A 52,320-nucleotide genomic window follows, 5' to 3' on the forward strand; every position below is an offset into this window, starting at 1 on the left:
ACCACGTTAGAGATAAGATTAGTTGTTAGGTATCAGATTAGATTTGTTAGAGGTAAGATATATTAGTTAGTCTTAGAGATAAGATTGGTTAGTTTAAATTGTTAGGGTCGGCTCCTATATAAAGGAGGACACAATATCCATTGTAATCAAGCAAAGAAATCAATCTAGTTCCCAGTCCCCTTCTTCTAAGTCTCCCTCAATATTCTGTCTCCCCAATCTATGGTCTAATCCCTCCCCTAGCAACCGATGCCACCCGGCTATCCTCCCGGTGGTGTTTATCCTAACATTAAGCAACATGTCAACATTAATTCTTGTAATTTACAAGTTTTAACTGCTAAATTCACATTTGGTAATTTAAAGAGTGAGTATGTGAGTGCACCATTTTTTATGACTTCTAGCCATTGATGCACTTGTTGGTTTGTTCTTTTGTTATACTGGAGCCATCTGCTGTCCACATTTTTTTTGGTAAACATTATTTGCGAAACTAGTTTTGCCAGTTATTATGTGTTATTGGTCAGACTGAACTAGTCTCGCATGGTTTAAACCTTCAGTTCAGCTAAAATTTTGTCCCCTCCTTTTTTTTCCTGGTCATGTTTGTTATTATTGCCACATAAAGTCAAACCCTGTTAATAATATTCTGCATGCTACAATAAGCTTGTACTTCTTCAATAGAGCGTGCACTAACAAGGTACCTTTTGTCTGTACCATCTAAAAGGAGAGTGATGAGGTATCTCAGAAGGACATAGAAAGCCTTGGTAGGAGCTCTTTTTCTAACAGTAAGCTCTTGGAGTCTTGGTTCATCATGACATTGTTCTTTTTTAATGTTCTATATTCAGGAGGTTCACATCTTTAATGTCTGTACCATTTACAGCTGCAGCAACTTCTAGTCTTAGCATTGCAGGAGGACTGAAGGGCAAATATAGTTGGAAGCTAAAGTGAGTTCTTGCAATCTTTGTACTATATCTGTTACTTTCTGAAAATCAATCGCTTTACTGGCAATTTGTTCTGCAGGTCCATTGTTACACTTGCATTGACATTACTAACAAGTTCCCAGGCAATATTGATTGTGTGGTCGAAAAGAGCTGGAAAGTATGAATATAGTGTCACAACAGCAAATTTTTCGGTGAGAAAAATGCATAAATTCTCTCTTGGTGACATTGTTGTCAGGAGTTCTCCATCTGTTTTCTTGATAGCACGATGTGGTTATGCATTTCTTTCTATATGTCTAGGTGGAAGCTTTAAAATGTCTGCTATCACTTGTAGCCTTGTACAGGACATGGAATGTTCAAGGCATTACAGAAGACAATAGGTGATGGCTTTATCATAATCTTCTATATGATTACATACTAAGTGTCTGTTGTCTTCTTCCTACTCTCTAGACATTTGGCTTTATTATTTTCAGGTTAACTACATCTTTCGATGAAGTTAGTGTTTACCCCATTCCTGCCATGCTTTACATGGTTAAGAACTTACTACAGGTATGTCCATTTGCCCAGTCTTCTGTGATAAGATAGTGTTTATTTTTACAAGGAAAAAAATAGCAAAAGTTGACCATGCTCTTCCCTCTATCTGTGGCTGTCAGTATTATATTTTTGCATATGTGGATGCACCAGCTTATCAGATCCTGAAGAACCTGAATATCATTAGCACCGGTGTCCTGTACCGTATCATTCTCAAGAAAAAGTAAGTCTATTTTTTCTTGCTAATGGTATTTACTTTATCTGTTAACCAGCTGGAATTGTTGTCATTAGTATAGTGTGTTACTATAGTTTCGGCAACTGGGAATAGAGGATGTAAATGTTCTTTAATGCTTGCTGATATTACTAATTAATTTTTCCCCATTTGAAGCCTTTAAATATGATATCGGATGCTAAAGCTGGCAAAAATGCATTATAATTCTGTGACAAAAAGAGTTGTGCTAAAGTTCAATTGCACAACAGAATATTCATTCTTAGGCACAAACATGTCATTTAATGAAGTGTTTAATTTGAGGAACCGGCTGGTGAATGGACCATCTAAACCTAACTTTAAAGTCTGAACCTTACCCACTTGTTGATTTGAAGAATAGAATGTATTGGTCCAACACCACCTCATCCCGCATAAGCAAAATATTAATACAAAAATGAGGATTGGGTTCATTGCACCAGAGTAGGATGAGGTGGTCTCTCGAACCAAGTGCCCTATAGAGACCTTGTGAAATGATAAAACCTGGCTGTTTTGCATTTAGCTCGTGTAGTAGCATTGTCACCTTTTACAATGTACAACTTCGAGATGCTAGATGTTCTAGTACCTTGCTACCTTCCTAGCTGGCCATCATAACAAAACTTATCTTTCCATTTCATCTGTTTTCTGGATTTTAAGCCTTTTCTTCGCCAACACCTGTTTTCCATTCTTAATCTGGCATGATGAAACTAATGCAGGTTAAGTGAAATTCAGTGGGCTGCATTTATTCTTTTATGTGCTGGTTGCACTACTGCTCAGCTTAATCCCTCGTAAGTAAAACATGCTTGAATTTTCTTTTTCATTTTTTTCTCATTTGCCCAAACATCATGGTGAACTAATATAAATATAATGTCCTTTTCCAGGTCAGATCATGTTCTTCAGACCCCTATTCAAGGTTGGATGATGGCAATTGTGAGTCATAAAGTGGAGAAAAGAATCAATCTTGTCACTTAGATGTACTACTGGAAGTGTTTAACCCAACTAGCTGAATGCTCTTTATTCTTTTTGGCAGGTAATGGCTCTTCTAAGTGGTTTTGCTGGGGTATATACAGAAGTATGTGATCACATGCTATTGCTCCTGTTTGCATATGTATCTAATTTTGGGACGATACATTTGATATGAACTGTCAATGGATTTCCTCAAGAGTGTAATATATTTCTTCATCTTTTGGCAATGCAGGCTATCATCAAGAAACGTCCTTCAAGAAATATCAATGTGCAGAATTTTTGGCTGTACATTTTCGGGATGCTCTTCAATTTCATTGCAATTTGCGTTCAGGACTTTGATGCTGTCATTAATAAGTTAGTAGTGATGAGTTCTTCATTTTCAGGTCATATGTCTGTTACAGTTCATGATATTGACCATTCAATTTTAATGTGCCACCTGTTGCAGAGGCTTTTTTCATGGCTACTCATTTATTACAGTTTTGATGATTCTTAACCATGCACTCAGGTACAGACAGCTGTATCTTATTTAATTGTTTTTCAACATTGAACTTTTGGGCTTGCCTTCGTGCTTCTTCCTTAGAGTATTTATGTTCGCTTTTCAGTGGAATTGCTGTATCAATGGTGATGAAGTATGCTGATAATATTGTCAAGGTACATGCAATTATTATTTTCAGTTGCATGTGCTGCATACAGTGTAGTTTTGAACTTCAACAGCTGATTACAGGGTTAAATGAATGCGCTATAACCATCTTTTCTGCAAATGACAATAAATTTGGCCGTTCTGTTGCCACAGGCTCTCTCTACTGACAGTCTGAGCCGCCCAGCTACCTTAGATGTCATCAAATATCTGTCTTCTTCTGCTATTTTCCTTTTAGAGAAAAGTGCAGATACTTTGCTCTTTGCATGGTATTATAACTATTCCAGAGTGCTTACTAGTTGAACTTGAAGTTTAGAGTGTCGTCTCGATGAATTACACCAAGAGGAAAAATTTACATCTTCTATGATCAAATTTTTGTGGGCTGCAAGCGGATAACAGTTGGTGTGTGTGTGGAGGGTCCTGGGGGGGGGGGGCAGTGTTTATGGAGTAAAGGAATTAAACATTATGGGTTGTAAAATGCAATTTACAGTTATTTCTGAACATCATGGCTGTTTTGGCTTACATGCATGACGTACATTTAGGTAACACATAAGAGAATCTTCTTACATTTCTGTTTCCAGTAATAGCAGAGCTCATGTTAGAGCCTGCTTGATGGGGAACAAGGCACTGCATTTTTGTATGCTTACAGTTTCTACATTCTGTTGTCGGACAAACTATGTTAATAAACACAATCCAGGCCTCTACACAAAATAGTTCAGTTTTCTGTGCATCCATTGTATAAGCAAGAGGGGGTGAAGGTTCCTCTCGGAGACTGCCAGTCTACAAGAAGCTGGCAGAGATTTAGCCATTGGACCACATCCATCCATCCTCCTACCTAAACTTTATCAGTCCAGTGTATAGATTTTAAACATTCTGATATGCGAGGCACCTTTAAAATTCGCAAAATGTGTTACCTTGGATTTAATGGATTATCTATACAATTATTGGGCAGACTAACATCATTTTAATATCATACTATCACTACACACTAAAGTATTAGTGTGCCTAACAATGTGCACTTGCATACACACAGGTCTATTCAACTTCAGTTGCAATGCTTCTGACAGCAACAGTATCCGTCTTCTTATTTAACTTCCATCTGTCCCTTGCATTCTTCCTCGGGTCTACGTAAGTGCTGATGAGTATGTAATAACAGCTTCTCTTGACCAGATCCTTGTAACTCATGGTAGTCTAACAAACTCGTGCCCAATTTTCAGGGTTGTTTCTGTCTCTGTCTATCTGCACTCTGTTGGGAAGCCACAGCAGCAGAAATAGAGTTTCTTCCAGCAGCAGCAGAAACAACATGTTTCTTCATCTGGAGTTGACTAATCATTGTAGAATGGTTCTTGAGTAGCAATGCAGAATTGTTGCTTAATGGCGGAGATGGAATTCGTTCTTGATCATCATGATGTTCTGGAATCAAGTTTTGCAGGAGTTGAATTGATTACGTAGTCAACAAAATGCACTGGCCTTAAAGTACTGAGTTGAGGACTGGATGCTAGTCGTTGGTACATGCAGATTCACTACTGTTCAACCGCCTCAGTTGTGGCACTCTTGCCTTCCTTTTGCTAACCTATAATGCTGTAACGAAGATGAGGCAGCCCCTTGTTTACCCGTTAGTCTGATACCGATTATTCTTTTTAACCTTTTTAACCGTACTCAGATTAACTTTGTGGAAAAGTACGTGTTAACACTGTTGGGGAGTTTTTTTTGCAACAAAATAACTTTTGGGGGAAGTCAAAATTCAAGTGAGTTTTGGGGGGGTTTGCATTTATACCCGGTCTTCAAAATTAAACTTTGAATATTATTTTCTCACAAAATATACTATTTACAGCTACAAAATTAATATAGTGTGAAAGCATTTTGAAATATAAATATAGTTGTATAATTTTTATACACTAGATATATTTATAATTTAACTAATTGTTGATAAAAATATATAAATTTTATATTTTTAAAATAAAGTGCATCTTGTATTCTTCCACTGAGCGAATACCATACAAAAAAAAAATCAGTTTTATTTGAAGCTTACACACTTTACCTCCGTTGGCAATATTCTCAGTAGAGTTCCTTCTATAATGGCTTCGGCACGCGGTCGCCGTGACAGCTGCAGCGTGCGCGGCTAGGAGCACAGGCACCGGCACGTAATGCTAGTTAGGAGTGGCAGGAGCAGCACGTAATGCTGGCGTTGCTGGAGGCGCGACCTCCGGTGGCTTCTGCACCGTGATCGCGCACCAGCAAGCACTAGAGCTGGGACTTTGGTCTATGCTTTTTGGACCAGCCTAAACACGACACGGTTCGGTTCAGTTTAAGTCCGATCCGGCATAAGTACTGATAGGCTGGGTTGACCGGCACGATTTATGGGCTGAGCCGAGCCTTGATATGGGCCCAATGGGTGATCCGGCCCGGTACAAAAAAATAGGTCGGGCCTGAGCCGGCCTGGCGAAAAAGCCTGAGGCACGGTGACCCAGTTCGTCATATACAATCTGTAAGCTAAGTTGTGATATGGTGATGTCAAATAAAAGAAAGAAAATTGACTTTGCTCGGTCACTTCTCTTGAGCCATTTTCCTGCATGTCAAAAGAAAATGGTCATGGACTCATGATGTACTGAACATTGAGGCAAATGAGAATATGCAAGGTTCAGTACCATGGATTTGAATTAGAGGCTGTAAGTTAAGAAGCTAAACAGTTTATGATTATACACATCCCTGCAGGATCAAGAATTTTGGTGATTTACAACACGAGCACAGAAATCTCTCAACCAAACTTCACAAACAAGCAGTACTACTAAGTTACAGGCAAACATGAGATTATGAATACGAGGCATACAACCAGGTTAGCTAGTGGACATAAAGTGACACAATGAAGTGACTCATCGAGTGACACAATGAAGTGGCTCATCGACTTTAACTTTATGCTGTGAGCCTGTGACTCGTAGAGTGACACAAAGTGCCAAAACAAAGCAACGGGCAAGAGCAGAGTAAACGGCTACTTCTCTGCTTCTATTTAATCTTCCGGTCTGATCTATATTTTTCTATCACACCGAGTCACCAAACATAGAAAACAACCATGCTACCTCGTTCAAAGTCATGTGTTGTTCGGAGCAAGCGCGCTAGAGCCGTCCAACGCTCCATTAGCCCCCCTCCAGCTCTCGACCCTCGCCAGTTGTCCCCGAGCATGGGAGATTATGGCATGGACGGTCTCGAGGGGTATGAGGACGACCATACCGACGCAAATCCGGTGGAGCCTGATGATGTGAATCATACCTCTGTTGGTAACACGTCCACCTCGACCGGACGACGATCAGAAGCGTGGAAGCACATGAAGTTGGTTGAGAAAATACGGGGTGGTGAGAAGGTATATATCGCAATTTGCAATTATTGTAGTCGTGAATTATCTGCGTCTACAACAACAGGTACCGGACATTTGAATCGACATTGGAAACGGTGTCGGGAAAAGATTGCTGCAGCTACGCGGATAGCTCGACAACCTATACAGACACAACTTATCTTCACGCCTAACAGTTCGGTAAGCACATGGATATTTGATCCTTCAGTAGCTCGTCAAGAAATTGCTAAATATATAGTTTCTAAGGATCTACCAATTAGAACGTGGGAAAGCCTTAGTTTTGAGAGAATGATCCAACATGATTTTTGTCCACAATATCAACATGTCTCTAGAAAAACTACTAAGAATGACATTTTAAAATTATTTCATAGTCAATTAGATACTTTGAAACAAAACTTCTATAACATGACCTACTCATTTGCTTTAACATCTGATATTTGGACCTCATCACATCAAAGAACATCATATCTTAGCGTTGTCGCACATTATGTAGACAACAACTATAACCTAAATAAAAGAATAATAGGGTTTAGAATCATTGATGAGTCACATACAGGAGAAGCCATTGCCGCATGTGTGCTAGAGATTGTTAAGGAATTTAAAATAGAAAATAGGATTATTTCTATAACTTTGGACAATGCATCAGCCAACTCAAAAGCAATGGAGGACCTAGAACCTCACATACCGAGTTACATTGGTGGGTATGTTCTCCACCAAAGATGTATATGTCATATCATCAATATCATGGTGCATGCAGGTATGACAATGGTAAGTAGATATTTGAACAATATTCCTGGTGCCATCCGTCTCATCTCTAGTTTGCCTACAATATTTAGTAGTTTCAAGGACTACTGCAAGGCTCAACGTAAGAAGCCAAGAAAATTCGGACTTGGCATGAAAGTGCGCTGGAATTCAACATATACTATGTTGAAGCAAGTGAAAGGTTACGAGGGAATTATTATTATTTTCGTAAATGCTTAGAATGCTGGTTTACTACTTACAGAAACTGATTGGGATATTGCTACACGTTTACGACTTTTTCTAAAACCCTTTTACAAGGCAACAGTGCAGTTGTCCGGTGTTTATTATCCTACATCTTACTTAGTGCTAGAGTGGCTCTGGAGAATTGCATCCATATTTAATGAAAATAAGGATGACAATGTTTTAAATCCCATTGTTGAACAAATGAAAGATAAATATCTAAAATATTTCTCTGCTATCCCACATCTCTATTGTTTTGCTGTTATATTTGACCCGCGCAAAAAGTTGGGTGGTTTGGAGCTTACTTTGCAGGAAATAGGTGACTTGCTCAACCTTGATTTCTCGGATGCCTACAATCATATCAAATAAGAAGTATTTTGGGTTTTTTAGTTATACTAAGGCAAATTTGGATGTAGCCCCCCGGTCCCAAGTCTACACAGCAACACAAAGCAAGCAAGTCGAGTGCGGCCAATTTGTGGAACAAGATCAAAGGCAAGGGATCCGCATCATCATCTCAGCAAACAACTATGTTATCTTGGAATCCCATAGCAGAGCTTAACCACTACCTTGAGCAAGATCTTTACACCCATGATCCAATGCTTGTGGACAACAACACTGTCAACCTTCTTGCATGGTGGAAAGATAAAGAGCGATTCTTCCCCGTGTTGTCACACTTTGCACGGGACGTTCTCCTAGTTCCAGTATCGACCATCTCGTCGGAAGCGACGTTCAGCATGGTGGGGAGAATTATTGAAGAGCGGAGATCATCGCTCACTCCTGAAATGGTAGAGGCAATCACTTGCCTCAAAGACTGAGAGAGGGCGAGCGCTAGCACACAATATCAGCTTGAGGATCTGGAGATCGCGGGGGAATTAGCGGACCTCGAGAACCTTGATCTAGATGATACTGAGTAAATTATGTGTGTAACGATGTATTGTACTCTTTTCCTTACCGGGGAACTCCATACTGGAGTGTAAGGTTTTTAACAAGGCAATCGCATTGTAACACATTATTTTATAAGAAAATTTCTCCTTTTTCCTCCAAAAATATTTGATGCATCTATTTTATGTATTATATTCTTCGCGTCGTATTGCACCATTTCGCGCTGGTGTAAGAAAATTTCGCGCCATTTCGCATCGATAGCGCCGTTGCACCGTTCCTGCGCCAACACGCGGCGCCAACGCCAACGCCTCCCGCTCCATCCCGCACCACACCCGCGCCCGCGTCGACACGCGGCGCCAGCGCCCGCGCCGTCCCGCACCACGCTCGCGTCCGCACCGACACACGGCACCAACGCCTCCTGCTTCGTCCCGCGCCACGCCCGCGCCCTCCCGCGCCGCCCGTGCCATGCCGCGCCGACACGCGACGCCAGCGCCCACGCCCTCCCGCGCCAGCTCCCACCCACGCTGACCGACATGCGGCGCCGCGCCCTCCAGTGCGGTGGAGTGTGACAGTTCTGGGCCCGTGCTAGCCCGACCCGACGAGACCCATTGTGCATCCGTACCGGATCTAAACCTAACTGAAAGTGACTTAGACCAGCCCAAACCAGCATGAACAGTTTCTCAGACCATCCTAACATGACCCGAAAGGCCTAAGGTCCGAAGGAGCCGAGCCAGGCCGGCCCAACCGGCCCAAATCCCACCTCTAGCAATCACACCGCGCCCGCCCAGGGCTCCCGGAAACATGGATGCGTTGACGGACAGACAGGGCACGTGTAGAGCACGTGTTGGCTGGGCACGTGCATGTGTGTAACACGGATAGATTAGCCTGGTGAACAACCGTCCTTCGGCTACCGTATCTCAGACAAAACTCGGCAAGAATTATACCTGCAAATTTGTACGCAGAGTCTCATGTAAGATGTAACAGTATCGGACTCTTCGAATTCTCTGTGTCCGAGAAGATAACCATGTCCGAATCTTGTCCCACCTGGTTGTAGGAACACGGGACTCCACGTACTGAACCCGGCTATAAAAAGGAATCCCCGTTCTTCTCCTCTCCTCACGACGCCAACACGTCAACTAGAGATTAGTTTCGTAGCCAAAGAACGCCATGGAGACCTGGCTCCTCCTCGCCGGCGTCCTCCTGCTCTCCCTCCTTGCCCTGCGTCGCAATGCGAGGAGCCGCCGCCTGCCTCCGGGTCCCCCGGCCGTGCCGCTGTTCGGCAACCTGCTGTGGCTGCGGAACTCCGCGGCCGACGTGGAGCCCCTTCTCCTGCGTCTCTTCCAGAGGTACGGCCCCGTCGTCACGCTCCGGATCGGCTCGCGGCTCGCCATCTTCGTGGCCGACAGGCGCCTCGCGCACGCCGCGCTCGTGGGCTCCGGCTCCATCACCCTCGCCAACAGGCCGCAGGCCGCCACGAGCACGCTCCTCGGCGTAACCGACAACATCATCACCCGCGCCGACTACGGGCCCGTGTGGCGCCTCCTGCGCCGCAACCTCGTCGCCGAGACGCTGCGCTCGTCCCGCGTCAGGCTGTTCGCGCCTGCGCGCGCATGGGTGCGCCGCGTGCTGATGGAGAAGCTGCGGGAGTCGTCAGGGGACGACGCGCCCAACGTCATGGAGGCGTTCCAGTACACAATGTTCTGCCTCCTCGTGCTCATGTGCTTCGGCGAGCGGCTCGACGAACCCGCGGTGCGCGCCATCGAGGACGCCGAGCGCGCATGGCTCCTCTACATCTCCAGGCAGATGAGCGTCTTCTTCTTCCTCCCGTCCGTCACCAGGCACGTCTTCCGCGGGCGCCTCCAGACCGCGCTTTCCCTAAAGCGGCGCCAGAACGAGCTCTTCGTGCCGCTGATTAACGCACGGCGTGAGTACAAGCGGCAGGTCAAAGAAGGCCAGGCGCCCACGAGGGATACCATGTTCCAGCACTCGTATGTGGACACCCTGCTCGACATCACGCTCCTCGAGGATGGCAACCGCCCGCTCACCGACGACGAGATCGTCGCGCTCTGCTCCGAGTTCCTTAACGCCGGCACCGACACCACCTCCACAGGGCTGCAGTGGATCATGGCCGAGCTGGTCAAGAACCCGGCCGTCCAGGAGAAGCTCCACGACGAGATCAAGGCCACGTGCGGGGACGACGAGGTCTCGGAGGAGGCCGTCCACGGGATGCCCTACCTCAAGGCGGTGATCCTCGAAGGCCTGCGCAAGCACCCGCCGGGCCACTTCGTGCTGCCGCACAAGGCCGCGGACGACATGGAGGTCGGCGGGTACCTGATCCCCAAGGGCGCGACGGTGAACTTCATGGTGGCCGAGATGGGCAGGGACGAGAGGGAGTGGGAGAAGCCGATGGAGTTCTCGCCGGAGCGGTTCTTGGAGGGCGGCGACGGCGCGGGCGTGGACATGACAGGCACCAAGGGGATCCGGATGATGCCGTTCGGCGTGGGCCGGAGGATCTGCGCGGGGCTCAGCATCGCCATGCTGCACCTCGAGTACTTCGTGGCCAACATGGTGAGGGAGTTCGAGTGGACGGAGGCGCCCGGCGAGGAGGTGGTCTTCGAGGAGAAGCGCGAGTTCACCACCGTCATGAAGAAGCCGCTGCGCCCGCGCCTTGTGCCCAGAAGGAGCTGAACAGTGTGGATCTCGAGGTTCCCTGTGGTTAACTTTAGAGTTCAATAATTTTTTAGCTTTGGAGTGCACGCGTCATTTGTTTGTTTTCGGTATCGAGTTCATGTCAGCTCGTACTTAAAATTTGATGTGCAGTGACTACTTCTAGTTGCATGATAGGTAATCCTTAATGTCATTCAGTTAGCCTTAGGGTGTCAAATTAAAGTAAGGCATCTTTTTTCATCTGTACTAGTACAGTATGCACTGACATTCTTATCTAGGTTTTGGATTGATTTACTTTATCAAGTTCATGTGAGCTAGTGTTGGATCAGCCCCAGGATTACACACGCAAACTTGTGGACACGGCTGTCACAAAACACACGTGAACAGACCTGGACGTACAAACGAGGTTAGAGAGGAAATAACAGATCTAGAAGAAAACACACAATATTTGCCCGGAGTTTTTCTTTTCTTTTCAACTCAACTCACATCGCACGATCCTATGCTTTGGTTATACAGGCTAAGCACCAGTATACAGACTCGACTAAGACCTGCATGCAAGCCGAACTCATCTTCTGCTCCTACTAAAAACATGCCCATGCATGCCATACATACTCAAGCCAATACTTACTTATACTAACACTAGTGCTTTCCATATCTGACTAAGATTTCCAAATGATAAGATTAATTCCATATTCACCCCCATAACCTTATCGCTTCACATCAAAGTAGCTCAACGTCCTCTTCTACCAGAAACAATGCATTCTCCTATTTCTTCAACTTCTCGTATGCCCACTGGAAGTGATCATAATCATTGTAGTTGTAGCACCTCACTTTAGCCTTATTGAATTTCTGATTCTTGCCATCTTGGGCATCATTGCTGGAGGAGCCGTCACCACCATCCTTATACTCCTTAGCCCTCCATTGTTCTCGGGTGAGCAACATATACTCATCTTCATCATTCTGCATAGCTCTCTATTGGGCTTTGGTGAGCAACACATGCAACATCGTCATCATTGTCGTAGCCGCGTAACCTTTCTTCATACACCCGAAGCCTGCTAAAAACCTCCTCGACTGTCATGATCATGAGGTCACTGAATTGCTCGATTGAAGTGACGTTCTGCAAGAACTTGTTCGGTGTGGCTCTGAGGATCTTCCTTATTACATAAGGGTCCTCCATCTTGTCGCCGAGCCCATGAATCGTACTGATGATGAATTCATCTTCATAGCAAAAGTCAACCAACTCAATGCTCTTCATCCGCAAGCCATCTAGCTCTTCTCTGAGGGTTTGAACGTGAGCATCCTTGACGCGTTTGGCACCTTGGTACATCATCTTGATGCACTCCCATGCCTCCTTAGAAGTTTTCTTTTTGGATACTGCCCATAGCATCTCCTCCGGGATGCCTTGATAGATGGGGGTGAGTGTCATCTAATACTTCTTCATGTCCACCTTTTTCTTCGGGTCATCGTGCTCGACAACGTCCAAAATGCCTTGTGCACACATGAACACATTCATCTTGATCGCCCAGGTTGTGCAGTTGCTCCGCGTGAGCATCAAGTAATGTTGATAAAAGTTCAGTTATATAGTTTAAAACAAAAGGGGAACACCAAATTATGACTTTTGGACCTGGATGATACCTAAATATCTGAATGTTCAAAAGTTGGTGATTCCTGACTTTCCAAAGCTCCGTGGCACAAGCAGCAGAAACAGGTTGGCCAGATTAACTTGTCTGTTGAGTTGTCGGTCTGAATCGATGTGACAAGTGTACATTCTTGAATCTTGATGGGGAACAAGCCGCTGCATTCTTTATGCTTAGTTTTCGGCATTCTATTATTTAAAACTATGTTCATAAACACGTTCTCGAAAACTAAGTTAATAAACAGACTACATCATTCTCTACACAAAGCTTTGTTCGATTTGTTTCCTCTTTGTTTCCATGCGTCCAATGCAGAATCAAGAGAAATATAGTGCCAGTATGCAACAGCATGATATCTGGACTCCAGGCCAGCTGATATTTAAGGCACTGCAGAGAAGTCGTTAAAATATGCGACCATGAATTTTGTAAATCTATGTATAATTGTTGAGGTAGATCAAAGACTCACTGACACCACTCTACTCTTGACACAGATACCATGTGTTCTTGCATACATACAGGTGTATTCAACTTCAGTTGTAATGCTTCTGGCAGCAGTTGTATCTGTCCTTCTGTACATCTGCGCTTGTAATAAAAAGTTGTCTTGATTGGAGGCTTATGACCGTTGATCTAGTCTCTGGTGAACTCTTTCTGAATTTCAGGTGCTGTTTCTAAGCATTCTGATAGGGAGCCGCGACAGCATTTACGCTGAAGTGTAGATGGATATTCTTTTTGAAAGCCAATGTAGATGGATTATTGGGTGCACTACTAACATCATTGAACAATGATGGTGATGGAATCAATCCTATATCATCTGTTTGGGAGCGGTGAATCCCAAGTCCTGAATGATCTGAATCTGTTCCCGTAGCCAACTATGAACCTGCTACTTGCGTTGCAGAACTGAATAGGCAGTTTGCAACCTTAGAACGAGACGAACTTCAGTTGCAGCCAGCATCTGCAAGATGCAATAGCAGTACAAGGCCTGTTTTTGTAGCTTGGGCCTTGGGCTATTTTTGTGTCATTGTGGGGCTTGAGCAACGTGCACACTGTGCGCAGCGGGTTAGCGCGTGCATCGTGCGCGGCCAGGAAGCTAGCGTTTTGGACCGTAAGAGCAGCGGCCCACGTCGTGCTAGTCAGTAGACGCGACGGCACGACACTAGTACAGAACATATAGGTAGCGTTTTATCAATACCGATTCAATAATAATTGGTGTTGAAAATATATAAGTGTCGATTTTTAAAATCTCGTGCGCAAATAACAGCCGAGTAGATAAGAACCGGTGTCGGTTTCAACCATAAATCGGTACTAATAGTGATTATATCAATGCCAGATTATCAGTATCGGTTCTAGCCACGAATCATTATCAGTGCTGGTTCTAGTTACAAACCATCACTGATAATTGCTACTGTCACAACTCATCTTACAAAATTTATAATTTTTCACACGAAGTCAGATGGAAAAAAACTTTATATGAAAATTATAGCTCTCGACGAGATCTACAACTTTGTAGTTGAGTTTTTTTTTAATTTGAGGTCATTTAAATACCCAAATAATTATAATAAAGTTGCAGCAGTGGTCGATGACATCTCAAATTAAAAAATTCATAACTTCTTCACTCGAAGTCGGATAGGGAAAAACTTTATATGAAAATTGTAGCTCTCGACGAGATCTACAACTTTGTAGTTGATCATTTTTTTTATTTGAGATCATTTAGATATCCAAATAGCTATTCAAACGTTCGGTCAGAAGATATCAAAAGGATTTATTTTGCTACTATACTCACGAACCGGCAATAATTGAGATGATTAGAGGGGTTATACGTGTGCATAGGTTGTGAGGTCTTGAGTTTGAGTTTTAGTTGTAGCATGCGAGCGAATATCACGTGACTTTGTAAATATTAGGCGCGGTCGGGTGGGCAGCCTCTGGTAAAAAAAAAAGAAACTTTTTTCAGCCTAAAAAATGTTGAATCAAGACCGAGTATCAGTGCCGGTTGGAGATTTTCAGTGCCGGTTCCATACCCGGCACTGATAGTCAGTGACTATGAGTGCCGAGTAATCAGTGTCGGTTCAAAACCCGTCACTGATAGCGATTTTGAACTGGAACTAATGAGGTATTTTGGTGTAGTGCGAGACCGTGGAGATGCGCGTGGCATGGACTGCTACGTACCACACAGGGGAGTTGAGCGGCGCCTATGGAAGCTTTGTAGTGAATTTTTTATTTTTATATTTCAAATTTTTAAAATTAACAAATGTATTTGTCCATTTGAAAAAATTATAACTATAGGTGTTTGTCTCCCGTTAAAAGGGCGACATGCCATCTTTCCAACGGGCAACAGGTTGATGTGGCACGAGATCTGTTAACTATAGGTGTCAACAAGTAGTCTAATATAGCGTATGATTTATCGTCCGTTGGTAGGACGATAGATCTTATCACCTAATGAAAAGATGATAGCTTATTGTCACCTATTAAATGACCCGTTATTCGATTGATGGGCGATAGGTTTCTGGCTAGGGTTTGCGTGTTCGTTTGAAGGGTGATAGGAGGATGTGTAGCCATCGTGTCGTGGAATTAAATTTTAATCCTATTGGATCATGAGCCGCACCACATGTTATTTATTGGAAGGGCGACAAACATGCCTCTAAAATTGCTATTTTTCAGATAGACGTCTAAAATTATTAAATTTGAAAAATAAAAATATAGAAATTCGCTTTTTAGTCAGGGTGGCATGGGCAAAACGGGCGGACGGGCCGCGCGTGTGGCGTAGCATTCATGCGCGCGCGACGGCTGCGTGCGGCGTGCGTAGCCAGGTGTGTTCGTCGGGCTCAGCTGGTCACGTTTCGTGGCTTCTTGCTGACGAGGGGCGCGGGTGGCAACGTGGGAAGCCGGAGCCGACCCCCGTGCAGCGCGCCAAGCAACGTGCAAGGTGCAACGGCTGCCACCGCGTCGGCGGCTGGGGTTCCGGCCAACTTCCAAGCTCCAACGTACGCTCGTGCGCGCGGCCGGGGTCGAGCTCTGTGCTCCGTTCGCGGATGTTCCACTCGGGCGTTACAGGGTTGCTGTTGCCTCGACACGATCAAGCTCGTCCGTTTCGAGTCGCCAATAATTTCAGCCGCAGATGCTACAAAATATGCTAGCTCGTGCCACACGATGGGCGTTTCGCAGCGGATGGTGTAAACTGCGGTAGCTCGCCCCAACCATTGGAGCCATTTCGTCCCCTTCAGAAAAATCTGGGAAGCCCTGCCTCGCCATGCACGCTAGCAGGTGGCTGCTGTTTATGCAGACTAAAAACATACATGCAGCGTTGAACACGTTGAGACCGTCCATGGATCGTTACTGCATTTCATGAGACGTCTAATCCGCTCCCCTGTGATGAAACCAAGACTGTGGGCTGGGTCAAGGGGAAAAGAAAGGTAACGTTCAATAAGACTGTGCCAAGTAGAAAGACGACGAGCTTTATGCCAAACTGGTAAAGCACAAGGGACCAGCGTATAGCCCTCTTCTGCGACGTGATGTGTCCTGTTCATCTTATTATGGCATTTTCTGGAAAGCTGGCAGCCTACCATTACCATTGGCCACAGGGAGGATCATCATCCTGTTAGGAAATAGCGTACTAGTTCCTGTACCGTATCCACCATGCTTTCTTTCATGTAGCATATTCAGCAGCGTATTGGTACAGGATATTTGGAGATCGTTGATTGATCGGTTGTTGCCTATTGTAACAGATTGTATTCCTAGTTTGTTGTACGTCTCATGTAATCTCTAATGATCTATATAAAGAGCTGAGGTCGCCCCTGGTTCAGGTGCGGCGTAACACTAAGTTTGTTACGTCCTACAGAGTGCAGAGAGCAGAGTATACTATGGAGTCTTTGCGCTTCGAACCTGGTATATATTATGAGTGTATACTATGGAGTCTTTGCCGCTTCAAACCTGGTATATATTCTGAGTAAGGAGTAACTAAGTGTAGGAACTAAAGTTGTAGACTTCACATGATTTGTTGATCATATATAGCGGCAACTAATACCGGTGCAACGAAGTGGTTCAGAAAATCAGAACCTTGCTTCCAGTAACCTGGTTAGGTTACAAAAAGAGCAGCAAAATACAGTTAGCCTCAAAGCACAAAACAAAGAACAGACATACATGTACTGGCAGGAAGAGGCCGGTAGCCGGTAGGTGGGAGATACTACAAGGGAGGGAAAGGCACAATCTCTTTTCGAAGAATCTCAAACAAGGCAAGTACTGATGAAAACCGCAGGGGCCTCTGTCCGCCGGGCAAACCCATGAACCGCGAAAGCTGTCCAGCCCATCATCCTTCATCCATGCATCCTCTCCTAGCCCTAGTTGCCGAGATAGCAGTCAGCAGAGTGAGGCAGTGGCTCAGTGAGGCACAGAGCTCTGCAGCGAGAGCAATGGCAGTATGCAACGCATGCATGCCATGCACGTCCTGGACTTGGTTGGTGTAGTTATTTCCGCGCGAATCCATCCAAAGAGGAGCAGGGGATCCTGTTTCCCATGTGAAGGCGTAGTTGTTTTCTGTATGCCCTTTGGTGAGAGTCTGGCGCCGCGGTGCGTGCCCGTGAGCGGCAGGCATGTACGTTCCAAACTGATGTGACGGATGGATCCGTGGTGAAGGGAAAGAAATCCTCGTGTTGCCAGGATAATTTCAGTAATTTGATTTGATTTACCGTCGTTCCTTCTGTTGCGTTGCTTGAAACGCCTACATTTTGTAGTAGAAATTTAACGAGAACAGGTGTAGTTTCTACAAGAATTAAGGTCTCTTCGGAATGCGGGAATTTTCCTAGATTTACACGGGAAAGGAACTGTTCTTTTTCTCAAGTTTCTGCAAAGGTGTTTGTAAATTGATGTGTTCCAAACGATCCAAAGGGAATTTCCATATGCTGGTGATTTGATTGTAAATTTCTTGGCACAGATGCGTTGCCAATCAACCAATTGACCAAATACCCGTTGGTGCATTGCAGCTGGACTCAATTTTATCCACCCTAAATGCTTCATCAACAAGGATGGTTGACTTTATTTTGGAAAGGAAGGATGGTTGACTAGTGAAGGATGAGTTTTATCTACGGCAACTAGTGAGAGATTGGACTGGATGCCACCACCAAAGCACTAAAACACTTCATTAAAATAGGGGTCAGAATCCAACCCAAGAAACACCACCAAAACGTCAAAAGTTTGGCACCGCACAATACTGCTAGTACCAATCAGCAGCAACCACCATGTCCTCAGCATTTTCGTCGAAGCAATGGTGCTTGCAGTGTTGCTTGTAATGTGAATTCCACCAGCTGACCTAGTGGCACCTTCAAAATGAAAGACTCAAGTCCAGTCTCCAGCACCATACTTACATGTTTAAAATCACCCACATAACACTTTTCCAGGCGACTCAGTGGCCACCTAACTTGGCACACGAAAAGTTGGCATCTTTGCACATCTTCCAACAGCCAAATACTTGATTACCCATTTTTCATCAGAACAGGAAAAAAAAACATGGTCGTACAAGGATAAGCCAGGCTCACAAACACCAAAAACTTAAACAAATTCAACTCAACTTGACAAGCAGCTCCAACAAACAGCTTGAAGGCATTGGGGGGGGGGGGGGGCAAAATTATTTGACAGACACAAGGCATAATACAACTCAAACAGGCTTGTTTCTCTTTAGAAACTTGACCACATCACACTCCTCCCTAGAGCCAGATGACCAACATCTCTCTCGATCTCTGAGGCAGAGAACAAATTCACATGTCAAACACACTCACCTAGAAGTTAATAAACTAGGGGTAGAAGTAAAAAAAGTAAAACGAAACCGAAACCAAGACCAAAACCAAAAAAATAAAAAGAAGAAGAAAATGAGGTAGTATAAACTAATTTACTGGATGATACAGGTGTCAAGGGGTGTTAGGGCCCTGAAAGGTGCTCAATTTTTTTGCTATGGGCAGTTAGAGTTCTTCCCGGGCCCGCCATAGTAGAAGTACGTGCCCCAGTCGCCATTGTTGCCGTTCTGCACGTCATAGCAGTTGGACTGCTCAGTGAACGAGCCAACGCCCCTTGGCGCCTTGAGATTGTTGGACGAGTCCACCACCTGGATGTTCCTGAAGTAGCTGGACTTGCCGAACCCTTCCTCGGGGAAGTGGCCGCTGCCCATTTGTGTGGAGGTGTGGCTGCCGTCAGGCTCCGAGTTCACCACCTCGCCGCCCCACTCGATCATGGAGGCGCTATCTGCCAGGTAGGAGAAGAGGAAGGATGGCCAGTAGCCCAGAACATAGTCGTTACCGAACTGCAACCACCAGTTGCCCTCCTTTGGGTCCTGCGAAACAGCAATTTACGGGCAAATTCAGCAGATAGGATAACGATCTCAGAGAATAAAGTTGTAGGTCCCTTTTAGTGCTACTATCATGCATGCAACAAAAGAAAGTTTATCTGTTCTTCCTTATATGCACTATGGAAAGGTCCTGCCCTTCGATGAAAATGACTTGCAAAATGCAGACTTCTCAGTTTTTCAGCAAACTTTCGGGATACACGGGGAACAAGATCTTGTTGGTTATGCAAGGGGTGGAATAACAAGATTTGCCTAGCAAAAGAGCCAGATTTGCAATATTTCCTTGCCGAAGTTCAAGATGAAGATTCTTGTGGAAATTTGTTCATTAACAGACAAGTCAAGTACGTGCATGAGGACAACAGTGACTCAGTGAGTGACTGAGTGTGTCCACAAACAGGCCAGAGCCACAGTTGTAGCCTTGACTTAAGCCTGAAGGCGCCTTAAGAAAGAACAAGAAACAGGTCGGCACAGATTCTCTGGCCCCATCCATGGATTTGATTTTGTACGCTCAGCATGTGAGAGCTTTTTGTATGTTACCTTCCAGACCAAAATATTAATGTCATATTGGGAGCCACCATAGTTGGATATAGGGAAGATGCTGGCGCCCGTGGCGATCTGATTGTTTATCTGGATGAATCCTGAGCACAGTAGGTTGTAACATCCTGTTGCTTGATACGCATCGCTCTACAATATTCCACAGCAATACAAAATTAGCATTTTTAGGCCATTCCTCCAACTGAATAATCAAAAGATAGGGATGTAGATCGAAACAAAAGACAAAAATAAGCTTTAAAAAACTACAGATGAAGAATAAAAAGGAATGTGAAGTTTATCTTACAGTCCAGTAGGTGAAGAGTCTAGTGTTGTTGTCCCCATACAGGTCTGGGCTAACCTGCAATTTCATAGAGAGCATAGCCATAAGCTACAATGAAAGAGACTGCGCAACTTAGTCCACCATTACAGCATGCTTAGCTCCTAAAAACAGTACTGCTAGCACAGCTCATGGAAGAAAGAGAGAAAGAAAGAAGCTCTGTGCGAATGGAGAATCTAGTCTACCTCCTACTCATGTAATGGCCGCTTTCAGCAGTGCTCATATCATCATTGCAACACAGAGAGATTATTGACGCATGTAGGGAGAAATAATGAGCGCATGGAAGAAGAACAAGAATGGAAGCTGCAAGGCAGCATTTAATAGAACTTTTTATGAAGGCGGGTTTAATTTTCCCCCCTCTGATGCCTCACCTGCCATCCTGCTTCAATGCTGTTGAGATCCTGCCCAAAGGAACCCCCCAAGATCCAGAGCTGAGACAGGCTGAACTCATTGCCCTGCTCAATCTTTGGTTGCCACACATTGATGGTGGCCTTGGCTCCATAGTACTTATCCCCCTCCACATATGCAATGGCATGCTGCTCCATGGGAGAGCACACAAGGTTAAATGAGCAATTTCAGTGACAATAATAATCCAAGAACAAGATTAGTACTAATACGAGGGGCTATGATTCTAGAATGAAGCATTTTACTACCTGGTGGCCACTCTCGTTGAGCATGTCAGGATCAACAGACACGGGGTTTGGGGTGCTCCTGTGCCTCTTCTTGCCATACCTCCTGACAGAGCTGGCCCTCAGGACATCCTCCTTCTTAGTCCTCCTGATTGGAATGGTGTTCTCCGGGCACTTGCCGTTCTGATGCCACATTTGGGTGATTATCTGGGTGTTCTGCTGCGATGCAACCTTGGACTCATCATACAGGCCTTCTGGGTGGTAAGCAGGCCGCATCTGAAAGGTGATGATGGAGGAGCACCATTGAGTGATATCATGATACATGTAGGGGAGAAGCACTGCAGCTAGTCTGCACCCAACAGTCTAGTGAAAAGGGCAATGGGGCTGGAGAGAGGAACCTGGATGGTGTGGTTCTTGAGGAAAGGGTGGTCGAAGGCAGGCTGGTTGGAGATGTGCACACAGTCTATGATGTCTCCATCTGGGCTCTGTGGATTTCTTAAAGTCAGGAGTTGCAACAAAGCAGAACAATGAGAAAAAAAATGTGCTAAATTTAGGACAGGAATAATTTGAGAGGGACATGCAAAAATTTTAATTTCTTGTTAGCAAAAATAAGGCAATCTTTATATCTAAAGCATTGGTTTCAGGACAGAAACTCGAGACAGAGAAAGAAAGGAAAACTTGGAAAATTCCATATCCAATCAATGCAACACTGAGACGATCCACAAAATATTAATGTAGCAAACTACACAGGTAGTATTTCCGCATGTAAGAAACAACAGAATCAAAATGTATTGCTCCAGAAAAAGGACTCCAGTTCTCCTCCAAAGAAAGGAAAGCGAACAAAAGCAAGCATATTTCCCTTCAAGTTCAATGCACCAAAGGAGCACATGCACCCATAAAATTTCTCTCAAAAGCCAGACCTTTCCTCCCACAACGAAAGAAAGCCGAAACCCAGTGCATGGATGGTCCATGAGGAACAGCCATTCAACCCTTCCAAAGCGACGAAGTGGACCAAGCAAAGCAGCTCATCGCGAGCACCCAGAAGAACCCTCCCTCAAAAGGGCAGCTTTCTTCAACTTGACATTGCAAATGCAGCACCTTTTCCCATGGATTCCCTCCCATAAACGAAATCTTTGACAGGGAAATCGAAACACAAGAGCGCAACAAAGCTGAACGCGGGCCGTGTTGAGGGAGGAGATGGGCGATGGGTACCTCAATGCTGGTGAGCGGCGCCTTGTTGAGCCGCTTGAGGTGCTTGTGCACCTGCCGCTGCCGCAGCAGCTGCCGCCGCCGTTGCAGCGACCTCTTGGCATTCCCCGCGCCCACTTCGGCTCCCTCGGCACAGGCCAAGAAGAGGAACGCCGCCGCCACGGCGAGCACGAACAAGAACGCCCGCGCCGCAGCCATGGACACCTAGCAAGCACGCGCTTGTTGGCCTCCGAGCGGCTACCCGAGCTAGCGAGAAGACGGCGCTTTTCCTCCTCCGGTAAAAAAGAAAGGGAAAATAGGAGGGCACGGGGGAACGGAAGGGGACGGGCCGGCGCACTTAAAAATCCGCCCGTTGGTGTCGTTTTTGCCTCGGCTGCCGCGCCCGCTGCTCTGCCCTTTTCTCTCAGTTCTCGCTGTCGCTATCGCTGCGTAGTGAGTACGGGGGCAGGGAGACGGAGAGACGGGCAGGGCGTCGTGGCGTTTATAGGCCGGAGATGAGACGGTCAGACGGCCCACCGCGGCGGCGTCGTCCGCGCGGTCGGGTCGGGCTCGGAGTCGTGCCGCGCGTGCTGGGCACAGGGGACGGACGACCCTACGTGGAACGGAAGTCTCGGTGCGTGCAGGCGTTCATGGTGGGCGCGCGGCCCAGTCTCTGGTCACGGGACGTGCAATGTCAGTGCCGCCGGCACCCGCGCACGTCAGGTCAGCGGCGGTTCGGTAATTTTCGTCGTCTCAAGGAAGGGGAGGGATGCCGATGCTACGTGCATCGTACCGTGTCGGACTGGTCCGCGTGTGCTGGCTGTGCTGCGTCCGTACCGGTCGCTCACCTCCCTCGTGTAACAATTTCTACGTGGAACGGTATGGACTATGGAGTCACGTGGGATATTAGGCGACGCGGCAAATTGTAAAATTTATAGTTATAAGATTTTCATTTCTTGGCAGTTCGTATACTCTCTTAGTATATCGTTTTCAGTGAATTAGGGCTCCAAGAATTGTTGAACCTGAGTGTTATAGAGTATATTTGGTAGTTAGTATTTTTAATCATGTACAGTTATATGTATTGAAGAGATTTTGCATCCTCAAATCTTTGTACTCTATCTATACCGTTCGAGAGACTAATGCAATCCATCCATAATCTCACGTAATCTATTCTTCTTACTCAATGATATCACGAGTTTAGGTTAACTCTAGCCTATCAGCTTTCGCACCACACGCCCCTGGGGAGATTGATCTCCATAATCTTCGTCGGGTAGCGTCGCTCATACCTAGGGTTCGTACCGTCAATCGTGTCGATCAGTCGCCCTAGAGAGTTTTTTACTGACCCGTTAATCAAGTTTTTCTCTCTCGTCGGTCGTTAATCGATGTTTCTCTTTGGTTTTTCTGATCCAAGATCGGTTTGCATCCCCCGCCACCTGTCGTCTTCACGTCTCTACTTCGACCTTGGCTTAGACACCGCACCGATTTATCCACTTGCATGGTGCAGCAGGTCGCGCGGCGTCCTCCATGTGCTCCGGACTGATGCTCCACGCGCGTATATCCCGTCTTCACGCTGCATCGTCACCTGCACATCTCCGACTTTGACACATCATGTCGTCTGTCGCATTGGATCTGTCCAATCCGTGCCACGGCTCACGCCACTTGTCTCCACGCGTCGTCGTGACTCGGCCATGACTGGACTCTGCTCATCTCCATCCATCGATACGCACATTGCCCATCGCGTAGGTTGTTCACACCATCACCGATCTAGTCCTCTCGACTAGGTTGATACGGCCTCTCGACCAGGCCTCTCGCTCGTCTTGCACGCGCCATCGCTAGTAGTTGCCGCCGGTTTGTCATCGTCACCTCCACTTGGGACTCTCTACCTTGACCACCTCGCGCGCCCTCAGTCTAATCCACCGTTTACGTGCGGTTCGTCCCGGCTGATCGGCATTGGCTCCCGTCCCCCTCGTCCTCGAATACGCACGTCTTCCTGAGCACCGGGGCTACCACTGCATTGCCTTCAGGCCATAGTGTTGCTGCTTGTGGCCGTGCCTCCGCAGTGCCACCATGTCCTCCTTGGCACAATCCAGTCGAACGGAGGATCTCACCGTCACCCTACATTGCCGTCCCGCGAGCCACGATGCTTTGGCTTATCGACGCCCCCTCTTTGGCGTGTCATCGCCTCAGTCATTGGCGCCCTTGGTATTCGTCATGTTGTTCGGGTGTTCTTAGCTGGTTTCTTCGAGCACCATCACCACGCTCTCTCGGACACTAGCGTCGCCACTCCAGGACACTGGTTCGGCCTCCCTCTACTGCCTTCATCCAAGCACAACCTCATCGCCAACGTTGCAGTCTCCTCCTCAACTACTTCATCTACTCCGGGAACCGCGAGCTGCATCAACACTCTTCTCCTCGCCGCTCTACGCATCGCAATCGTCAAGGCCTTCTCTGCTGGTCTCTCAGACACTGACGCATGGTTGGGCTCCCTACCTTCGCGCATTCGGTATTGACAACATCGGTACGTGCCTTTGTCCCTAACACGTTCTCGGGCCTGACAAACCCAATGCACACCTCATCCTCGACGGCCATCGATTGTGTCGACATCGGCATTGACCTCTTCTTTTACGGTTACCTCATCTGCATCACCTTCTTCTTCACTCGGGCCTCCCTGCGCTCGTCACCATGGCGCCTTCTTGCCCCCATGGCTTCAAGTGTGGCTTCCTCGTCAACGGCAACCCCGACTACGGCTACGTCGACCATGGCTATCTCGTGCACGGCATCATCGACCACGGCTACTCGCCTTGCTCTTGCCTACCTCTACATCGGCACAAAGGTCTACCATCCGCATAAGTTACTCATCGGTTTCCACTCCAGTCGCAACACCCGCAACACTGTGGCATTACGACTACAATGCTACCGCTAAGACTGAAGGGATGTTAGAGTATATTTGGTAGTTATGATTTGTAATCTCGTACTGTCATATGTATCGGAGAGGCTTCTTGCTCCCTAAGTCTCTATACTATATTTATACCGTCCGAAAGACTCAATGCAATCCATCCATAAATCTCATGCAATCTATTCTTCTTACACCGAGTATTTTTATCTCTAAAAATTCTTCTAGCCGGACGTTTGAGTTGGCTATTATATTCGTATTTTATACTAAAAATAAAGACATAAACCATCTTATTTTATCTTACAAACTCCGGTAAAGCTTGCAAAATAGGCTTGTTAGCTGACTAGCAAATGTTCTTTTCGCATGCAGTGGGATGCATTTTGGATGAATCTATTATAACTAATGAGTTCAGAATTCACTAATGCTGCGCTGTTCCATTCCTTGTACAGAGTGAACTTGCACTCCATTCGATTGGATTCCTGGTGCTCAGCCTATGAAGCCCAGTAAAAGCTGTTCATCTTGAACGAGTACTTGGTTCACCGCGTAAAGCTCAGCGCCGCATCCCCGGCAGGCACTGCATATTCACGCACTGGTCCACCACGTGCCGGTGACGGCACGGTGATACGGCTTTGCTATTTCGGTACGTGTGGAGTGCGGTATCAACGAGCACCCAAAATCACGCCGGAATTCACAGCGTATCTTTTAGAACGGGCCGGACTTTGGTCGATCTTCAGAGAAACGTTGGCGAACAGCCGAACAGAGCCACACGATGCTTTCAGACTCGGATGCGGTTTCAACGTCAAGGATTTCGCATTGCGGACCCGCGGTTTACCCGACCTACCACGGCCACGGCCAGCGGGCATAGGATTTCAAGGTCCACCACGCTGACGCGACCGGCCGGGCTGCAGCCTAGAGAGCAGCAACAGACGACACCGAGGCTGACTCAACGCAAACCGATGCCAGCTGCTTCCTGCTACTCATCACGCACCAGCGCTTCTCTGGATTCACGAGCGAGTTTAGATGCATGTTCCGTCTTTGTTTAGTGTAACATGTACTAGTACATCTACACTCCTTCAGCCTTGCCTCTCATCCCTTGTGTAAGACCATCTAACTCTTTTCACGATGCGCCAAATGCAAGTTCATCAACAACTTATATTTGGAGGTGTGAGTATACCACATGCCCACTAAGGATCAAACCTTATGTTTATTTCTTATGTGTCTTAACAATGTAAATTTTTTTTTATGGTAGGTAACATATCTATTGACAGTGAGGCGTGGTACTGACTTTGCCGATCTTTGAGCCCCTCATCTCAGGTCTTCAGTAGGCAGGTGTGAGTGCGGCGTATTATGATGTAAATATGTGTGTGCGTCTAAGAATTGTACTGATGTTTCTTAAAAAATTGTTCACCAACAACTTAAGACTTTTTTTACCTCTATTATTTTGCCCCTATATAAATACATCTAATCAATGGAGTAAACAAGTCAATCACCTTAATAATGATAATGAATGAGGAGCAATAGAGATTTACATAATCTATCTTAACTAGCAAGGTGTCTCGCACTAATAGCGTGGTTAGTCTCGTTGTAATATTTTGTCACAATAACTTTGATTAAAAATTATATTTTGTCACAATAACTTTGATTAAAAATTAGTCTATCTAGTTTTTTTATAAGGTTAGTGTCATTTAGTTACAAAACACATAAAACTAGAAGAAGAAATAAAAATTATATTAGTGAAAAAAATTATTTATGCTCTAAACTTGTAACCGAATCATATATTGATTCGATTCGTATATGTTTGATCAACTGTCAAAACTGTGTCAGGTGTAAGGAGCCTAACCAAATCAGAATAGTTTTGCCTTGCCTTGCCTGCATGTTGTGCCTTGTTTGCTTGATGTGACGACCTTGAGTTACACGATGTTTCTTAATTATTATTTTAGTAAGTATTCTCAAAGTTTTCATTATTATTTTTTGAATTGTAGCTATTTATTAATTGTATTTTCATATGGACTCTTTATTTAGAAATTTGATTTTTATAATAATTTAATTTTTTATAAGACTATATTTGGTATGAATCCTTATTTTTCTATTCTAACCTCAATTTTAATTATTATTAATTTATTTTATTTTGACTATTTATTTAGATATTTTGCTTCCCAAACCGTATAAAAATCAAACTACTAGTTTTTCATAATTTTTAATTTCAAATTTAGGTATGTATTAATCATATTTGATATGTACTCTTTGGTTTCCGAATTTAGCTATTTATTAAGATATGAGCTTTTTGGTTTAATCTACACCATTGAATGTTTATAATAATGAATAGTTTAGATCATTTTTTCTGATTAACATAGTAATTTTATAATCTTAAAAGTGAACGTGATAGTTTCTTTTTTTTCTCTTAAATAATTATATAATAGATTCGTGTGCATAAGTCCAAATGGACTTGTATAAGGGATCAGAGGAAGTGGCCCTCGTGTTTATGAATTCAGAGCTGTTCAGCTTAGAAAGTTCAGGCTAAAGGACATCAAACTCTATTAGTTCGACATTTTTTTTCCCACGACACAGAACAATCTCTCGGGTCCTTCCATCTCATTCTAATCAAGCCAACCAAAGGCAAGAATCCAAGGCTAACCACCGGCTGATCGATCGATCATCGGTTGGCCACTTGAACGATTCTCACGTCCCCATCGCAACAACCTTCTATGCATTATGTGCGCAGTCCAATGGAGGTTCATCCATGCCCAGTCTATCCATCCACTGTTTTGCAACCTTCTATGCATTATGTGCGCAGTCCAATGGCTGTCTGCAAGCGTGCTGACTGCCGAGGAAGATGGTCTGATGGGTGAGTTCGAGCTAACTGCGGCGAGTGGGCATGTCTGATCGTGGCTGTCCATGCACTGATACAAAATTGCTTTTCTGAACAGAAGATGTCAGTGGCACGCACTTGGTCGGATCAAAGCGCTGCATAATGGACAGGGATAAGGCCAAATGACCAGCTGAAGAGCATGGACTGTTCGTTACAAGCTAATGGCAGGGATAAAGCCAAATGGCCAGCTGAAGAGCATGGACTGTTCGTTGCAAGCTTATGGCCTTTTCAGACTTTGGGGAGTTGGAAAGAGGCGCAATTTATCGTTACGAGTGTAATCAAACGGGATGGCAGTTGAAAGGTGGGATCTGGGATACAATGGCCAGCTTGGGTTTTTATTTATTTTACAACGAAACACTCCCCAAATAAAGAGGATGAGAAACTACGTAAGATCAAACAAAAAAGGCGTTTGCACATAACAACACATTACACCTCTAATATGCACAAGACAGTTTGGATTTTTATATTGGGGGAATTTGTGGAAGCTGACATTATTGTTATAATCTACTAGTATATTAGTAGCACGCATTGATCCACCAGACTAATAGTTTGGTCCTCTATATGTTAATTGCACTGGTCCAGGAAATTTAGGTCCTGTAATAGTTTAGAGAGCACAGACTCATTGGCTATTTTCAGAAAGAAATGCGCAAATTCATCTATACTTTAGTCATCAACACCCAAAAAAAAAAAAGCAAATAAAAACACTAACACAATTGCTGCTCAGTTTGCCTATGTAGAAACGGAAGAAAACATGGCTATCAGTGCGTCTGCTGCCAAGTGATCATGTCGTCCTGCCGTCGCCGAAGTGCTGGCCAAAGAGAAAGCACCCCCTCGAGATCGATCAGCCCGACTAGGAGCAGAAACCTGGCACGCAGGCAGGCCTGCAGGATCTCCCTTAGCCTGCTCAGGAGAAAGGAAAATCCTCGTCAAATTTGAACTGGATGCCAAGCCCAAAAGCTGGAACACTTGGCCCCGGCCGCTCTCATCGTCGCTGCAGAAACTCGAGCACCTCTGCCTCTGCGACTCACGCATCGCCTGAGGCTTACGCGGGCAGCTTCTACTCATCAGACCACGTCGCTGCGCGCCGCGTCTAGGGCTTGTTCTCGTAGGATGCGTAGGCTTTCTTTAGCTCCTCGCATGCACTTGCCATTCGCTGTCGAGTCTTCCTACTCCGACCGGTATACCTGCACGGACAGTTCCATGCTTGGTTTTGCATGATGAAACGCTTTCAGGAACAGAATGATGGTGCTTGCGCCGCGGCTTAGACGAGGCACGAGAGACGCGGCTTTCGAGGCTCCAGGGAGACCAATCATGCTGAGAACATGCCGCGTCCGGCATTCTTTGATAAAGAAAACTTTATTAATTTTTATTATCATAATAGGAGGGTATAACCGTATAAGAGTTTATTTCTAATTTTTATATTATCATGATGCACACAACCTAGTAGACAAAAAGAAAAACAAAAAATGACAAGAAAAACTCATATAAAAGGGGACACATGTAACAATCGACATCAAGATGCGACGTAGAGACGTATCATGTATCTTTCTCCTTGTACAAAGGAGGCTCGAGCAGTGGCAGTGCCTTTTTCTTGTACGTTTTCAGGCAGAGGACGCAGTTTGTTTGCAGTTTTCGCAGTGCATGCTGCCTGGGCGCGTTCATGGATGATGCTACGATCCTGCCCTCCCTGCAATATACCTCTGCATGGATGGAACACCAGAGAGTTCTCCAAGCTAGTTGCACAAGCATGTACAGAGAATAGAGTAGTTGCTTGGGGCTTGATCGGCTGATGGTCCTTTTGAACCTCTGTTTGTCAGGAATAATGCCAGTTCGAGAGGAATGATGAATTGGTTGAAAGAGATGGGGGAGCTGCTTCGGAGTTCTTGATCGAGCCACATGCATGCTTAAAGTTGGTCCACAGTTTATCTTACCCCACGTTCAGTTCCTGTCTGATGTTTGAGTTTTTTTTTTTAGGAAATCAAGCGAATTTGCCTCATAGGGCCATCTCCAACAGCAACTATAAAAATTCATCATCTAAAATACTATTACAGTATCCACTATCACTATTGCAGCATCCCTCATTCCCTCAATCTTCAACAGAAACTCTATATATCATCCACTATCTTCTCTTTTCTATATTAAAATATTTTATGCCCAACCACCATAACCGCCGTAGCAGCATCGGGTTTCACCTATTCCCGTTGCAACCGGTATTGATGGGCACGGTTAAAATTAGTGGTATGAAAAAATTGCATTTGTTCGGGAAAAAATAAATATTTGTTCGGCATATTTTTTGTCAGAGCTAATTTTTTTCGCCCATGCAACTACGCAGTCAAAAATGATTGTTTGCAACGTATGAAACGGTTGTGACTTGCACTGCAATTTAGCTTGCAGAGGAAGGAAGAAGCAGTCTTGCCGCGGAAGCCTCACGAGTAGTGGCTTGTAGGGGAAGAAAATGCGGTGGATTCTGTCACAAGGCTCAGCATCTCACTATATATATGAGGCTGAGGTACTCTCACTTGCAAGCCAGCCAAATGGATCATTGTTCAGCCTGGAAGCAGTACTTGAGAGACCTGTGTTTCTCCAATGATTATTTCGATGAGGAAGATGATTTGGTCTTAGCGACTCTCAGCGCCTGGCATGCGGACGGGGAGGCATCACACCGAGGGCCGTGGGGCGGTTCAGTGCCGGGTCATCGGCGTATCCACCGGAATCGACTGGAGGGCCACAATAGGTTGTACAACGACTACTTTGCGGACCCCACGGTGTACCCCGACTACATTTTCTGTTGCAGGTACAATTGTAAACAGTAGTTGTCGTGTGTAAGTATTATGTACAGATGATGTGTGAGGTGGTAATGCTCGGTGTTCATGCAGGTTCAGGATGAAACGCGACCTTTACTGCAAGATTGTGCAGGCGGTTGAGGAGCATGACCCGTGGTTCCAACAGAGGAGGAACGCTGCAGGCGAGCTGAGGCTATCCTCCTTGCAAAAATTTATTGCGGCATTCCGTATGCTAGCATACGATGCTCCTGCAGATTCTCTGGATGAATGCATCCGGCTAGGGGAGAGCACCATCATTGAGAGCATGAGGTGGTTTGTTCGTGCTGTCGTCGAGGTGTTCGGTGATGAGTACCTCCGTGCTCCGAACGAGGAGGACATTGCTCACTTGCTTGATATCAACCAGCGAAGAGGGTTTCCCAGGATGCTGGAAAGCATTGACTACATGCATTAGAGGTGGAAGAACTGTCCGACGGCGTGGTCGAGTTCTTTCACCGGCCATGTCAACACATCGACAATCATTCTAGAGGCAGTGGCATCGTAGGACTTGTGGATTTGGCATGCCTTCTTTGGAATACCAGGTTCTCTGAACGACATCAATATGCTGCACCGTTCACATCTCCTCGATAATCTTGCTGCTGGCGAGGCACCCAAGGTACAATACTCCATTAATGGACACCATTACACAATGGGGTACTACCTTGCAGACGGCATCTATCCGGAGTAGGCTATGTTCGTGAAGCCCATACAATCTCCAGTTGGGAGGAAGCAGCAACACTTCGTGGTTCAACAAGCGGCAGCACGAAAGGATGTCAAACGGGCCTTCGGAGTCCTGCAGTCCCGGTTTCCCATAGTCCGGGGAGCAGCGAGGTTCTGGGATCAGGAGACCCTTAATGACATCATGACCGCCTGCATTATCATGCACAACATGATAATTGAAGATGAGAGACCGGATGGGGAAGTCGAACACGTGTACGAGGGTGCTGGTGAGGATGTGGTGCCGTCGCACGCCGCAACCCCCCCCCCCCCCCCCACTGCAAGCATTTATCCAAAGGTATGGTGATATAAGAAGCAGACCGGGTCATCAGCAACTCCGTGACGATATTGTTGAGCATCTCTGGCAACTCCACGGAGGAGAGTAGTATCAACCTCTTGTAGTTCGATCAATAACATGCTAAGTAGTATGTCCTAAGGAACTATGTCGTGTGTACGTGCGTATTATGTTTGTTAATGGTATGGACCGTGCTTTTTGCATGTATAATCAAATGAACTCAGTCCTTGGATTGGCTTCCTTTGAGTCTTTGTGTTTTCCACTAGCAAGATAGCATAAGGGAGAAATGTAACACAACAAGGTAGGTAACAAATAACAAATTAACAACCAAATCTGGCCAGACCAATGTTCACAGTCTCAACGTGACCTTCTAGATCAGCTCCTCCTCTGCTGCAATCCTACAAACAATGTTCCTTATTGCAGATCAATGAACCATGCAGTTCTACACACACAAATAAAGCACACCATGTTTCTACACAACCATGCATTACATTCATTGTCTATAAGCTGCAAGAAAATCGAATCTCGAACATAATACAACCAAGAGCGCAAATTAGCCAGATGGCCCAGAGGCAGCGCGACGAGCTGCAATAATGCTCTGCCGGAGGCTCTTGTAGTAGGCCTGTTGGTCCTCATCCATCTGCAAAAGGTCCATGTTCATTATCTCCCTCTCCTCCTTTACCTTTTCCCTCTCCTCCTTGACCTTTTCCAATTGTACACGCTCCTCCTCGAGCCTGAGCCTCTGCTGCTCTATTCTCATCATCTCAGCAAATCTCTCCGCCCTATCCTTCTCAACCTTCTCTTTCATGGCTATCTGGCAGTCAAATATCTCAATTATAGGCCCAGAAGCTGAGTTCGAGGAGGAAGAACCGCGGGCAACCTCCTTCGAGCAATTGCGGCCAGGTGGGCGTTTCGGCCGTGGACCGCCACTGGAAGGTCCTGCAGCTACACCTTCGGGTTCGTTCACCCCGGGACAAGACTCAACGTGCTGCGTCGATGCGGGGCTGCCCGCAGCGGAGGTCTTCTTCTTCTTGCGGGAGGCCTTGGATTTCCACTTGGGATAATGCCGCAACTCCACCCAACAAGGCAGCAACGTGAACTCCTTCTTTTCCACGGCTTGGAACATCTGACATGCTGCCGCGATCTGAAACACAAAGAACTCAGTAATAATTGGACAGTGCCATCATACAATGGCGCATAGATACATGAACCATAGAAAACAAATGTACCATGTCGGGCTCGGTCGTCCCACTCCTCCTATTACGCAGTGCCCTAGCATAATGCCCGCAGAACCTCTGCACCATCCCATTGATGAAGGTCCACCTCCCCTGCAGAGAATTCTTGTTGCGGGTGGAACGGAAGTCTTTGTGCTCGTGGAAAAAGGTCTCGATCCTCTGCCAGAAAGCCCCTATACTCTGGTTACTCCCGACCACGGGATCCATACTCACGTTAAGCCATGCCTTCACAAGATGAAGGTCCTCCTGCATGGTGTAACTGCATCCACAGCCATCCATAGCTGCCACCTCTCTCGGTCCCTCGGGTTGCTGATCTTCTGCCACATGAGACTCTGTCCCGAAGATGCCTTCTTGGGTTGGCGGCACAACATCGGCCCAAGGAATCCCATCGTCGTCATCACATAGGAACAGGGCGTACTCCATAGAGTCCCTGCAAACCATTAAAAACGCGATGAAATACAACAAAGCAGTATGAAATCTAACCTATGTACACGGCATTATGTTGCACAAAATTATAAGCCATTCAACACATTACGAACATAACGAGAGATATGTCTTAAGGAGTAACCCTTACATCATGTGGGAGTACCGGAGTACAAGACCAACAACTAGAGGCTACCTCGACTCGACAATTATCGAACAATTACCCAACAACTAAGTACACACCCTACCCAACCACAGCCTCCAAGATAGATCAGATTCAATGGACAAGCCGTCAACCGAATCGCCGCACAGTAGGTCATCCGAATTGGCACACAGTATGTCATCGGGGCTCCAGTCAGCGGGAACAACATCGTCGTCGTCAACGTCCTTTGAGCCCGACGCTTCCTCTTCCACTGCCATGCATCCATTGGTGCCGTGACAAATATGGTTGGGCATGCCGCTGCCGCTCAAAGCATCTTCAACTTGGAACACGAGCTGCTCCAAGTCCCCCACAATGTTGTCGACCACAAGCAGTGCTCTGTTGAGCTCCACGTCAGTAGGGGTGTTGTCCGTACTCAAATTGTCCTTGACCACCTTCTTCAACGCGGTAGCCATCTCCTGTACATGGTCCTGCATTTTCGACAGAAGAGCGGCAAGCGATGCGGCGTCCATCTACAAGCACGAACAGGGATGCCTAAACCGAGGAACTAAATTTCAGCTCAAAGTTTACACTGCTTAAGCATTTCAGGCAAAATACATATACACACAATACTGCATAGTAATATAGTGGCCATTCTCATTACTGCACTAGCTCTCATGTTTGGCTCTTAGGTGAATTGACAAAACGTGTGTTGGCTTATGTATTTCTATCCTTAAGCAAAAATGACAAGTAATTCCTTAACTATTCAGAAGATGTTGATATAATGCACACTGATCTAACTTCAGGTAGCATAGCTGCACCAAGTGAAGATGGAAGAATCCAAAAAGTACCAAATGGAGAAAGCAATTGATGCACTGAACAATGGTAGCCTTGAAATTTATGAAATTATTGCCACCAAGTTCTTTATTGGTGTTCTAGGTCTACACTGGGCAACTTCAATTATCTAGATATTACAAGAACCACAATTAAACACCAACAACATTCCTTTTCTTTTTGTTTACTGTCAGGAAGCAGATTTTGTTCTTTGCATGACATCCCAATCTTAGTACTTGTATTCATTTGCCATTTCAATTGTTCCCTCATGGTAATAGGACTCTTTACCTTACAAGGACCGTATATGAACAAATGATACAACTAATAACTACTGCAATCAGTGGCACAAAGAACAATCAATCATACAAGCTGTAACAATTATGGTTGTGTTCGAAGTTCATGCCTACATTTCTGTAATCAAACACTATGCACCTAGGTCACTCCGAAAACTTCAGTCATAGTTACCTCATGTTTTGCGGACCTATTTTCTTTCCCCCAACTTTTACTTTCAATCACAGTACATTTCTCAAGCATCAGTGGTTCAATGCGGTGCTGAGCAAAATGAATCAAGGTATACGCTGCAGTCACATGGATAAGAAGCTGGTAAAATCACCTAGCCACAATTCTGTAAACTAGTTCATGAAAATCCATTGAACCCCAACTCCTCAGTAACCCACCAGACAACATACACGCATTGAAAAACATCTCTACAAGCATCATGCAGTAATAATCGTAGATCTACCAAATTCACCAACCAAAGTTATATCGGTTCAATTCATGGACAAATAAAGAAGGCCCATTTCTATCACAGACAAATCTAAATCTCAGGTTCTTCAAGCCGGAACAGACACCAAATTCACATACACTACCAAAGATATGGATCTGGGACGCCAAATCACAAAGTAAACTTCAACCAAACACACCAAGCAAGCAATATCTTCTTCAGTCCCGGTGGCGAGCAGCCCACGCTCCAGCCGTCCGCCACACACATACATGGATCTGGGACCGAAGGACTTACCACAAACTTGGGGACAACCTCGGTCCGGCTACTGCGGCCGAGCACACGGAAGGTGGGGAAGCTTCCAGCGCGGTCGCCGGATCTGCGTCGCACCGGTCGTCCGCTGCGGGGAAGGATGCGGCGTCTCCCGGGTACCCGGATGGTGGTCGCTTCCGTTGGCCACCGAAGCCACCCGCCTCGCCTCCGCAAGGGCTCGCCAGCTCCACTTCCGCCGCTCCGCGGGAGCAACAACCGCTTCTCCAGTCCCCTCGTGCACAGGGATGAGGACGCCGCATCGCTCCGCAAGTTTGCCGACGCCGCGCCCCTCCCCGCATCCCTGTTCCACTTGATACGGCATCTGTTGGAGACCCTTGCGGACGGCTGCGGCGGCAAACCGGTTGCTACAGTATTTTGCGTGCGGAAACAGACACTGTTGGAGAGGGCCTAAGATGCATCACATACGAGACACAAAATGATCAACTTTGTAAGATGTGTCCGTTCAAAAAAGAATTTAAATGTGCGTGACACTACCGCTGCTCGGTTCGTATCTTGTTATGCATGAGTAAATTCGATCGTTAACCACGACTTGGAAAGCTCAAGCCTGTGACTCCAGACATCACTGGTAAGGTTCAGATGACTCGGTGAGGCACATCTCGTTGGACTAACAGACTCCAGGTAGGCAGGGTTGGTGCAGTTCGTCAGAAGAGAGGAGAGGAGATTGCGATACGAAGCGGTCCAACCAGAAAATATGTTCAACACTCTTCAAGAAAGAAATATACCGACAGATTAACTAATCGATTATAGATATGTGCTATCCTGAAACCTAAATTGCTTCAAAAGCCATTCCCTATTGTTTCTGAAAGAGCACATAAGCTACTTACAAAGACGCATGAGCTGAAAACAAGTCGTCTTCTGTAGTTCCACTATTAGGACAAGTATATTGGTACAGTCAGTTATCTCATACAATGCCACGTAGAATTTTAGTGATGTGGAGAAGAAAAAAGGAGGTGAGGGAAAGAGATCATTATTTCATGAAACAAAGGTCTCATAAGCTAAAATTTAGAACTATGAGACTACTCTCATGCTTACAACTCATAATGTTTATACATTAAGAGATTGTAGAATTACTATGGAACAAGTAAAAAACAACCAATTATAGAAATTGTCTGTTAAATCATCTCAAAATTACATATCAATGCATGAGATAGCATATAAGACGGCATCAATGTGCTTGCGACTTAAGGCATGAAAACAGACTTCAGTATTAGATGTAAGACATGCGAGACGCACCATAACAGTCTTAACCGACGAGTATACTCCTGATATTTTCCATAAACCCAGCGTTTTCAGCAGCAATACTCCCGAGTCTATAATTCACTCATGTACAAGAAAAATAAATAAATAAATATCCTATCGTGACCACGAACACAACCAAGGCAACATGTACAGGCTGAACACACGCTTTTTATGTATAGAATATCAAAAGAAATGAGTTATCAACAGAATAATTTCTGTAACATGCTGTGTCTCCAAGTGTGTCAATTGGCGCTGACAAGGAAAGCATGCTGGCACACTCCACATTCCACTGTTTCTGACCCTGATGTTGGAACCTGAACCTGCAATTCCACAGCCAAATGATCGACATGCCAGTGGTTAATACGCCTGGGAGAAAATGGACCGTTACCAGGAGTATCTGTGCTCTGCACCGCCTACAACTCTTTGACATACCTGAAGATGGACAGTGCAGGTAGGACATGCGACTTCCCTCATTCTGGTACCAGATCCACCTCCAGATGCCGGACCTTTTGAAGCAGAAAGTTCAGAATTTTGGTGCACTACAGATTATGTAATTTTAAAAAACTTGTATAGGGATTAAAAGCAAGAAGTACCTGAAGACTTACGATTTCTCTCCATTTCCTCCTGCAAACCACATCATAAATTTGGTAAGATGGATATTGTAGAAACAAGTTACACCACACTGTATTTCAGGTACACAACCATAATGATGCGCAATTTTCTAAAGGCACTTCATCGAATAATGATCCTTTTCTAACTTTGCAACTTCATTTAGTTCAGTTCTCGAATCAAAATGACCCAAAGATAAATTAAAAAAAAAAGACCTGAAGTTACCCGGTAAGCATTGTCTTGGCATTCAATACAATGAGCAAAGTTAGAATAGCAATATTGCCAGTTATCATTGGAGTGAATTTACGCTGCTCGTACTAGTCTGTTTGGTACTTTGGTTCGTGCCTGCTTGTGTCCTATCATATCAACGTGCAAAAAATATGGACTAACAAAATTTAGTTGTGAAAATGGCCACCCACAATTCAGCTATGTTTCGGCAAGAATATGATCTAGGACATCAATGAGGAAAAGGAATCTTGCCCAATTTTTTGCAGTAACCAAATACATGCCAAGTCCGGTCAATGCAACCAAGTTTCGGCAACCCTTGGGTTCAAACAGGTGTGCCCAATAGATTCAAGTGTACAAGTCTACAAGACACTTAAATGAATGTATGGCATACAGGAAGTGTCATCTAGTATATTACCTTAAGTTTTCTTGTAAGATCTTCATGGCTTGGAATGTTGGCAGATCTGTTGGCAGCTTCCTTTGCAATGCTAAGTCTTTCAGTTACCTCTGCCTGTAAGAGAAAGAACTACTATGAATACAGGGCATAGCAACACCACAAACCGCCATCATAGTTTCCAATTTTCCATATACGACTATCCAAAACTCATAATAGCATTTGGTGCAGTGAAATGCTGCAAAGGGTAGTACTACCAAATTAATAAACAAAACACATCAGTAAAGCTACAAGCAAACATAAATAAGTCAGTTCAAATGATCTGAGCTGCTCAGGTTCGTAAAGACCACTAATAAAAAGACATAGGGCAAAGATGTATTTAGATCGGTACCAACAATCCAGAAATACATGCTTAAAGCACAATTACATAGTAATAATCAAGTACATAGCTATGGTAACCAAATAACCTTAGCTATAGGATGGGTCAGCTACAATGAGGTAACATTATGAAGCAACGTAGCAAGAAGAGCTACAGACCTAACAATGTAATCCTAGTTCCAAACAGCTCGCAACAAAGAAGTGACAACTGGCAACAACAAACTGGACACCCTTATTATAACAATGCTGGTGAAAACAAAGAGCTAACGAAATATAACTGACAATGAAGTAAAGTAGGCCCAGTTAATGTATAATAAAGAAAAATAATTAAGCAACAACTGAGTAGCAGAATGTACCATGCATCTATCACAAACTCGGACAAGTGGAGCATTATCCTCAGCTGTCAGAGCAATTCTTCCTTGGCTGCATTTGTCACAGAAGATTTCACCACAGTTCCTACAATGATGCTGCGAAAAAGGAACTCATCTCAGTGCATCAAATTTCACCATTAGAGATAATAAGTATGGCTGAACAAAGATGTTATGTATATTACCCTGCGATTGAAATGACTAAAGTCAACACCACATGAGTGGCACTTCCTGGCAACCTCATCTGGAACCTAGAAGGGGAAACAAAAATAAATTAAATATATCGAACTACTCATGAAATAACAAGTGACGAAACACCATCATAAGATACAGGAAGATAGACACTGTCAAAAAGAGCTTAGAGTAAGATCTCTAACATACAACATGAAATTTAAGTGATGAACATGATCTGATGAAATGTTTAATGAATTGTTAAAATGTATTGCCACGGAATGAATGAATCAAGTAGCCATTCCAAAATGTTTATCAAAATAACATGTAGAACAACATGGGCAAACAAATAAGTAAACCAGGTTGGTTCCGTAATCTTGAAAGTAAGGTCAAGAAGTCAATGGATATTACAGCTCAGCTTACCCAATGGTCTTTCACTTCATCAACAGGTTTTGTAAACATCCAATCAAAACCTTTCTTCTCATTTGATTGTACTGAAGGTTTGCCAGCGTCTACTGTTCCTTTACCTCTTGCATCTCCACCAATCTCCTTAAACTAATTATTTAGAATCACACAGTTAGAAAGTGCTGTTCAATTTGTCTAAAAAAACAAAATTGCTCAATGCACGGTATGCACAAGTGACCCACTGAACCAAATATACAGCCAAGCAGATATTTTAAGTTACCAGCAACAACCTATACTTTTAGTAAAGTTTATAAAAATCTGAGGCATTTTTTCTACAAAATATCAGGCAAAAGAATAACATCCCATACAACATCCAAGTTATCTAACTTGTATTGTGTCCCTTTCCAAAACATAAAATGGTGCAATTCAAACACAGCAAGCATTTGGATACAACAATTTTAAAAGGATGACATGAGAATAAAGAATAATATGGCATTTTACTGATTGACCTGTCATGTGTCTCAGCTTTCCAGTAGTACTGTGGAAAAATGAGATATTCATGACACGGGTCATCTTTTCGTTGTTACTACCTCCAGTCCAAAATATAAATCTCGGTTTGTGAATAGTTGCTGTTTTGTTTACTGAAGAAACATTTTCCTTCAACTTCCGCCATTGATTACTTATGGTACTGGTGAGAGATGAGTGTATACAACCAATAAACAATAGGGGCCAGCCATGTAAGAAAACTAAGACACCAACTCTTTACTTGTTATACGTGCATGACACTAAAAATAATAATTTGGACAAAATGAGGTACCATCTTAAAAAGGCAGCATGTTTAACTTACAAGATTAAATCATTCTGCTTCTCATTACAGATATAGTTAAAATATGAAGCAACAGCTCTCAGCCTCTGACAAATGAAACCAAAACTCCAAAAGCACAAATATAATGAAACTAAGGTATTGCACGGAAGCATTTTGATTGTTTAATAAAGCACAAATATAATCAAACTAAGGCATTTCACAGGAAGCATTTATTGTTTCCAATTGAAACATGAGGCTAAGTATTGAAAGGGAAAGGAGAAAATGGTGTTGTTACCATACCTGCACTGCTGCTGCTGTCACGGTGTCAAGCATATTATTGGAAGTATAACTGTTTGACTTCAGCCTAATTCGCTTTGCTTCAATATCCACTGAGGTCTTCGCCCAGAATGCAAATATAGTTGAATCCAAAACCTAAATAAGCACAGCAAACAAACATTAGAGTAATCTCACTTGCTGTCGTGTATTTGCGGCACGAAAATACAGACATAATATTCTGATACAGAAAAGCTGTCCAAATTACCTCCCAACTCGTCAGTGAATCGAGGGGATAAATCCTTAGGGTTCTGCTTGTGCTAGGATCGAGCATGCAAATTCCATCCAAACCAATCTGCAAGAGCACCATCAGGAATTATCAAGTATCAAAATGACAGCTGTTTTCTCTTTGATATCAGTGGCGACAGCTAAATGTGGTGGAAAGGCATCATAGAACTTCCCAAGGAAAAAATTTGAATTCTAGAATAAATAATACCACAAAAACCTCCCAATCTTCAGAAAGCATGACACCAGAATTTTTACCTATGATGCATAATTTCATCAATCTTATCAGTATCGTACCTGGCAAAGCACATCAGTAGGGTTCCCAGCGCCCTCTGGCAGCAGCTTAACCCGAAACTTCTGTGCACCACCACTCCCGTCCTCATGTGTCTCCGCCTTTGGAACAGCCCTCGCGATCTTCCCAAAGCTACCACCCCCACTGCCACCACCGCCGCTGTTCCACGACTGCTGCTCCCCTCCAGACGGGAGACTAATCGATCGCCCGTAGTCATCAAACAGCGCGGATCCCGATCGCGCCGGCGCCGTGCCGCGCGACCCGTACGGCTCCGCGCCGCCGCTGTACGCGTACGCGCCCTCGCTCAGGTAATCGTCGTTGTCGTGCCCTGCGGCCGGCGGCTGGTACCCACCCCCGTAGTACGGCGCGTCGTAGGGCAGCGGCGGGGGGTTGGGCTCCGCAGCCGGCGGGGCCGCCGGCTGGGTGGGCGGCGGGTAGGTGTAGTACGGCTCCGGCAGGTAGGGCGCGGGGTTGTTGTAGGGCGGGTACCCGGCACCGTACTGGGGCGGCGGCTGCGAGTAGGCCGGCGCGGAGGGCGCTTGTTCGGTGTAGCCGCCGCCGCCGACGGAGTAGGGCGGCGCGGAGGCGTAGCTCCCCGCCCCCGCCGTCGGGGCGTCGGCGGGGTGGGAATTCGGGCCCGGCGGCGCGTACTGGTGCGGGTAGTAGTGGGCGGGCGCGGAGGCCGCGTAGTCGCCGCTTCCGTGCTGCATCCCCGGTGGTCGATAAGGGCAAGGCTTCGAGGTCGGTGGAGCCGGCGCCGACGAGGTGGACGGCGATTTTTTTCTGCGCTATTTTCCCCCTGCGAATGCGAGGTTTGATTCGATTTCGTTGCTTCGCGTTTGCGTTCGTTGCACGGGGAAAGGGGGTTGCTTCGGGACGAGGGAGGTTGGCGTGTCGGTTTTGAGCGTGCCCTTGTGCCGTGGCCGTTCGATTCGGCCGGCCGGTGGGAGTGGACGGCGGTGATGGATCTGTGGTGGTTTCGGGTTCGCTTTTCGCTGGTGCTGACCTGCCGCCTCATGACTGCGTGCGTGCGCGTCCGGCACGGCGGGTCAGCGCGTGGATGGATTTGGGCTAATGGGCTGCATTTATAACAGGCCCATGTAATTGACGTGAAGGGCCTATATGTGATTTTTTTATATATTTTTTTATTAAAAATTTAAATAAATAGATTTCCCGCAGGAGAATTTGCAAAACTAGACGACTGCAGCCCTCTGAGAGGGCGGTTAGGCCCTCAGAGGGCGGGTACGGCCTGCCCGCTTGACCGGCTCCCTTACCGCCCCTGAGGGGGCGGGTAGAGACCCTTACCACCCTCTCAGGGGGCGGTAAGGGGCCTCCCTTATAAAACTGCCCAAAAATAGCCAAAAATTCATTAAAATCCGAAAAAAGAAAAAGTTGAGAAGAGAGAGGAGAAGAGAGGAGAGGAGAGGGGAGGAAGAGAGGTCGGCGAAGCCCTGCTGCATTTGGGCCGTGGATTTGAAGAAAAATTTCGGGTAAGTCTTTTTTTCCTTTTTATTATTGTTACTTAGTGCAGTAGTAGTATATGACATAGGTTTTAGATATTTATGACATAGGGTTTAGAAAATTGTCAAATTTATTTAGAAAATGGTACGATAGCAGTGCAATGTAGAGTATTATTTTTAGTATATTATTTTTACTATATTAGGGTTGTACCTGTAGACGTAGTAGGTAACAGTATATGATAATTTGCGAACCTAGGATAACATTTAGAAATTATTTTATCCGATAATTAGAAATATAGTTTGTTGTCTTAACATGGGTTATATTTGCGGGTGTTTACAGGGATGGCAGATAAACTAATTTTTCAGATATATTATGGTGAGAGTGAAATTAGTTACGGTCCTAACGGTGTAGATCTGTCTGAATTTCAGTCATGTCATGAAAGGGCTTAGTAAAGCTAATGAGAGGACCATTGTGGGTGTGTGCAAATGGCTCATGCGATTTTTCCAACTGGATCCGCAGCAACATGAGCTGAAGTTGAAAGCTGTCATCAGCCGTGCTAGTCATGGATACTTTGGTGAGCTTGTTCCCATCGAAGCCACATCAACTTGGAGGCAGTATATAGATATATGTTGTGAATGTGGCTTGCCGCTTGTTTTGTTAGCTGAAGCGTACCTGAAAGATCAAAATGAGGTGAACTCTGCAGAAGCAATAGCAGGATCAAGTGAAGCAATGGAAGATGAATCAGAGGCGGCTAATGTCGGGTCCAGGGAGGAAGTTGGTGATGTTCCAGAGCTGCAATCGATGGGTGTAGCTGATGAACACATCCCTAGCATCATTGAAAATATGGATTTGGAGGATGAAGAGTTGGAGGAAGGCCTTGCCGATGGGGATTCGTCTGATGAGGAGGGTAATGCTCCAGTTCCTGCAGAGTGGCGGGATCATGAATTTTCGAAGTTGGTGGTTAGCGAGGCTGACCGGACACCATGGCAGTACCATGAGAACGAGGTGTCACAGGGTGCTATGTACCCTACAAAAGAGGCAGTTATTGATGCAGTGAAATTCTGGTCGTTGTCTCTTCGTAGGCAATTCAAGGTTGTTAAATCAAGTAAAAGGGAGTACGATGTGAAGTGCTTGGTGCCTCAGTGCCCTTGGCGGGTGCACGCATTCAGAGGAAAATGGGTAGACTACTGGTAATGCTCAATAGTTAAGGAACATAATTGTCACATTGAGGAAATAAAGTTCGCCCACCGGAACATGTCTTCTGCTTTCATTGCAAATGTTATGTACGGAGAGATTGTGGACAACCTAAGGTATGAGCCACGATCAATAATCCGTGCTATTGAGCAAAAGTTCCAGTACAGAATAAACTATGCGAAGGCATGGAGGGTGAAACAAAAGGCTATTGAGATGAGGTTCGGAACATATGAAGATTCATATCACAATTTAGGTGAGTTTTATGTGAGTTATATTGTTACTGTATTTATTTAACAATGTATTAATGTACATGTCTTTCAAATGCAGATATGGCTGACCCTGCGACCCCCAAGCTTTTAGACCCTGCCGTGGACAAGAAGCATCGCAGCTTCTTATCCGCCGAGCACCAGACGGAACTAGGAGTGTTTCGACCACGGGGCCCTAGAAAGCTGCTGACGATAGACGAGCGATGGAAGCACAGGTACTGTGAAAATTTGATACGACAACGGAGGCATACCCGGTGCATTGGGACGAGGACGCCGCATTAGCAGTAAGTTATTTTTTGAAGTCAGTAGTCCATATTGAACGAACATAACCGTATATTGTAATTGTTTACTTCTGTTCATATCCGCAGGCAGATATCGTTTATGATGTACATAGGGATGCAGCTGCTGCCATGGACCGCGTCCGGCAAGGGCACAACCTAAGTGCGTCGGATGTTACGAGCTTCATTAAGCAGGTTTTCGACAAGACAACGCGCGCCTTGAAGCTTACCTCCTGCCGATCTACCACAGATGTAGCAGGGGTGCCTCCCAGGTCCAGTGGTGTCCACGCCAAGTCATCTCGGCCGTCAGACGTGCACCGTCGTTCATCCGTGTCGGCACCCACACGACCCCTTCTACCACATCGTGGAGGCTCGGAGCAACTTGGTATGAATTATATTTTTGAATAATATTGAACAATATCCTTTACTTATTATTAAACATTCATTAGGTCCGCCTGCACAAGTCTCGATGTAGCCTCGTAGATCGAGCCCTGTGCGTCCACCCTCAGGTACTGGCGGCACCCTTCATCCTAGTTTGTAATACTTTCAGCAAAATAAGTTAATATTGTGCTCAAGTTACTTCGGTGACAAGGCCGGTCCGTCTTCGGCGGCCCCACGCCCAACCTCGCCCGCCACGTACGAGCCATACTACGGCACGACAGCGTGGCCTTCTTCTGCTGCACTGTCGTACCACGCAGGTACAATTATACAATTTTTACTACTACTTCCAATACCATATTGTTCGTATCTAACGTGATTATTTGTTCGTAGGCCCCTCCAGCCAGTACACATGGACGCCTACGGAGCCTTCACAGTCCTCCTACCCTAGTCAGGAGGATGAGGCTGGCCTCGACGCCGCATACGACCTCGTCCGTGACTTCTTCGGGGGCACACCTGACTACGACGTACTTCAGCGGTCCCAGATTTCCAGTGCTCCCCTTCGGATACAGCCCACGCAGGACGAGGCCTCGACACCGGTGGTCCCTACTAGGCCTACCAAACACGTCAGTCCACCCGACCCCCTCACCTACTCCAGGGATCACGTGAGGGTTAACCAGCGGCATCGGGACCACGATGGGGTGCACGGGCGACGGCAACGAGGGAGACAGTAGTAGCATTTTACATTTTATGTAACTTACATATGCATATTCGCTTCGTGATGTACTCCTATGTATTCAGACACGTTTACTTTGTATGGTCGACTTAGCATGTCGTAAATGCATTTCGTATTCAGACACGTTCAATGAAGAAGTGACAACACCACTAAACTTTAACCATGACTTGACAACACATGCCTCCTGGCGCAGGCTTTAAACAAGACGTGACAACACTACCCAGCTTTTTCCAAACAATAAATGACAACACGGGTACCAATAAATGTGGAATCTCTGACCATGAGTAATGACACAACTTTCCCATTCTTCAAGATGGAATCCGATGCTCCTGCCACCAGCTACGCCCCTGCCCTCACTCCTTTCTTCACGAGCGAATCCAATGCTCCTGCCTCCCCCAACTATAAATAGCCGAACCTCCTTACGTTGAAGCATCACTCATTTCTCATATCTCTCAAGTGCAATATCTTCCACAGCTCCATCAAGCCCACCAAAGAAACATTGGGGAACTAACATACCTGAAGGTCTCGAACCACCAATGTGCTTCTGTGGTGACCTTTGTAAGCTCTGCGAGTCGCAGGATATCTCATACACCTATGGGCTGCGCTTCTTCATGTGTGCCAACTACGACTATGACAAGTCTTGACATGCAACAACTAGTTATCGACCGGTACGGTAACAGATATCCGCCTCATCTCTTCCAATTTTGCACCCTCTTTTACTAACCACTCATCTTGTTCCATTTGTTCAGTCCCCTCCACCGCTCTGTGATTTTTTTCAGTGGCTCGACAATGAGCAAAATGACTCACAGAAGCAGTGGGTCGACATGAACATGAGGTGGTGAAGGGAAGCGTACGCACGTCGGGAGTACGAGCAACAGCAAGAGGAACTTCGCCTCAAGCGGGAGGAAGAAGAGCGCATGAGGAAGGCGGCGCACGACCGTACCGTGGCTCAGGCTCGGGAGGCTGAGAGGGAAAGGAAGCGGGAGAGAGCCCGCCGTGCTAAGGCGGCAGATCCCGATGCCCTCCGAAAGGGAAAGTATCCTAGATGCACTCAGTAGAGAGTACCTAATGTAACCCGACATACTTTCCCTCCCTAAGGCATGTTATGATTAGGATCGACACACTAATAAGTAGGTCTTAGTGCGAACCGTACATGCCACATTTGTTTTCTCATCGTGTCGTCGCGGTTACAGTGTATTTCATAACCTACTCTAAATTTAAATTCTTAATTTCCTTACACCCCTTCCTTTTTATTTCTTCAATTACACAAAAAATTACATTTTTAGAGGAAAAAAGGCCCTAACCGCCTCCTCAGAGGGCGGTTAGGACCTCTAACCGTCCTCTCAGAGGGCTGCAGGCGCCTAGTTTTTGCAAATTCTCCTGCGGGGAATCTATTTATTTAAATTTTTAATCAAAAAAATATAAAAATAAAAATAACTCCCTATATAAAAATAACTCCCTATATAGGGAGTTATTTTTATTTTTATATTTTTTAATTAAAAATTTAAATAAATAGATTTCCCGCAGGAGAATTTGCAAAAACTAGGCGCCTGCAGGCTGCAGCCCTCTGAGAGGGCGATTAGCTGGGCTAACCGCCCCTCAGAGGACGGCAAGGGGGCTAACCGCCCTCTCAGGGGACAGGTAGGCCCAGAAAGGGCGGTTAGGCCCCTTGCCGCCCTCTGAGGGGGCGGTAAGGGCTTTTTTCCCCCTAAAAATTGCCAAATTTTGTGTATTTCATAAAATTAAAAAAAGGGCTTTAAAAAAATTTGGAATTAAAATTTGGAGTAGGTTATGTAATAGTCGGAGAATAAAAAATCAGTAATTAGTACTCGCAGCATATTACGTGGGTATGAGGTGCGAACGACGACAAACATAATATTAAACATAGGGTGAAAACATTACATAAGACTGTAACCACGACGACATGACGAGGAAACGAAGGTGGCATGTACGGTTCGCACTAAGACCTACTTATTAGTGCGCCGATCCTTATCATAACATATCTTAGGGAGTGAAAGTATGTCGGGTTACATTAGATACTCTCTACTCAGTGCATCTAGGATATTTTTCCTTTCGGAGGGCATCGGGACTTACCGCCTTAGCACGGCGGGCTCTCTCCCGCTTCCTTGCCCTCTCAGCCTCCCGAGCCTGAGCCACGGTATAGTCGTGCGCCGTCTTCCTCATGCGCTCTTCTTCCTCCCGCTTGAGGTGAAGTTTCTCTTGCTGTTGCTCGTACTCCCGACGTGCGTACACTTTCCTTCTCCACCTCATGTTCATGTCGACCCACTGCTTCTGTTCCGCATTTTTCTCATTGTTGAGCCATTGAATAAAATCACAGAGCGGTGGAGGGGACTGAACAAATAGAACAAGATGAGCGGTTAATAAAACAGGGTGCGAAATCGGCAGAGATGAGGCTGATATCTGTTGTTATACCGGTCAATACTCATATGTTGCATGTTGAGGCTTGTCATACTCGTAGTTGGCACACATGAAGAAGCGCAGCCCATAGGTGTATGAGATGTCCTGCGACTCGCGGAGCTTGCAAAGGTCACCACAGAAGCACATTGGTGGTTCGATACCTTGAGGAACAGTAGTCCCCCAATGTTTCTTTGGTAGGCTTGGTGAAGCTGAGGAAGACATTGCACTTGAGAGATCTGAGAAATGAGTGGTGCATCAACGTAAGGAGGTTCGGCTATTTATGGTTTGAGGGAGGCATGAGCATTGGATTCGCTCTTGAAGAAAGGAGTGAGTGCAGGGGCTCAGATGGTGGCAGGAGCATTGGATTCCATCTTGAAGAATGAAAAAGTTGTGGCACTGATGATGGTCAGAGATTTCATATTTATTGGTACCTATGTTGTCATTTATTGTTTGGAAAAATTGTCCAGTGTTGTCACTTCTTGTCTAAAACCTGCGCAAGGAGGCATGTGTTGTCATGTCATGGTTAAATTTCAGTAGTGTGGTCACTTTGTGATTAAAGTTACACTCCCAACAGAGTAAGCGAGGTGTCACTCATCCTCCTGACTAGGGTAGGAGGACTGTGAAGGCTCTCCTGGCGTCCATGTATACTGGCTGTAGGGGCCTACGAACAAATAATTATGTTAGATATGAACAATGTGGTATTGGATGTAGTAGTAAAAAATATACAATTGTACCTGCGTGGTATGCCGGTGCAGTAGAAGAAGGCCATGATGTCGTGCCGTAGTATGGCTCGGACGATGCTGGTGGGGTCGAGCGTGGGGCTGCTGAAGACAGACCGGCCTCATCACTGAAGTAACCTGTGCACAATATTACCTTAATTTGCTGAATGTATTGAAAACTGGTATGAAGGGGGCGGCCAGTACCTGAGGGTGGATGCACAGGGCTCGGTCTACGAGGCTGCGTCGAGGCTTGTGTAGGTGCACCTAATGAAAGTTTAATAATCAATGCAGCAGTAAGTAACGAATATTGTTGAATGTCGTTCGAAATAAAAATTCATACCTATTTGCTCCGAGGCTGCATGACATGGTAAAAGGGGTCATGTGGGTGCCAACACCGATGAATGGCGATGCACATCTGACCGCCGAGATGACTCGGCGTGGACACCACTAGACCTGGGAGGCGTCCCTGCTACATCTGTGGTGGATCGGCAGGAGGTAAACTTTAAGGCGCGCGCGGTCTTGTCGAAAACCCGCTTGATGAAGCACGCAACATCCGACGCACTGAGGTGCTGCCCTTGCCGGAGGCGGTTCATGGAACCAGCTGCATCCTTATGTACATAATAAATGATATCGGCCTGCGGATAAGAACAAGAAAAAAATAATTAAAATATACGGTTTTGTTCGTTAAGTATGGACTACTGACTTGAAAGGAAAACTTACCACTAATGCAGCGTCCTCGTCCGAATGCACCGGGTATGCCTCCGTAGTCGACGCGATGTGGGGCCGGACACCCTCAGGGGTGTAGGTGACCCGTGTGCTTGTACGTGGAACGTACCACCGTAGGTAGTCGCTGAAGCTTCGCTCGTTGTAGGGACGGGCCTCCTCCACGACATCCTGTAGCGCTTGGTCCCATGCTTGGGCCCATGCTCGGGGGTCGTAGGGTCCGCCATATCTGCATTTGAAAGACATGTACATTAATGCATTGTTAGATGTAGACACGAACAATATACTTTGAATGCAAATTCTCTATACCACTATATACAACACTAACACATTGCGACAGTTACCTACAAATGAAGGTTCAAATGCTACAAATCGAGCACAACGCGTCATAATACTCACATATACAACAGGTGCATCACTAGGTGTATTTTTTGGACAATACTTGTACGTGTGACCTATTTTATTGCACTGACTGCATCGCTTGACCCTAGGGCCAGCCTCGGATTCATCCATATCGTTGCGAATCCGATGAGTTTGTCTTCGGCCAGGTGCGTTCTTCATCTTTTCCAAATCAGGCACATATATTCTTGCAGGCCCTGTACTACTTGTAAAAATGTCAACAATGCCGTAACCATACAGTTTATGATTCCAGGTGTTCAGTATTTGATCTTTCATAAAATACTTTGAAACCTATTGCCTGGGAAGCATATGGTGCTCCGCACACGCAGCTATGACGTGTGTACAAGGTTTGTGGAGTAATTGTGGCTTCTGGCAACTACAGATGCATATCCCACTCCTTAGCATACACTCTTGAACATGCCGCTCACGTCTTCCCCCCCTTCGACCCTTATCCCGGCACAGACACTAAACTTGTGCTCCGCAGTCCCCTCTTGATTTGCGTGATGCATGTGGGCCTTCTTATTGGTATTCTCCATGTACTCACATAGCATCCGTCTGTAAAGCATACGATTGTCCTCCATTACATTCTTAGAAGCTGCATACCAATCAATAAAATACTTATAAGTCCCGTGCAAAATGCCTTCTACAATTCCAACTAGTGGTAGGGACCTCATTCCTCGCATGACCCAGTTATAAAGCTCTGCAAGATTTGTAGTCATTACTCCATATCTTGCACCACCACTGTCGTACAACAGAGCTCATTTTTCATTTGGCTCATTACGTATCCACTGTGAGAAGCTCCTAATAGCTGAACCTGATCTCCTTACTATGTGCGGAGTATCTGTTGGAAGAGGTCCGAGAGCTATCGGTTCTTCACTGTTAGGTGCAGCCTTCGCTGTTTGTTTTAGAGTCAATTCAGTCTTGCCCATAGGGCATTGAACTTCCGTTGCTGATTTTGACTGCACAACTTTTTGAAAAACTTCATCAACTCTTTAGTTTTAAACTGTCTGTAGAAGTTCGCACCCATATAGCGCATGCACCACCTGCTTTTTAGGTTAGGCCACTGTGCTGTTACACCTCGTCGAACACTACCATGTTGTATATCCAGCAAAGCCTACAACAATCCTGCATGTCTATCATGAATTAGACACACATCTGGTCGGTCAAGAACAATAGCATGTTTGACCCGCTTTAGGAACCAATACCAGCTGTCCCCGTTCTCACTCTCCACGAAAGCAAACCCTAGTGACAGGACTTGGTTGTTACCGTCGACCCCAATTGCAGACAATATCTGCCCTTTGTACTTCCCAGTCAGGTATGTTTCATCTAGGCATATGATGGGTCGACAATACCGAAATGCTTTGATAGTTGTGATGAATGCAAAGAAAGCACGCTGCAACACTCTTTTTCCGCTGTACTCCACATCAGTAGAGGGGTAATGCTTGATATTATAGTAGCTGTCTGGGTTCCTTCCACAAATGGTGACTAATTGATGAGGTAGATTGTGATATGAATCTTCATATATTCCGAACCTCATCTCAATAGCCTTTTATTTCGCCCTACATGCCTTCGCATAGTTTATTGTGTACTGTAACCTTTGCTCAATAGTAAGGATTATTGATCGTGGCTTATACCTTAGGTTGTCCACAATCTCCCTGTACATAATATTTGCAATAAAGGCAGATGACAGGTTCCGATGGGCGAACTCTATTTCCTCAATGTGACAATTATGTTCCTTAACTATTGAGCACTGCCAATAGTCTACCCATTTTCCTCTGAATGCGTGCACCCGCCAAGGACACTGCGGCACCAAACACTTCACATCGTACTCCCTTTTACTGGATTTAACAACCTTGAACTGCCTCCGAAGAGACAACGACCGGAATTTCACTGCATCAATAACTGCCTCCTTTGTAGGGTACATAGCATCCTGGGACATCTCGTTCTCATGGTACTGCCACGGTGTCCGATCAGCCTTGCTAATCATCAGTTTCGAAAATTCATGATCCCTCCACTTTGCGGGAACTGGAGCATTACCCTCCTCGTCAGATGAATCCCCATCGGCAAGGCCTTCCTCTAACTCTTCATCCTCCAACTCCATCTCTTCAATGATGCTAGGGATGTGCTCCCCTTCATCGGCTACACCCATCGGTTGCAGCTCTTGAATATCACAAACATCTTCTCTGGACCCGACATTAACCTGCTCTGATTCATCTTCCACTGCCTCACTTTGTCCTGCTACTGCTTCCGCAAAGTTTATCTCAGTTTGATCTTTCAGGTACGCCTCAACTAACAAAACCAGAGGCAGGCCACGTTCACAACATATATCTATATACTGCCTCCAAGTTGATGTGGCTTCGATGGGAACAAGCTCACCAAAGTATCCATGACTAGCACGGCTAAGGACAGCTTTCAGCTTCAGCCCATGTTGCTGCGGATTCAGTTGGAAAAACCGCATGAGCCATTTGCACACACCCACAATGGTCCTCTCATTAGCTTTACTAAGTCCCTTCATGACATGACGAAATCCAGACAGATCTACACCGTTATGACCGTATCTAATTTCACCCTCACCATAATATATCTGAAAAATTAGTTTATCTGCCATCCCTGGAAACACCCGCAAACATAACCAATATTAAGACCGACAAACTATATTTCTAATTATTAAATAAAATAATTTACCGACACCGATTCATACATAACAATAGATTTTCAATAATAGTCCTAACCAAACTAACCTATAAATATCACTATACAATCTATATTTACTACCTATTGTATCGTGTGCAAATTAAACGCTACTATTTTTTAAATGCTACATCCTAGGTTCGCAAATTATCATATAGTGCTACCTCCTATGTCGCACATTACAACCCTACAATTATTATTCTATAAAATCTACATTTGCAAACCTAATATAGTAAAAATAATATTCTATATTTCACTGTTATCATACAATGTTCTAAGTAAATTTGAGAATTTCCTACTAAACATAGAATTTTCTAAACCCTAGATCATACATGTCTAAAACCTATGTCATATACTACTACTGCACTAATTAACAACAATAAAAAGAAAAAAAAAAGTACTTACCCGAAAATGATCTTCAAATCCGCGGCTCAAATGCACCAGGGCTTCGCCGGACTCTCTTCCTCCCCTCTCATCTCCTTTCTTCTCCTCTCTCTTCATA

The 52,320-nt window shown here is 45.3% G+C and overlaps 6 protein-coding genes across 7 annotated transcripts in view; 3 read left to right on the forward strand and 3 right to left on the reverse strand.

Annotated features, from left to right (window-relative positions):
- LOC133891986 (CMP-sialic acid transporter 2) overlaps window positions 1-5,003 on the forward strand; it is a 6,632-nt gene extending 1,629 nt beyond the window's left edge. The window contains exons 2-15 of one of the 2 annotated variants that reach the window (XM_062332718.1): window positions 716-776; window positions 872-935; window positions 1,012-1,123; window positions 1,230-1,309; window positions 1,403-1,478; window positions 1,583-1,683; window positions 2,421-2,492; window positions 2,586-2,634; window positions 2,735-2,776; window positions 2,903-3,024; window positions 3,116-3,175; window positions 3,273-3,321; window positions 4,341-4,435; window positions 4,525-5,003. In XM_062332718.1, the coding sequence (XP_062188702.1) occupies window positions 716-776; window positions 872-935; window positions 1,012-1,123; window positions 1,230-1,309; window positions 1,403-1,478; window positions 1,583-1,683; window positions 2,421-2,492; window positions 2,586-2,634; window positions 2,735-2,776; window positions 2,903-3,024; window positions 3,116-3,175; window positions 3,273-3,321; window positions 4,341-4,435; window positions 4,525-4,582 (1,041 nt within the window). In that variant the 3' untranslated portion in view covers window positions 4,583-5,003. Of the gene's footprint in view, window positions 1-715; window positions 777-871; window positions 936-1,011; window positions 1,124-1,229; window positions 1,310-1,402; window positions 1,479-1,582; window positions 1,684-2,420; window positions 2,493-2,585; window positions 2,635-2,734; window positions 2,777-2,902; window positions 3,025-3,115; window positions 3,176-3,272; window positions 3,322-3,463; window positions 3,696-4,340; window positions 4,436-4,524 lie in introns of those variants that run through there. The other variant, XM_062332719.1, reaches the window with a different exon arrangement.
- Window positions 5,004-9,655: 4,652 nt separating this feature from the next.
- On the forward strand, window positions 9,656-11,440 carry LOC133893025 (cytochrome P450 89A2-like). Its single transcript, XM_062334001.1, has one exon. It carries the CDS (start codon window positions 9,687-9,689, stop codon window positions 11,205-11,207), a length of 1,521 nt encoding a protein of 506 aa, XP_062189985.1. The 5' UTR covers window positions 9,656-9,686; the 3' UTR covers window positions 11,208-11,440.
- Window positions 11,441-18,358: 6,918 nt separating this feature from the next.
- LOC133893386 (protein neprosin-like) lies at window positions 18,359-22,291 on the reverse strand. The gene is made up of 7 exons (XM_062334391.1): window positions 21,858-22,291; window positions 21,044-21,130; window positions 20,670-20,921; window positions 20,388-20,552; window positions 19,984-20,037; window positions 19,683-19,829; window positions 18,359-19,133 (listed from the first exon to the last, which is right to left on the reverse strand). The coding sequence occupies exons 1-7, from the start codon at window positions 22,050-22,052 to the stop codon at window positions 18,756-18,758; spliced, it is 1,278 nt and encodes a 425-aa protein (XP_062190375.1). The 5' UTR covers window positions 22,053-22,291; the 3' UTR covers window positions 18,359-18,755.
- A 7,838-nt stretch (window positions 22,292-30,129) lies between these two features.
- Window positions 30,130-30,829, forward strand: LOC133893066 (uncharacterized). The gene is made up of 2 exons (XM_062334038.1): window positions 30,130-30,389; window positions 30,472-30,829. The coding sequence occupies exons 1-2, from the start codon at window positions 30,130-30,132 to the stop codon at window positions 30,827-30,829; spliced, it is 618 nt and encodes a 205-aa protein (XP_062190022.1).
- A 1,150-nt stretch (window positions 30,830-31,979) lies between these two features.
- LOC133893067 (glutathione S-transferase T3-like) lies at window positions 31,980-33,756 on the reverse strand. The gene is made up of 3 exons (XM_062334039.1): window positions 33,419-33,756; window positions 32,656-33,091; window positions 31,980-32,570 (listed from the first exon to the last, which is right to left on the reverse strand). The coding sequence occupies exons 1-3, from the start codon at window positions 33,754-33,756 to the stop codon at window positions 31,980-31,982; spliced, it is 1,365 nt and encodes a 454-aa protein (XP_062190023.1).
- A 2,590-nt stretch (window positions 33,757-36,346) lies between these two features.
- LOC133892702 (protein FREE1-like) lies at window positions 36,347-41,430 on the reverse strand. The gene is made up of 10 exons (XM_062333617.1): window positions 40,561-41,430; window positions 40,247-40,333; window positions 40,006-40,137; window positions 38,919-39,050; window positions 38,510-38,575; window positions 38,313-38,423; window positions 37,603-37,695; window positions 36,944-36,974; window positions 36,783-36,856; window positions 36,347-36,670 (listed from the first exon to the last, which is right to left on the reverse strand). Exons 1-10 carry the CDS (start codon window positions 41,263-41,265, stop codon window positions 36,593-36,595), a joined length of 1,509 nt encoding a protein of 502 aa, XP_062189601.1. The 5' UTR covers window positions 41,266-41,430; the 3' UTR covers window positions 36,347-36,592.
- Between the last annotated feature and the right edge of the window lie 10,890 nt (window positions 41,431-52,320).

The sequence above is a fragment of the Phragmites australis genome, chromosome 15 (assembly GCF_958298935.1).
Source record: "Phragmites australis chromosome 15, lpPhrAust1.1, whole genome shotgun sequence".
Lineage (NCBI taxonomy): Eukaryota > Viridiplantae > Streptophyta > Magnoliopsida > Poales > Poaceae > Phragmites > Phragmites australis.

What these genes read in the sequence shown, in the direction of transcription:
- LOC133893386 (XM_062334391.1), bottom strand. Translation starts at nt 22,052, where the DNA reads ATGGCTGCGGCGCGGGCGTTCTTGTTCGTGCTCGCCGTGGCGGCGGCG. An exon ending in TCAAGAACCACACCATCCAG is followed by an intron (nt 20,922 to 21,043) that starts GTTCCTCTCTCC and finishes ATCACCTTTCAG; the next exon opens with ATGCGGCCTGCTTACCACCC. An exon ending in GACTCTTCACCTACTGGACT is followed by an intron (nt 19,830 to 19,983) that starts GTAAGATAAACT and finishes GGAATATTGTAG; the next exon opens with AGCGATGCGTATCAAGCAAC.
- LOC133893025 (XM_062334001.1), top strand. Translation starts at nt 9,687, where the DNA reads ATGGAGACCTGGCTCCTCCTCGCCGGCGTCCTCCTGCTCTCCCTCCTT.
- LOC133892702 (XM_062333617.1), bottom strand. Translation starts at nt 41,265, where the DNA reads ATGCAGCACGGAAGCGGCGACTACGCGGCCTCCGCGCCCGCCCACTAC. An exon ending in ATTCACTGACGAGTTGGGAG is followed by an intron (nt 40,138 to 40,246) that starts GTAATTTGGACA and finishes GTGCTTATTTAG; the next exon opens with GTTTTGGATTCAACTATATT. An exon ending in TTAGTCATTTCAATCGCAGG is followed by an intron (nt 38,424 to 38,509) that starts GTAATATACATA and finishes CCTTTTTCGCAG; the next exon opens with CATCATTGTAGGAACTGTGG.
- LOC133893066 (XM_062334038.1), top strand. Translation starts at nt 30,130, where the DNA reads ATGGATCATTGTTCAGCCTGGAAGCAGTACTTGAGAGACCTGTGTTTC. An exon ending in GACTACATTTTCTGTTGCAG is followed by an intron (nt 30,390 to 30,471) that starts GTACAATTGTAA and finishes GTGTTCATGCAG; the next exon opens with GTTCAGGATGAAACGCGACC.
- LOC133893067 (XM_062334039.1), bottom strand. Translation starts at nt 33,756, where the DNA reads ATGGACGCCGCATCGCTTGCCGCTCTTCTGTCGAAAATGCAGGACCAT. An exon ending in TGGAGCCCCGATGACATACT is followed by an intron (nt 33,092 to 33,418) that starts GTGTGCCAATTC and finishes AATGGTTTGCAG; the next exon opens with GGACTCTATGGAGTACGCCC. An exon ending in GGACGACCGAGCCCGACATG is followed by an intron (nt 32,571 to 32,655) that starts GTACATTTGTTT and finishes TTTGTGTTTCAG; the next exon opens with ATCGCGGCAGCATGTCAGAT.